General features: G+C 48.5%; 2 protein-coding genes across 6 annotated transcripts in view; one reads left to right on the top strand and one right to left on the bottom strand.

The window, feature by feature from the left end:
* The window catches only part of DISP2 (dispatched RND transporter family member 2), a 19,040-nt gene extending 4,286 nt beyond the window's left edge, over window positions 1-14,754 (bottom strand). Inside the window, exons 1-7 of the mRNA XM_057382625.1 lie at window positions 14,494-14,754; window positions 7,011-7,457; window positions 4,701-4,730; window positions 2,806-2,929; window positions 1,919-2,034; window positions 1,530-1,648; window positions 534-631 (exon numbers count right to left, since the gene is read on the bottom strand). Of these exons, the coding sequence (XP_057238608.1) occupies window positions 534-631; window positions 1,530-1,648; window positions 1,919-2,034; window positions 2,806-2,929; window positions 4,701-4,730; window positions 7,011-7,457; window positions 14,494-14,573 (1,014 nt within the window). The 5' untranslated portion in view covers window positions 14,574-14,754. The remainder of the gene's footprint in view (window positions 1-533; window positions 632-1,529; window positions 1,649-1,918; window positions 2,035-2,805; window positions 2,930-4,700; window positions 4,731-7,010; window positions 7,458-14,493) is intronic.
* Window positions 14,755-20,256: 5,502 nt separating this feature from the next.
* On the top strand, window positions 20,257-52,357 carry CCDC9B (coiled-coil domain containing 9B). Of its 5 annotated transcripts, XM_057382611.1 has the most exons (15): window positions 20,257-20,444; window positions 25,864-25,917; window positions 28,155-28,268; window positions 28,645-28,749; window positions 29,450-29,512; window positions 29,904-30,074; window positions 33,223-33,372; window positions 39,165-39,239; window positions 41,141-41,325; window positions 42,633-42,694; window positions 43,198-43,251; window positions 43,673-43,778; window positions 44,355-44,412; window positions 44,756-45,570; window positions 50,072-52,357. In XM_057382611.1, exons 1-14 carry the CDS (start codon window positions 20,370-20,372, stop codon window positions 45,560-45,562), a joined length of 2,079 nt encoding a protein of 692 aa, XP_057238594.1. In that variant the 5' UTR covers window positions 20,257-20,369; the 3' UTR covers window positions 45,563-45,570; window positions 50,072-52,357. The 5 variants fall into 5 exon arrangements, with proteins under 5 accessions (XP_057238594.1, XP_057238596.1, XP_057238593.1 ...); XM_057382613.1 differs by lacking the exon at window positions 25,864-25,917; XM_057382610.1 differs by lacking the exons at window positions 20,257-20,444; window positions 25,864-25,917 and adding an exon at window positions 21,044-21,366 and having other exon boundaries at window positions 43,676-43,778.
* The last annotated feature ends 5,456 nt before the right edge of the window (window positions 52,358-57,813 follow it).

The following is a 57,813-nucleotide window of genomic DNA, read 5'->3' as shown; positions in this document are numbered from 1 at the left end:
CTCTCCTTTTTCCCCTTTCCTCTTTACCCAAGGTGTATCACTCACCCCCTGCTATCCTCCCAGTGACAAATCCCAAACACCAAATCTATGGAAAGTTTGTAGCCTTTTGAAAAAATTAAAACCAATCCATTATTTATATTTTATAACTGCAGGTTTGAAAATTTGSCTCCTGTGGCAAATGCAGTTTATCCATACAAACTTCCCACGTATAGAACTTTTTGCCAGTCTGCAAGCTGGTAGCTCCRTTTCTGTAACTAGGTTCTGCTGCCCAAAATCCTCAGCAGCTTCTGATGGACACTTTTGGCTTCTGGACCACTCCTGTTCAGTGTCCATTTATTCTTGTTTAATTTGCAACGGTCAGGTGGGATCATCCCTGTATTGCCAAGTAGGTGAAATGCTCTGGAATCCTCCAGGGTGAAACCTGTTGCATATCTTACATTGTTTTTTGTCTGGCGTCCTTTCAGCAAGAGATCAAAGATTGCAACAGACAGAAAAGAGACAGCCTATACATGTGTTCTTCCTGCCATACTGACCTTGTCTTGTTCCATTTGACACATAGACTGAATAGCTTGCAAATTCCATAAGCTCCCAGCGGTTGTGGACATAAATACCAGCTGGGAATAGCTCTTTTCTGTAATAAAGAAGAAGAAAAAAATTATAAAAGGGTYAGGTAATGAAGATGAATCACCCAGGCTGTTTGGAGTAGACTCTCTGTTCATAGAAAAAAAGAAATATAAATCTCTGTCCAAAGGACTGTCCTGGAGGGCTCCCTGTAGGGAAGCAGGTCACAAGACAGTAGTGAGGGGTAGCATATGCCTTGTGTGACCTCAACCCTACTCCTTGAAATTGGCCAGCAGAATCAGGGCATTTTCAAAATCAAATGTCACCTTGCCTTTAGTGACCRATCACATATGGCTCTACACTCCTGGAACAGGGGAGGAACTCGAGCTCAGCCAAAAACCCCCATGGACCTGCCAATTTGGTGTGACTCGTTTCAGAGGTGGATAGAAGCTGGGAGGAGAATACAAATATCTGCATGCTGTTCCTCCTGTCTCTACTTACTAATGCCTGTTTTGGGACAAATTGGTGGGGGGGTGTTGGTTTTCTATTTTTCTCTCCATTTATATTTACATTTTTCAAGAAGAAAAGAATGAACAGAGAGGGGGTGGGAGCAGACAAGGGAGAGGGAGCAGACAACGAGTGGGGCTACGCTTTTTTTTCAGCGTATTCACTTTTGATAGGAGTAAATGGTGAAAACATTAGTCCTTTAATGTGTGCTTTTAAGGTATATTTTTAAAGGAAGAAGCAAGCTAAAAGGAGAAACAGCTCTTCAGAATTTCTGAACCAGCCTTTTCTGACCACTGAGTTATAAAGTGCTGTGARGGCACTATCAGAGCTCTAACAGGTGGAATTGTACACGCTGCTTGCTTAGAGCAAATTCAGAGTATTCCTGTGTCCTAAACTCTGACAACTCTGTCAGTTGAATTCTCAGTATGCAGTATTTACAGCCCTATTGAGATTTCACTCACCAGGGGGACCACAGAAGAATCCATCTGCTCCATAGGTGGTTTCCACCATTCTCCGTGTCCTTGCTGCTTGTTCTCCCTGAGCAGCCTTCTGTCCTCTGCCAATGCCAAGGTCATCATAGCTAGTGAGAGGGCACATTATAGTCAATAGCTATTATTGTTTACTAGGGAGTGTCTGGCGCGGAGTTACATTCACTGACAAGGCTCTGGTGCCACACACAGTGAAAAGGAGCCCAAATCCATTGCAGGCACACAGATTTCAAAGTCTCCAGTGTCTCAGTTGCTTTTAAGCATAGAAAGTATGTTCGAATTTGCATATATATTTTGGAATATTGAATCTGTAACTTTACAGCCAACTTGTTCCTCAAACCCTCTGAACCAAGCTCAAATACCTTTTCTTCTTGGCATAGGGAGAAAGGGAAAGGGTCTTCTTGTAGCCTGTATGGCTCTCGACATTCCTCCACACAATGAGCTTCCTGCCAATGTCAGTGTCCCGTGGCTCGAAACCCTGCACCAAGGAAAAGGGCTTTGTCACAGCTCCACTTCAGCTCAGCTGTCCTTAGGCCTCCTCTGATACATGGAAACTGTATGTATTACTGCATCTTGGAGATATACATGAATTGAACTTTGCCTGGAAAACATCCCAGAGATGAGAGAAAAAATGTGTCCCCATTCCCATTCCCTTCCCAGAAACAATAGCTACAATTATCTCTCACTGATCTCCTAAGAATTTATCCTCTTTTTCAAATGTAATAGTCCCGTACAGAAATGGGACTAATTCTCATTTTTGTGCACAAACTCTAGTGTATTCTTATTTTCTCCTGATTCCTCCATTAGCCAGAGACAGGGATGACTTTAGGGAATGTGGCATTCTGCATGGAAAAYATCCCATGTGCATAGTGCTCAGAACAGGGCATGTTCTCCATGTCAAGAGCCTCATGCACGGACTGTAGGAGCAAAGCCAGCTCTTCCATCCAGTCTCTGCCGAGCCTAGCTACTCCCTGTGGCAATCCCAGCCTGCCAGCCTTGGAAGAGGAGCAAAGGGATCAATCCCAGTTTGTGCTGGCAGTGTCTCCACACCAGAGTGAAGGCACTGGTGGCAGTCCACAGCATGGCTGAGGGATGGGCTGGTGGCTGCCACTGGCATGGGTTGTGCTCTCCCTGTGAGTCAGGAGCAGCTGTGCAGGACTGGCGCATTCTGCTCCTCTTGAAGAGATATCACTGACTGGGCATGGATTTTCCTTATGTTCCTATTGATACATCAGTTGAAGTGACTTACCATTAGGGGTTGTGAAAAGTCAGGCAAATCCCCAACCAGCAGCCCAGCCACGGTGCAGATCACTGCCACCATGCAGCACAGCAGCAGCATGGCCAGGGGCCACTCTGCGATCAGCTGAGAGTAACTGCATTCAACAGGAGAAGAAAAAATGCAGCTGGTAAGATGCTTCTGCTCTGAGCACAAAGCCTGCTGTTGAACCAATGAGGTGTTAGTAACAGGAAGGAAAAAATCAGGGTCTCTGGTTTGAGCAGTTATTTATTSCGAAGCTTGGAGGCTCTAGTGCAGCTATTAATGAACATGTTACACCTCTAACTGGATGTTTGCAGGCAACTCTAATTAACTCGGGTAATTACATTTTACCTCCCTGCATATTCCAGCTTTTTCAATCAAAGTAATAAAAACCAGACCCTTGTGTCCTGGGGCAAAATGAAGCTTTAAATATTTAAGTTCAAAGATTGCATTTATTAAGAGCCTCTTCATTTTCCCCGCATTGTGCAATGTCAGCTGGTGGCTGCAACAGTTTGGTCTGCAGATTTCCAAACTGGACCCTGAGAAATCTYTGGATTATTCTGAAGAGTCCCTGAAGGTAACTGACTTGAGCAAGCCSACTGTTGTTGGTCTAAATTAGTGGKTTTAGACACTGCTCTAAAATCATATGTATTCACTAGAATAGATATAATTTTAATGACATTTCACTCAATTTTCATGACATTTCTATACCATCCAGACCCTTCCAGGGAAGCAGATTACTCTGGCCAAAGTATTTTTTGCCAGTTACTTTTGTTCTTAAAGAGCTGATGCAAATTTTTCTGTCCAAGTTCTGYTTTTCCTTTGGGACAAACTGTCTCCCATATAGAATTCATTATGAAATTTACTCTCACAGATTTTTTAACAGTGCAGGTTTTACTGTATCAAAATTTTTGTCTTCCTCAGAAATATCAGTGAGATATAAGAGGGGAATGGGGTCCTGCTCTGGTTTGGCAGGTTTTAGGTAGCTCTTCTGTGTTCTGATGTATTTCTGAAATATAAGAAATTCTTCGTTCAAAAATAGTTGACAAGTATTTGTGAAGGGAAGTGAAATAKTTATGAACTTAATTTGCAATGGAATGTTTCTGCTTGCCTGCTCTTTTGCCCCTTTTGCCTGGGACTCCACTGCAGCTATTTCATMATTAGAAATTGTCACAAGCACCTCAAAAACTTTTTCACATGACTTTTGATTTTTTTTAAATGTTGGCATTTTTTCCAATTTACAAYTGCCTTATCCAGTTTGTTTTCATAGATGCAGTCTTTACTATGAAAATTAACAAAACTGCCCTTTACTCATTTGCGTACCTAAATTTTGGAGGCTGTTTTGTTTGTTTCCGTGTCCAATTACCAGAAAAAAAAGAACCAAAAAACCAAACAAACAGAAAAACCCCAAACAAATGAACAAAAAAAAAAAACCCAGAAAACTGCTGCAGCCTCTGACTACGGAAGGTGCTTACCCAAACCATCCAGAAACAATAGTTTACARAAGTCAGCTTTTAAACAGAAGTAGAAAACAAAATTATTTTAATTTTGATAAACGTATTTAAAATTTTCTGTCCTTTGAAAARATGAGTGTATTTCATGGATGGGCTCTTTTCCTTATTGCTCATCTGATAGTGCCTGGATTAATCTTACCAGGCACCTGCCCAAGAACAGCTACTGAGACAGTGTTGCTATTCATTAATGCAGGTTAAATTGATCTCACAAGCAAATGGAGATTTTTCCAAGGAGTGGGAAGGCTGACCTCGCCTCGGGAGCTGAGCCTGCTGGGATGTCACCAGCAGTAACACTCTGCTTCTCCTAATAGCAGAACAGGAGARCACTGATCACAGGGTGCAAGGGCAGGAAGCTTTTGCTGTTAAACATACCTTTTTGGCATCCTGAAAGCTTTGTCATGTCTGCAGATAGAAAGGAAAAAAGATGTGTTCATTTAGTATTTTCCTGGGATGCCCAGTGCTGGGCTGTTCCCTGAGCAGGTTAACCCTTGCAGAGCTCTAAGCACCAAGGTGAGCCAGTGCTGACACAGTTCTGGCACTGTTTGAATTAGTTTAATGAATAACAGAGCTTTTTCCTCTCCCATTTTAACCAAACAGGATGGGAAGCCATGTAGTCACTCCTCATTTTGCCCCTCTCAAAAAACCTCACAGAGAGTAGTGSACATTAACTCTGCAGTCCCATAGAAATCCCATTGCAGATCTTATCCATCAAAATCTATCTGGTTTAAATGCTTTTCCTGCCCTTCTTAAACTGTTTCTTGACAAAAGCAAACCTCTTTATTAAATCTCATGAGTTGGGCTAGCAACAACTATAGATAGTTTTTATTTCCTGTTTAGCTCAATGAGGATTTTCCCAAAAAAAGGTGGCGCTCATTTGTTTCCTGGGACCCTCCAAAAACTGTGTCTTTTCAGGCTATACRAGCARAATGYCAGCGGAGCAGCTAAAAATATTTTATCAGCATTTTCTTCACAGAGGAGCATGTRTCAYTYGAAGGGCTCTGAGGTGGGAAATAAMGAAGCCTTCCCTMGGRGATCCAAAGTTGTCAATGAATCCCTGAGGACAAGCTTTCTTGGTGGCTCAGGTATCTGCAGGACCTTTCGTTCTGCTCTTTCTCTGCACGGAGACAACCCCTTGAAATATGCTCCAGTCTGGCACGGCCTTGGCTTGGACACAACTTCCAGAGAACTGATCCCACTTCCTTCCTCAGCTGTGCCAAGCCCTGCTCAACCAGTGCTCCCTCCTCCTCTCCCTCTCCTACACTGCTGCTTGAACTGGGAGAAGGTCCTGCTGCACCCCAGTATCTGTGTTAGGCAGATGGCCTCGCCTCCATGCAGCAGCCAACTGGTTACCTAGAGGCAGCTCATCCTTCCTAACCCTGTTCTGTGTGCCAGAAATGGAAAAGCAGTGGAGGAGAGTTGCCCATGGCAGTCACTCATGGTGGCTCATGTAATAAATGATTCTGTGTTTTGCTTGTCACTACTAGCTAATGCTCTGTAAATTTGGGACAGACAGGAGCAGAGCAAAAGCCTCCCCAGATTATCAAAGCGAGGTCTCTCTCTGGCAGTGCGCTGCCCAGCCTGTGCTAATTCCCTCACAATAGCTCCTCAAGCAGATTTGCTTGGATTAAAAACCTCATTCTGGCATTATTATGTTATCACTTTTCTGACTGCTGGTGCTGCACACTCTGCCAGGGATTTGCAATCCAGCTGTGCTTCCTACTTAAATAACCTGTTACAGAGGACGTGGTTGGCAATTTTGTGACTAGCATATTCGTGAAAATGGATCCAGGAAAAGGATCCAGGAAAAGGATTCAGAAAAGGATCCAGGCTCCTTTGACTGCAGTTCCTCCATACTGCAAACAGAAGAAAATGAAATCCTCTGTAAATGGCTGGAAAAATGAGACTGTAAAGGGCTTTTGTGCCTAACACTGCAATGCTGTACACAGGCAAGGAAGGAATCCTGTGCCATCTTTTATCAGGATTCAGTGGCTATGGCTGGAGCAGTGAAGGGATCATGGTCTCTTKTGCCAAGAGTGGACTCTAAAAGGCACACACAGGAGGAAGGATGGTGCTGACTGGAAGGAGCAGAAGGTGTAGCACAGGCTGTTGTTACCCAGGCACCTTGCACACAAATGATTCTGTCATGGACAACAAAGAATTCATACCCTGGTCGCTGCCCAACCTGGAAAACCAAATAATGTCCCCTGCTTCTGTATCTCTCACTGCTCAGCTGTAACCAGCACTTACCCTCGCCTGCCACTGCCTTCCAGCACTGGCAGCAGCTTCTGTGGGGACAGGAAAAGAATGAACTCTGCTTSTATCACTGAGAAMTCTGCCAAGATAAAGGACTGGCAGCTGGGTGTCTTGGAGTGCAAAGGGAGAAAATACAAAGGTAAAGGAAGATGGGCATATTCACAGCTGTGACCTAGGAGTGACTGAGTGACCTTGGCTTTACCCCGTGAGTCCCTTGAGAAGGAAATCCCACCTCTCACTGACATGTATGCCCATACAGAGCTAGAGAGCAAACTGGATCCTTCTGTGCATTTTGGGGCAGCTGCTGCCCCRAGCTGAAGAGCAAACCCGTGTTTCATGCATCCCAGCTCAGACCCTGCTCATCCCTCCCACTCTCCCCCACCAAGTCTGGAAGATGCTCTTTTGAGCCGCCCTCTATGTGCCCCTTACCTGACTGTGACAACATGATGTTGCACTGGCTGCCGCTGCCCGGGGGACCACTGCTTCCAGGGCATTTCCGGGGCCTCGTGGTGGGAGGCTGGCACGAGATCACCGCTGGAAAGGTGGGAACACAGCACGGGCCTCTCGCCATGCCCAAGGACTGAGGGAAGGCTGTAGCTGTCTCGGGACTCCTCCTGGGTGCAGGGATGATACGGGTGATGCTGCTGCAAGTCCTGGGAGCTCGATGGCACCTGGCCGTTGGACTGGGTGGAAACCGGCCCAAGCGTGTGGCTGGAGGAGGGCAGGTTGTCTTCCCCCAGCCTGGGGGATGCAGGAATGGGGCAGTGRTGGACTGGGCAGATTTTTTCCCAGGAAGTGCCACTGTAGCTGAGCTCAGTGTTCCCGATCTCTGGCATGGCGAGGCAGGTCTGGCAAGGTCCTGCATTTTGTTTTTCTCTATGAGAGAAATGAAAAGTAAGGTAAAACAGCAGAGAGGTTGAAAGGCTGCACTGGGGAGTCACATCCTGAGAACAAGAGATGCTCACAGACCTCCCACAAWTTTCAAAACTCACCCATTGTATCCTGTACCAGGAGTCAGCCTTATGGCTGAACAGGATTGTGTTTTTTGTAAAGACATCCATGACTCACTCAAGAATCCCAAGTGATGGAGGATTCTTCAATCTATCCTTTGCGTGTGTTGCTCCAAAAGTTTTAAAAATTGGGTAATATCCCCCCAAAAATTCTCCAAACTATTTCACTGTGTAGGKGGGTCCTAACTCAGGACCCAGAGAAATTAAGGAGGCCTGGGMAAACAGAAACCAGAGGAATCTGCATGTGAAGAAGCCACTCAATTATCTGCACTCATTGGGAGGATTAATTAGTGTGATTGCTCTGCAGAAGGACTGGCACTGTTTCATGTTGGGTCAGCAGGGGAGTGAGTCATGCCTGGCACTGACACAGCTGAGCAGGGAACCTGAGGGCTGTGGTGTGTAACAGGGGCTTCAGCCTCCAGCCTGGCACATCCCCTAATRGCTCCCATGTCCTGCACTCTCCATTGGACTCTTCAGGAACTTTTTAGACACACATCTCCCAAGGATGACAGMAACAGATTTTATTGATCTTATCTTGTAGGAAGGGGGTGGACTGGGATCTCTATAGATCCTTTGAAACTTCACTGTCCTCTGGCTGCTGGATTTACTGATACAAATCATTTGCAGACTCCAGTTCCCAAGTAATGAGGTGTCTGCAGGATACACTTTCTTCTCTCCAATGAATTAAAAACATTATTTCATTCCTATAGTTCTTGATTTATGGAGCCTGAGAGGTTTTTTTCTAGCTTGGAGAAAGCTTGAATAATACTTTGAGGGACTGCTTAGTCTGTGTGACACCAAAAACCCTTTACACACAGCAGACTGAGATCCTTCTGACCCAAAAAAAGCTTTAGGAATTGCTGTCCCAAGAGATGCAAATACCAGCACTCTCTGGTCCTTGTKCAGAACACGTGCCACGGTCTCTTACAGCTGAATTATGTCTTGCTGCAGTGCCTGGCATCCAGGATTAGATAGGACAAATAGTTCAGGCCAACCAGAATCAGAGTGTTTCAGGTAATCAAAGAATTATGAGGGTTGGAGCAAGACTGCAGTGAGATGAACTTTAGACTGAGGCCCCTGGTGTGATGCAGGAATAAATAAGAGTAAGAAGTTGGGGAAGGGATGTTTTTGAGATTTTGTAGAGTCCCTCTCATTTATTTTTCTCACAGCCATGGAAAAAGGCAGAATTTTAGTGATTACATGTATCTGGAATTAGACCCAAAGTTAACTGGCATGAGAATATCTATGACAAAAGAATCTGAAGAATACTATTAGCTCGGTATTGCTTGGAAATTGCTATTTTTCCCAGGAAGGAGGACATGTTGGCCTTGGCAATCTGTGCTATGTACTTTTCAAAATCAATTAAGTTTATCAACACTGATGAACTATATATTTCATGATTGTGCAAAATGGGCTTATTTCRTTAAAATCATTATGGCAAAATAATGTTTGTGGTAGCAGCTACACCAGTGCTGATGTGGACACTCATGGCACAGGCATCACACTCAGCTTCACTTGTGCACTGTGCCAATCCAGGGACCAACAACAGAGAAATCTGGACTGATTAAGCACCATCCATTGCTAAGTTTAGTTTCTAAGCCTGATGAAAGCTGCAGCAGTTACAGACACGGATAGCACGTTCCCGTGTCCTCACTTCAGAAGCCATAGTTGATGTGCAAATGCAAAGTAGCTGGAAAAAAGTCAGTATTTGTGCTGAAGCAGGTGCCAGAAAACCAGCAGACAGGTGTGTGCATACCTCAGTGAGATAAGGTTGAGATAAGGTTGTCCCCTGCAGTTCCACTGTCATTTGCCTCAGAGCTGCAAGCCAAGGTACTGGGAAGACTTRAGCTGGTTCAGCCCAGCAGGAGGGAGAGCTGCTGGCAAAGCAGGAGCTCCTGAACTGTGACAATATCCCAGTCACMCCAGAACTTGTCAAATAACATCAACAATAGGCTTGAAGTCCTTGCTGTCCTGTCCCAGGTGGATTAGTGACAGGATTACCTGGCCTTTCAAGCATGTGATTTGTGTTAGAGCTCTGTGTAAAGGTGGTTCACAATAGGAGATGCCACACTTCTCATACATGAGATTACAAATGCAGKGCCAGCAAAGCTGCTCAGGAGATGCAATCTGAACCCGTGTCTGGGGTTCTTACAGCCTCATCAGAGTCATCCCTGCACAGGGAGGGATTCAGGTGCAGCACAGGGTAGGAGCACTTGAGACACACCAAGGAAAGATTAGGGTCTGTGGCAGTCAACAAATGGAATTACATCTTTAATTAGTCGTTGCTTTTCTCCAGTAATTATAGAAGCAACTTGATGGGAAGATGCTGAACCACCACATGCCTCCAGTGCTGCTGAGCTGCAGGGGCAGAGGTGTTTGGGAGAGCTGACCTGGAGCGTCCCTCAAGCCACGCTCTCAAGCTTGAAGTGTAAATCATGCTCTTCCCGTGTGTCCAGTGACTTGTTTGGGGTTTGTAGTTTTGTACTGCAGGGAATTTTCATCAGAGAGCTGAGGTCATGGTAGTGTTGTGCTTTCACAAAGCCTAGACATTTTCTCGCTCCCTTTTTGTTGCATCTAAGATACTCATTTTCCTTGACCTTCATTCTGTTGTTTTCCCTAATTTTTGCACACTTTAAATAGGTGATGCTCTCCTGCAGTGCATAATAATTCATAAAGACACTGTCACACTGACATCTTGTATTTTGCTGTTCCTATACCTGTACTACTCATCTTTTTCTTCAAAGGAAAAGCAAAATTCTTTTCCCTCTAAACTGCTGGATGTGCATAGTAACCTGGAACCAGAGGCTTTTCATTAAATTAGCCTGTCTGCCTCATTTGAGGGTGAATATGTGATGCTGGACAGAACAAAAAGGCTTTTACAAAATACACTTTGAACGTGGTCAGGGAGAGGTAGGAGAGCATACAATGAAAAATTCCTCCTCCAAAAACCCCTCAGCTAGAAAGCCTCCCGGTGGGGAAAGCAGATGCCAAACTCTTGGATATTGCAGATTGCCTCAGGGTTTTCTGCACATACRTTGGTAGCTTTGAGTCTAATATTTCACATGAAATCACACTCTCCTTGTTTACCATCTTTGCTGTGAAATGCTGTCAAGTTCTGCTCTTCCCCCGCGTGTCGTCTCCTAACCCAGTCCCTGGCCTGCTCAGTGACTTCAGATTCTGGGATAACTTTGGCGAGTTTGGATCATTCACTCACAACTTCTCTTCATTAACTCCTTTTCAGACTAAACAATTACAGCTCTGTCAATTACCCTCCGGATATGAKTTCCTTATGCTCATCCCTCTCCAACTCCATGTTGATGTGACCTTGGTTATCCACAATCTCCAGGGCAACCTGCAGCTTGCAAATAATGATTGGTTCGGATAATCACTGCTGGCAGCTCAGCAGAGTTCGAGTCTCCACTTGCTGCTCTCCCAATTAGCCATAATGCTGGTGAGCTTAACCTTTGTTCTGCTGAGGTCTGCACCAGACACATAGGCTGGTCCTTCTTTGCCTGAAACCATGTCACTATTACTTTTCTGGGCTCTCAGGACCCTGAACTGTGCTAGAAAAATGTTTCTGGGGATTTATGATATGTGTGTTGTCAGGCACGAGAAGAGGGCAAAGCACTACACTGGACTCTTCTTGTCACGCTGACACTGACAAAGACTTCTATTTTTAACATTCATTCCCACTCTGGGTGTGTCAGATATTTGATATCTTTGGAATTRTGTGGGCAGAAATGGTCTCTCAGCCACAGAAAATCCTACAGAGGCAGCTGACAGCCTCCATTTTCTCCTCCAGGCTCAGCTGGATGCAAYCAGAGAGATGCTGGGAAAGGAGAAAAGAAGGGGTTTAAGGGAGGAGATAGACTAGGGTTAACTGTTCCTGTTACCCACAGCAGTGAGCTGTGTTGCTCTCACAATTTGCTTCCCTGTCACTTCCCCTGAGATGTCTAGACAGAATAATAATCCAATTTATGAACCTGCCCGGGTCACTCTGAGTAGAGCAGTGCTTCTCTGAGATGCGTACCACGGCACAAATGGCCTACCTTGTGTGGAGGAACCAGCAAAAGGACTGGAGCATATCCCCAAGGGCTACATGCTGTGAGTCCACCCCTTGGAGCAGGGTATTTCCTTCTTCTCTGCCCCACAGAGGATGGMTGCAGACCTGGCTTTAGGCTTTCCCAGCTCACTCTGCCCTAGCAGGATGGTTTACTGGAAGCATGCCATGTTGGCTGCACGCTCCCAGCACGGTMCCCTCGGGATGGTTTCGTTCTGCAGCACACAGAGCTGAGCTGGGGTGGAGGAAGATTCGCGGGCAGGGAAATAGTAGCACACGATCACCTTCCTTTTTTTCCTAAGCCACTCCAGCCACTCTCTGGTCCTGCTGYATCCTTTCGTCCTCCCTCCCTCCCACCCCACTTCCCGAGCCACAAAGCAGGAGAGCACACGTGGTTCTGGAAATGGACCAAAACCATTCAGCCTTTTGGAGGAACGGCTCCTTGCTTGGTCTGCCTAATTCCACCCTCATCCCCGAGCCCATTTCTGTAAGCACTGCTTTTTTTTTCTTTTTTTTTTAATAGATCATCTCCCCCTTTGCATACTAAGGAGAGGATCAGGAAAGCAGCACTTTGCGTATGAAAGATGGGAAACACCTACCGACTGAATGGAGCTGTTTGATGCCTGACTCAAAATAMAACTTCTGTTGACAGAGGAATCTCAAGAGGGAATAAAAACAAGGAGAAAAAGGGCAGGAGTCTGTACCTTGACTACAACTGGAACTCTTTTTCATTAAAAATGTTTGCTCAATTAGACATTAGGTGCCACAAAATTTCATTAATTAAAAAAAAGGAACCTAGTTTTATTTTCTTTCCCTTTTTTTTTTCTTCCTCTAGCAAGGTTTTTTTTTGCATATCAGCTGTACACGTGTTCTCAAATGAAAAAGAAATATGAATTCTTTCTGGATTAAATCCATGTGCTATAGGTCAGCTTCCATCTAGACTAATAGCTTTTTCCTGGAGAGCTGTAAATGACTTTTTAAGAATATGCTTTTATAATGGAATTTAAATTTCTCTTTGAACATAACACCAGCAAAACTGCAGTGGAGCRCTTGAAAAAAAGAGCTTTTCCCCTTGTATTTTTTAAGGAGATAAGAGTGCCCTTTCCCTGGGATTAGGGAAYGGTTCATTGCATTTCACTGTCACCTCATTATCTAGCTCCCTGTCTCTCTGACAGGGAGAGACAGGCACTCCTGAGCAATCCATCTCCTCCTTTGGCTGCAGCAAATGCTTGTGCACTAAGCAATTCCTGTGGAGTTCTTTTGTTTTACTTTTTCAGTCTAGCAGCAGGATCGTGCATACCCTTGAGAAGACCTACAGTCTTTTTGTTAGTGAGACTCCTGAGTATGTTATATGATCATGAAAAATTAATGAGACTGCAAAACTCTGCTTCCCACGTAGTCTGCYAGGAAAAGTTTAGTTTTATAATCCTTTCCATTGACTCGTGTGAGCAGCCTTACCTTTACTCCAGGCAGCTGCTGCTGCTGCCATGGTACAGGTGTGTGTGCTGGGATAGAGCCAGACAYGGAGGGCTCAAGGTTCCCACTCAGCCTTCAGTGCCAGAACAGCCCTATCTGCGCTGGGAAAATCATGTTTGCTAAGCCTCATTTTGAAGAAAAGAGGAGTGAAATGAAAAGAGAAAGGAAAAGAAAATCCCCACCTTGGTGTCCAAGGCTAAAAGAGGCCAGGAGGATGGGGCTGTTTTCTGACATCTGTCTTTTCTGGTGATGAGGTGAGCATTGATGATGAAGAGCCTTGGCTAGGGCAGAGGGTGGGGACCATGGAGCTAAGCCAGAGAGCAGCATGGGTGAAGTTAAAAATCCACCTGTGTCAGATGAATTAACTCCATAATTTATCTCTTGCAGGCTACAGTAATAATTTCAAAACCCGTTTGAACGGTCAAGGATTACTCAGACAAGCAAAGAAAATGGCTCCAGTGACAGCTCAGACCTCCACTGAAGGCAGGAGATTTAAACCAGTGCTGGACTGTGTGAGAGTCACTGAACACTGAGACACACMGGTACAGCAGCCTCTGGCCGAGGACATCAGGGCTGTCTGACGAGCAGTGAGTGCCTTGCCCGTGCCCCTGGGTGGGTAGGGCTGTCCCGGAGTGAATATCCTGTACCAGACAGAAGTGAAACCCTTGGGCTATCAGAAGGAATTTGTATGCAGCTGACCTCAGAATGTGCTCTGGTCAAACAGAATCTGAAAATCTTGAGTCTGTTGCCCAGATCCAACAAATGCCAATGTGCTCATGAATATGGGATGGCTTCTCGCCCATGACTGTGGACTTGTTGATGTTTCCAGAAAACGTTGATGATTGTGGCTGCCAACCTSGCTTAAGACACCAGGTAAGGAAGCATATGGCACGGGGGGATATGATGAGGGATGCAGGGGTTTATGGAGCAGATCTTTGGAGTGAAAGCCATGTTTGCCCACAGCAAAATGGCTCTGTCTGAAACACACTGAGCTTCCCAACAATAGCTCTCCCTTTGCTGCAGAAGGGAGAGCACACCATATTAAAGGTTAGAAACCTGCCCAGGAGGCCCGATCGAGAAGACCCTCGGGATGATTGGCTCTGCATGGTATTCCTGGCCCCGGAGCAACCAGTGCGCCAGTTGGGCGGCGAGCATCGCCAGAGCCCGAATCGCARGTGGGCAGCTGGGCAGACAGCGAGGCTCTCTGTCTGCACGCCCGGTGGGAGGACAGGACACACCTCGGTGGGACTAGGAAAGCCTGGTGACACCGACTTCCACCCACATCGCCGGGGGTGACGGCAGGGCGGTACTTCCCACCCGCCGGGGCACCAGCTTCGCGCCCCTGTCCCGACCCCGCAGCTCCTACCTGGGCGAGGCGGGGTCTCGATCGCGGCGCGTCCCCTCGGGCAGCGGCTCCCGGGAGGGCGGGGAGGGCACGGCCTCCATGGCCGCCGGCGGCGGGCGCTGTCCGTGCCAGCGGTGCTGAACGCTCCGGAGCGGCGGCGGTAGCTCCCCGGTGCGTCCCAGCTGTGCCCGGCCCCGCTATGCCCGGCACGGCTCGGGGCGACGCGGAGCGCTCTACCCGGCTCGGCGTCGCTCTACCCGGCTTGGCTCGGCTCGGTGCGGCTCTGCCCGGCTGGGCTCTGCCCGGCTCGGCGCGGCGCTTGCGCGGCCGCGGAGGCGGAGGCGGGCCCGGCGCGGGGCGGGCACGGGGGCGCAGCCGCCGGCACCAGGAGCTCTGCGGGGGGAAGTGTGAGCCCCGGGGCCAGCTTGGCTGTCGGGGATGGGGCTGAGCGTGTGGATGCGGAACAGGAGCTCGGGGCACCGGGCATCCTTTGGGTGACAAGTCCTTCATCCCGCAGTTGTGTTCCTGCTTGTCCCGGGCTGGGAATGCTCCCAGAAGCGCTTCTCGCCCTGTGTGGCAGGTTCAGCACCGCGTTTTGAAGTGTTGGCTTTCAGCAACATGGAATAAGTAAATGATTCTTTGAAATAGATGGTAGGTTTGAAATAACTGAGTTGAAAGCATGGAGAGCACTGGGAGGTCAGGCATGCCCACCTCCTTGCAGGATCCTTCTGTCATTGTCTGTCCATATCATGACACTGTACTGAGCTGGGTGGTAGCCACATGTGTCCATTTATGCATGGGGATCGCTTCTCACAGACCTTGTGGAAGGTGGCTGCTCCTTCTGTAGCCGCTCCCATGCCAATGACCATGACATTGTGTAGGAAGGGCTTGGGGCTTTCTCAAGACTGTATATATGGCCATGGGAGTGGCAGTGACCTTCTTCTCTCCTTGGTCACCATCCTTTGTGTGTCTGTGGGGATGGCTGTGACCTTCTCCTTCCTCATGGCCATGTCTGTGGACCCCACAGTGGCAGTGACCTTCTTTCTCATGAGGGTGGCATCCTTTTTGCTTCACACATACAGAACAGCTGAAGCAAAAAGGGAGAGTATTAGAGCAGAGAGTATCCTATAACTCCCACTAATCTTCTAGCTGCTTAGAGTAAGCCCTTCCTGCCTTAATGACTTAAATGCCTGAGGCAGTTTAAAGAACAAAAAGCTTTTCCTAATGCCGGGATGGGTGACTCTCTCCCACCGAATGCTGACACCTCTTCCAACCCAGCAGGAGGGTGTTTCCAGGATCGGCTTCTGGCAGCTCCACTGGCCCAGCCCGGTGCTCCCTGCTGGGCTGGGCCGCAGGAGACCAGCCTGCTGTTTTGAGCCTTAACCACAGAAATGTCACTTGCCTGGTAGGATCAGATCCACTGCAAGGAACAGCTCCAGAGCAGCTTGTATTGTGTGGCCCAGCAGTAAAGACTGATCCCTGGTATATGCTGAAAAGATTGGCTGGCATTAATGTGGTAACAAGGACATGGGTGATATTTCCTTTTCATTCTTCTTGATGCTAAATAATAATTCTTGMAACAGGAATGATAATAATAGAGCCATGGGGGCTGCAAAGATGGTGGGAATCAGCTGGATTACAAACATCCCACCGCTTCTGACAGACAGGCACATCTTACAGCTTTAGTTTGGCTCAGCCCGAGGTGTGAACTCCTTGTCTGGGAAGTGGGGGTGATCACGCTTTCTCACTCCCACATCTTGGCAGATTTCCTCCGTGCTGCTGCAAGGTATTCAACACATGGATTAATTATTTTTAATTGCCCTTAGCCAGGGGCTACAGCAGAGCTTGTGCTCTCAGCTGGYTGGAAAGCACTGCCCAAGGCGGGCAGCAGGTCTGCCCTAGTCCTTCCTGGGGCTGCTGCATGGCCAGGGCTGGGAGGGACTGGCTGTGCCCAGGAGTCCCTTGCTTCAAAATCTGCTTGGCTCTTGCCCCTGCAGTGCAGCAGAGGGGGAACTGACTCTCCCATCAGCCAGAAGCTGATGCTCTCCTCAGTGCCTTGTGCCGCTTGGAATATTGCCACTCAGTGACTTCCCTATGCTTGGCTACTTTGAGACTAGTGGGGCAGATCTCAGTGTCATTTTAGGGGAGGCATGCACTGATCCCAAGACTTCCTCTCCTTACAGAAAAATCCCTAGGGTGAGCAGGATGAACAAGCAAATGGGGCTCCCAAACTCTTTCAGGAACATAAATGCTGCCCACAAGATGATTCCATCAAGATGAGGCCATCCTTCATCCAGAGGAACCCTTTCTTTCACAGTGCCTGGCAAACCACGATGGGTGAGTCAGCAGGATGGAAGCAGAGTGGTCCAGATCACTCTCTTTGGATTGGGATGCATCCCTGCTTCTCTTTCTGCAGGCTGTGCTCAGGGAAATGATGCTCCAAGCTGTCAGCTTGGAGGGGTGACACCGCCATGATGTTCTGGACAGCACAAAACCACTCATATCATGAGTTTTATGGACACCCAAGCCCTTGAAGTCATCATGGCCAAAGCAAGGCTGGGGATCACTGCGCAGCTGCCTCGGATTGCAGCAGACTGCTGGTTTCCAGGCAATGTGCAATGGCTCATGGATCTGCAGCCAGCTTATGAACCTTGGCCTGTCACTGCTCACTGAAGCAATGAAATAGCCAGGGTATTTTTGCTGCTCAAAGCCAGTGACAGTGTGCCAGACACCTCCCGTGCTGGAAGATTTCCATGRGTACAGCAGCAGTCCTGGCTGCTTCTGCTGCATAAGCCTCCCGTTGTCTCAGCCCCTGAAATTGCTCCGTAGCCAGAGAACAGTTCTCTGGTGGGGGCACCGCTGCGTTAGCCAGCTAAGCCCGAGGCACCTTCACTGCGTAGAGCTTATTTAACAAGTGAGTGTAGCTGCCCACCTTCTGCAGCTTTGGGAAGGATTAATTTAGAGACYTGAAATGCTTTAGTCATGGTTTGAGTGCCAGGACCTGAGTCAGAGCTCTTTGTCTGAACATTTACTGTAGGGTTACAGAATATTGGTAGTGGTAACAGCAGAASAACAGATCTTGAAAGTCAGGCCTATCTCCTGTCCTTGGTGCRGAAGAAGCCTTGGAATTAGTAAATAAAACTGATCATGAGTGAAGTAGGTAGGCCACAAGAAAAGTTTGTAACTACTAGTTCACACGAGACTAAAAGAACACTACTACTGTAAAAGGGATTGTTTACCTAGTACCATGAAAGGCAATATTCTGAGACAAGATAATTGATTGGAGTGTGTTGTAGTGTAGAATTACTTCCAGGTTAATTTATGATATATAAGGAGTTTACTACTGTGCAATAAATGTCTTCACATGCCAACGTGGAGTCTGTGCCTCAATCGTTGCACTTTACATTTTACACCAAAGCCATTGGTGCTGGGTGCCTGAAGAGAAAGGCCCAGATGGATATTGGGTCTCTCCCCTACACAGGCAGTTTGATTTGCTGCTGTCCCAGCAGCATGGCACAAGCAGTGTCATTGTGCACAGAAGGATGTGTGTCTGCAGATGTTTGTACTCCACACAACCGACCTTTTTCCTCCTTGCTTCTGGTCCATGATGACCTTTTYCTGGTTCATAGGTGCAACAAAGCTGCAAAGTCAAATTTTAGAAATATAACTACCTAAGAAAATACCATTTAGAGCCTATTTGTTCAGYGCTATTTGTGACCACTCTGTACTGGGATGGGCTTGGAGGAGCCACRACCTTCCAAAATTTGTGCAGTTGTCTGTGTCAATAGGAAACTTCCTCACCAGTATGCACCAGTTTAGGGCACGAGGTTGAAAGGGGCTCAGGAATCAGTCTCGCAGGGCACTTTTGATGGCCAGTTGTTATCCTGCTCAGGGTGTGTGCTGGAGCATGGCCCTCACACAGCACAGCATGGAGAGATCCATGCAGAGCCCTTGTCTCTTTGTCAGGGTTCTGCGAGGCTCCTCTACAGTGCTGGAAACCTGTGAGTGGCTGCTGACCCAAAATCAGGGCTGAGAAGGTTGCAGGCATATGGCAGTTATGTTTCTTACCAGTACATTGCAAACTGAAGCAAACAAGAGATGTGCTGAATTTGCAGCATGTTTGAAGGGGCARGAGGCCCATGGAGACCCAATTCAGCTTTGTCTTGGCAGGGAAAGTCTCACTGTAGCAATACTGTTCCATTTTCCATAGTGCTGTGTGCTGGGAGCGCAGCCACATTCGCTCTGAAGCTGCCCATATGTTCACACCATTTCCCAGCGTGACTGACAGCAAGCCAGATCCCTCCGAGCATCCTGAGATATCCCAGACTAATTCACCCTTTAAATATAAATATTCTTTTAATGCGGATTAGGGACATSAATTCTCAGCCTGGGGAAGGCCAGAGAAGGCACTGGGATATGTGCAACACCTTGACTAACTGTACCTGTTACAACACCTTCACAGCCTAAACAACGTCCCAGTGCAGCAAGTCAGTGTCACTCAGAGATGGCCCAGGTGATATTTTGGAGAGGAAATTGGCTGAAATGGCCCATTTCAGGAGGATCAGAGCCTTGAGGGGATGAAAACCAGTTCTTTTGGCTCAAGAGCAGATACATGAATGAAGCAGAAAGGTTGCACCTCCCACACTGGTGAAATGTTTCTGCTTTTTTTTGGTTAGTAACTGAGCTTCAGAAGAGCTCCAAYTATTTCAGCTGGTGCTTCCAGAAAAAGGTATCTTTAAGTGTTTATTCCAAACCTTTCTCAYTGAAAGGTTTCAATACCAACAAGGCAAAGGAAGAGTGTTTTTAATCAATTCCTTCTGAAGGTACTGAAGGGAAAAAAGTATTACAGAGAGAAAGGAAATGAAACTTTCCTTTTTTACAAACCCAGTTCTAAATCCTGTATTGTAGCTTACCTTAATCTTGTGCTTGGACTGCACAGTGTCCCCCACCCTGAGCAACWTCTCAGCCCTGCTGCAGAGATCAGTTCAGAAGGGCCAACAAGATATCCACATTTCCAAGGAGAATTACGTGGCTCAGGAGCTCACTCAGGGACCCAAAATGGATGCCCAGAGAAAGGTTTCACCTTCTTGAATTATGATTTCCATCCTGCTGGAGCCGGGATTGTTTGCACTTTCTGAAGTTTTCTGGCACTGGACTGAAGCACTTAGCAGCCAGGCACAGCCCAGCAAGCATCTGCAAGCACTTCATGTGATGTCTAAGATTTTTAGCTTTTTGTATTTTTCATATATTTGTAGCTTTGGAGATTGCTAAAGCATGGGTGTAGCTTCTAGTATTTTTCCTATTATTCTTCCCTACATTTAGGACCTTATAAACACATTCCTAAGCATCTGTTAGTCTTATTCCAAGAGGAGAATCAACTACAAGGATTTCTGTTTTCCAACCAGAATCTGGACCAGATGTAACAAAAGTGGGGCAAAAGAAAGCTCTGGACTGCTTCCAGTGGGGACCCCAGGAATTATTACCTARCCAACTAACCTTTTTATTGGACAGCATATGATAAGTATGCTAATTSACTCACCTTATAAAAATTATAGAATTCCTATACCTCGTGTGATTTTTGCCATACTGTGTACCTGAAAGCTTTCAAGTAAAAGTTTGCTTTTATATTCACTCTAACGTTGTTGAAAGTRTCTATTCTGTTTTCCAGGCATCACATGCACCTCCACCCCTTCCCTCCACCCAAGTACTAATTATTGTTGAACTGGTCCTTTAATATTTAATTGCCACCTTGACTCCCTTTTTCATCTCCTCCCTTCCCAGGCGCCTCTGAGCCTCATGCAGGCTGGTCCTTCCTGGGTTTGTCCTCCCAATCAGCTGCACACCTTGACTGTCTGCACAAGAAAAGCCAGTCTTCCTGCAGAGCCCAKTCTGAATCCATGCAGCATCCGTGTGAAATGGGACCGCCGGAGCCTGTGGAGAGTCTTTGGTCCAGTTCAGACCCTGGAGCCAAGGTTGGTCTCTGGACTTTGCTTTTGAGTTCTGCTGGCAAAGGGAAATGAGATGGTTTCTTAGGCTTTAATAGAGTTTGGCTGGGATGAGAGGCACCAAATCTGCCACTTCTTTGTTCTTGCCTCAGATTCAAAGTGGGTCACTACCACTCGTGTAGCCCCAAAGCAACCATATAATGGTAATCATTTGGAATAAGTGGAATAATTTTCACTTTTTGGAGTTCACAAAGGGCATGTGACTATGTCAAGAGCAAGCTGGCTCCCAGCTGCTCATTTTCAGCTTGTGAGTTCCAAGTTACATGCCACTGGGCTGTCCATGTCCTCCTAGATCTGGGCGGAAGCCATGGGCTGGAATGGGGAAACTCCCTAGGCCCCTGCTGATGACAAGATGAACAAGTTGCTGTCTGCAACATTCCATGCTTTCCCCAAGGACTACATTTCCATAAAAGATGAAAAAACCTGCCTGACTGGCTGTCCCGGCCACTTTCCACAGCCTCACACCCTTCCAAGGCTGGGCCCTGTGTCCTATATCTGAAGGCTGGGGAGTGAACAGGGTCAGCAAACCTGCATTTGGCCCTGCTGAGAATGTCTGCAMGTGGGAAAAACTAAATGGACAGATTAATTTTTCATTTGCTTGGCCTATGACCACTTCAGAAGCCTTACACTGGAATGGCAAGTTTTCAGGAGCAGAAAATATTGGGAGAGCTGATAAGACCATGGGTTCTTCAAGGTGGCATTAAACATGGATATGCACAGAACTCACCCACAGGGCTTGAGGCAGGATCCTGCAGGCTGGGATGAAACACAGGGAAGGGGAAAAGAGGGGGCAGACTTGTTCCTAATGAGAAGAGGGCTCTTTGCACATCCTGAGGTGTTTCTGTGCTCTGCCATGATGGGTATCTCCGTGGGAAGTACCAACAGGCAGGTRTGATCCATATTGCTTTTAAGCAGGACCAAACTGTCATTGTTATATYCTTTAACTGTCTTTGGTAGTTTTAATTTTAATTATTTATTGATCCATTTAAAAAAATGGATGTCTCAGCAGCCCTTTGATCCCCATAAATCTCTCTGGCTAAAGCCCACTTAAGGTTCCTCTMTGGTCCCTCCTCCCAGTCTAGGGAATATGCTGACTTTTCTGCGGGCCAGAAGAAACACCTCAACCCCTTTTTTATCCTACAGTGCTGCTTGTTGAAGGACTGGCGCTGGGGGAGGCAAGAGGAATTGGCTTATTGTGAGGAGTTTGCTCTGTGTTAGGTAGGAAGGATGCCTCCAGGCTTCCAGGAACTCTTTGATACCCCATATTCCCATGCAAGGCCTGGAGAGAGATTGCTAGTTCAGTTCAGGAGCCTCGGGCAGTGCATCGTTGCACACAGCCATGCCTCGAGACTCAGCTCTGTGCCTTATCTGCAGTCCTGAGACACGACATAAAAGCAGCCTCCCACAGCAGCCAGACTTCAGCTCCTTCAGTGGGCTTTTGGCAGCTGGCTCCCAGCTCCTCCCAGCAGTTCCCGAGTGCCATCTGTTGACTCGATAGAGGTCATGCAAAAACTGGAGAGGAGCCAGGATAAGGCTGGGTGAAGTGCACTTGGGAAAAGTGGCAGCATGGAACTGAGTGGCTCTGGAGGAGTTTCACGGAGTGCAAAAAGAAAAGGAGGGAGGGTTTAAAGCCAAAGCAGTTCCTCCTGGTGGAAGGGCTGATGAAGGGGTGCCAGGAATGCTTCTCAGGGCAGGCAGGTTTGTGTTTTTTGAAGAATCAGRTTCTTTCCTTCAGTCTTTGTGTAAAGCAAAAAGACAGAGTCTCACTGATAAAATATGGGGCAAAACTGCGTGCCAGCTGCTGAGTGCTCTCCCGGAGGAGGGAAATGGCAGACTCCTGTCAGGCATGGTTCTTTGTGCYGAAAATAAAAGGCCTTGCAGCACACAATTAGAGAAAGGGATTATTTCACYGTCACAAGCACAAAATGGAGAGGTCATTGCCCTGCTTTCCTTCCTTTGCCCCAGAAAAATCTCTGGCAAACTTTGCCCCGAGTGGAGAGCAAGGGTTCCAAGTAGGCAGCTGGAGGCTGAGCTTCAGGATAGTCAGCCAAGCTCCTGTGCAACAGAGCCACATCAGGGCAAYCCTCTTGATTCCTCCAGCTTCCAGGCTTTCCTGAAAGAAGCTCATATCCACCCCAGGGATTGCTCCTTCAGAGGCCGACACACCCCTGAAGCAGAAACCTCAGAGCCAGCCTGGGTATGCTCCAGGTACCCACTGTGCCAGGCGGCTTCAGATATGGCACCAGCCAGAGAATCAGCCCAGAATCAGGCCATCCTGCCTATGAAAGGTGTTCTGAGATGTTAAAGAATAAAGAGATTAACTCTAGGGGTRGTGTACACATTGCTTAGTGAGTAATGAGGCTGGTTTGTCCAGATGCTCTTCCTGTTGCACATGGATGCAGGRTACACTTGCTGTCTGAAGAGCTCTGTCAAGCTGCTTCATGCGGGAAATCATGACCATCAACAGCCAGWGAGAGCAGGATTGGTGTCCTGCAGCCACCCAGGTGGGGGTGTTTGTGTGAACAGGATTCAGTGTGTCCTGAAGTCCTGTGAGGCAAAATATGCATTCAGCACACCTTGCTCACTAGAGRACCTTCTCTGGCTCCTCTCCTTCCCAAATGCAGACCTCTGGGTACTGGGATTCCTGCAGCCAGGATGATGGTCCAGAAGGGTTGCCCACAGCCTGATGTAGGCACAGACCTTGTGGGAAGGCAGTGCCAGTCTTGGGATTGACACTGCACTTCAGAGAAAATCTGGGGGTTTGCTTTTTTCACTGGGGACAGCTGTGGTGTTACTGCAGCCCTTCCTGGCCACAGTGCTGAGAGTAATCAAATGCATGTGCATATTCATAACCCCATAAATCTCAGCACATTTTTAGGGTTTTGTGTTCTGTGACTGTCCCAAGAGTACAAGGAGGTCCCCAAATCAGCCTGTTTTGTCCCACTGCTGCAGCTGCAGCTGCTGCTCCCTTGGCTTTCACCCCTGGGTTTCTGTGTCTGCAGTGTTCACTGAGGGTTCCCGTCGATCTCAGATGAAGATGCAGAAGTAGGTGCTTGTCATTTGTGCCACTCAGACATGGTAAAGGACAGCTGAGACATGTCAGCTCTTTGTGTTGAGGTCAAGAGCAGCCGACACTGCCCTGGAGGGAAATGCAGCTCTCCAGGGAATCAGCAAAGGCAAAAGGATTTTAGGGATCTTCACTCCTGTTCATGGCACTGCTCATTGCTGGAAGAGCTTGTCCACACGGTCAGGAATAGGAGAGACATAGGATGCTATAACTGTGAGGTCTGGAGAAACTCCTTGTGAGCACTTGGCTTAATCTTTGATAATTTGAGTATGGCATGGGCAGCACAATGGACCCAGCTGCATGTGGTGTTCACCCTGCACTGCACAGAGAACCTGGCCTTGCAGTTTGGGATAATGGTCTGTTTTAACCTGAACTTTGGCTTTAGCAGAGTGTGCAGTCTCCTTGAGGCCAGGGGCATGGCCACCACACAAACAGGATAATGTTGGACTAGTGCTGGACCAAGTGTTTCCATGAACAGTGACTCCCTGAGTCCACCCAGTCCCGGGGCTGACCTTGTCCCTGTGGCCACCAGCCCAGCCAAAAATGGGATATCAATCCACCCTCACCAGACATGACACCAGCTTGGAAAACTAAGGCAGTGCCATCCCACAATTCCCCTGTATTCCCAGGGGAAGGTAAAGCTCCATATGACTCTACATCTCCTGCATAGCTGTGTCCACCACAAACCTCTTGAGCTTGGGCTCTAACAAAGCTCTTGTGTCTTTTTCCCAATTTTCTACCCCCAGCAGTAGTCTTCCTTGCCTTGGAAATGGTTTCAATTGCTTTCCATCATTGAGTAGCTGCTAATTGTTATGGGTCAGTCTGTCCCTCCTAGAGYTTTTACTAAGCTGTGCTTCCAGGTCCTTAATGGCTTAGCCCTGATGTSCMACAGCCCAAGTCATGCACAGARGAGTTCCAGATTCTGAGTTCTGCARAGKCTTWTYCCTTAAACCACTCCAGGTTTCAGGTCAGACTCTCACATTTTGTGAGGAGTTGACCTGCTCAAAGGCTTTAGAGGGGACAGTGGGCAGCAGTGGGCCAGCTTAGGTTTTTTGACGTATGAATATAGCAGGGCCCACATTAAAGTTGGTGCATCAGTCCATGGGCAACAAAACATTCTCTGGTGTGCTTCCATCTCCTGTTTGCCTTGCACTTGGTCTGGGTCCCTCAGGATAGAGGGAGAGAGCAGCCAGTCTGCATTTAGAGAGGATGTAGCACACRGCCAGGACACGTGGCTGTGTTTTGTTCAGCCTGGAGGAGACTGAGGGGAGACCCATTGGGGTCTGCAGCTTCCTCACAAGGGGCAGTGGAGGGGCAACTCTGATCTCTGCTCTCTGTGACCAGGGACAGGACCCAGGCAAAGGCTAGAGCTGTGTCAGGAAAGGTCCATGATGGATGTCAGGAAAAGGTTCTTTTCCCCAGATGCTGGCGGGACACTAGAACAGCTCCCCAGAGAATGATCAGTGGCTCCAAGGCTTGCCAGAGCTTAAGGAGGGTTTAAAAAATGCTCTCAGGCACAGGATGGGATTGTTGGGGTGTTTGATCAGGGCCAGGCTGGATGATTCTGTGGGTCCCTTCCAACTCAAGATATTCTGTGGTGAGGTAAGAGTTCATGTGGTGACSCAAGATGCAAATGCTTTGTTCTCTCAAAGCCCCCTTGCTATTTGTGACTCTTCTGCGGTTTGTTTTGGCAGCTTTCAGACAGGGACTTACAGGAGTCCCTCTGCTTTGACTGTATGCTTCCTGCTAGTCCTGCTGCTGGCTGGTGATGCCCACACCACAGCACTCTTCTGCTCCCTCCTGAGAGAAAGGCTCAATCTAACAGCAGCAAAATCATTTCCAGAGAATACTGAAATTACACAGAAAAGGCAAATCTGTCCATGTTTTCCCRTGCAGGCTCGTGCACACCCTCACTCTCACAAGACATCCAGGACCCCAGATATTTCCCGGCCCCGCCAGGCGTGGAGCCAGCCATGCATAACAAACAACACAACCCCATGAATGGCCACGCAGTGAAGCCAAGCTGTTTGCCTGATCCATTCGTCATTGTTCGCCCGGCTTTTCCCACTTTGAACGAGGGCTTGTGGCATCAGGAAGTTAAAAGGAGTCAGGAGGGGGAAAAGGGGGAGTGTTTCTTTTAAAAAGAGAGTGAGGTTGGAGAGGAGGACACAGGCACTCCAAACCCTGTCTGTGCTTGGTATATTAGGCAGCCAGTGCTCTTGGCTGGGAGCCCAGACGAGGCTTTTGTAATCAAAACATGATCTTGTATGCTGTGCAACCAGTGCTGAGAAAGGCCGTCTGATGGCTCTCCTGTTTTAGCTCTGCTCTGGAATCCGCCGGGCTCCGCTGCCGATGTCCAACATGCACCGAGCTGTGAGTGCTGCCTGCGCGGGGCCTGGGAGGGGCGTGGGCGCTGGGGTCCCTCACCCCAAAAGGCCACACAAGGACTCRCACTCGCTTCCTTCAGGGTAGCCTTTCGGTGGCTGTCGCTTTGTTGTTTTCTTGCCTCACCCGGCTGCCAGCAGGCGCGGGGAGCAAACAAGCCGTACCGCACCGCGGGGAGGGGTGCTGGGGGGGGGCGCATTTTGGGTGCCGGGGTTTTCATCCCTCGCCGGGGTAGGTTGTAGTGGCTGGCTCAGGACAGTGTGCCTAGCAGGAGGCAGATAACAAACAGAAACGCAGGCAGTGCTGGATGGTGCTTATGCTGGTGAGGGCTTCAGCCGCAGCTGTCAAGGAAGAGAATATTTCTTAAAAAGAGCGGATACATTTGCTTACGCAGAAGAGTGTTAGTGCCGGCCCGCTCCTGTCCCCTTACCCTCCCCCCACCTCCTGCCTTTCACACTTTCCCAACCCTGCTGCCCCCAAGACCTCGCTGTAGAARCAGATGATCATAGAAGTGTGTGGGAAAACACTGCACGCAGAAACAGTCAGCAGCAAGGCGTCCCTCCAGCCCYCCAGGAGCTGCGTAGCCAGTGTGTGTGCCACTTAGGAATAGGGCTGTGACACAACGGGATGTCGTCATTTAATTGAAGCCTGRAGCCGATAGCTTTCCATTTTCTCCTTTTGTGACATTTTTATTTACAGTAGAATGAGGCCTCTCGTTCCATGGCTCTGCCAGGCTGTTGGGGAGGCTTTGGGTTCAGCTGATTGCTGATTCAAAGCCATCACACGTTTGTTCTGCCAAARCCATTTATAACTCTCTGTCTCGGTGACATACGGGCACCTTGGCTCCCGGAAGAGCTTTACTCTGGGGAGGGCATGTGCAGCCACTTTCCATCCTGAGCATCAGCTTCAGCAGGGGCTGGGGCAGTGGRTTCGTTCCAGAAGCGGAGGAGAGGGCACAGCCCCCTGTTATCAGCTGGCTCGGGGCGGCAGCTGACGAGCAAACGCTGACTGGGCTGAAGTGTACAATGGGTGAGCCCCTGGGATCTGAGCGTGGGCTCCACACGCTGCTCAGCGCTTCAGCCGCAGGGCCCGAGTGTGCGGGCAAGCGACCACCTCTCGCCCACAGCACCCAGCATGTGCTGGAACAGGTTGTGCAGAGAGAAACACCTTCATGAATAAAGGGGAGAAGTGCTGAACACCAGCACACTTTCCTTCCAGTGACTTTGTTTCCAGCTGGAAATGGAAAGACCCCCGTCCCCCTGGCACCAGCATAGACAAAATGCTGACAAATGGGCCGATGGAGAACAGCCTGACAGAGCTTTTCCATTTTTTGCTTTGGAAAGAGAAGAGCACAAATACAGCCTCTGCAGGAATTTTTAAATTTTTCTTGAGCCGGCAGCTCTGCCAGACCTCCTTCAAAAGAATCTGAAGATGAAAGGGGTGTGTTTGAGGGCATGCACCACTTTGATCCCACCCTCAGCAGCCAACACCCCTGTGCTCAGTAAACAGCMAACCTGCCAATTTAGTGCTCCCAGAACAGCTCCTGTTCAGGTAAACACCGAATTTAGCTTTAATCAGCCTTGCAAAATGCCCATGGAAGTGTATCCACCCACAGAGGCAATCTGCTCACCTGTCATATGCCTGATGATGGATGGCAATGGAAAAGCCATTTGTTTTCCCACAGATCTTGACAAAATCCCACTGTCCAGAGGAGAATGTGTGGAGGCAGTTTAAATGTTCCTGTTGTTCCACCTGGGCACAGATGTGTGCCTGCATCTCTGTGTCTTGGCGGAGCACCCTTGGCAGGGGCTGTTAGATCAGATAGCCCTCGCTGGAGATGCCAGTGGAGATGGGCTGGTGCAGGAGCTGTGCTCTGTGCCATGAGCAGGTTTTGCTGCCTTTCCCTCACTGATGTCTGATGCCCAGCACACCTCCTCCATTCCTGAGAACACCCAAAGGTGAGGGTCATGTATGGCATGCACATAAGCAGGTGTTAACTCTGGAGCCCTCTGACAGCCATCAAAGTGGGGCACCAGCACGTTGCTCAAACTACCTCCTTGCTGAACAAAAAGTGTAAGAAAAGGAAAGATCARTTCTGTCAGGAAAAGGTCAGGGAGGAATGGTGGGGAAAGGCTCTTTCGCTTCCCACCTTGTCTAGACAGAAGGAGCAGGTTTCCTCCTGTTGGTATGATGACTGAGAAGAGGTTTGCTCTTTCTGTTTCCAGGATGCTGCTGTGGATGATGCTGTGTTAAGGAAGAAAGAGCAGAAAGATGTTGAACTTGATAAGAAGATCCTGGCTTTGCGGAAAAAGAATGAAGCACTGATACGAAGGTACCAGGTGAGTCCRCAGGTTCTTACCTTCTCCAGCTCTGATTTGGGATCCTCCACTCACTTACTCAGTGTAAAGAAGATTGTCAGCACTGTCAGAATGGCTGTGTTCTATAGATAAAATGTTTATATTGGAAACACATGTGAGCAGAGCTCTGCCTTTAGCTTAGCCTTTAACTACAGCACTTGAGTTGCTTTGGAGAACAGTGACACTTGCAGCATCTCCTTTCCCACTGCCACCTTCCTCTGTCTGCGTCCCACAACTGGGACACAAGTTGGCTCACTCCCTGTTAGAGGTGGGGTGGATCCATTTAGCAGAATTCCTAAACAGGAAAATGAACAGCATCCAGATATAGGCTTGTGATAAGGTGATATCTGTGTTTCAGGAAATAGAAGAGGACAAAAAGCGAGCGGAACAGGAGGGAATGGCTGTTACCTCCAGGAGGCCCAAGCAGGATGGACTCACTATTACCATCACCAAAGCTCACAATGTAAGTGGTGCCTCTCCTTCACCATGGGCCTGCTCTCACTCCAGTCCTGCTGCAGCAAAATGACATTTCTGAGAGAGAGTATCCACAGCAAAGTTCTTTGAGGCACAGGAAATGTCTCCTAAGCCCTGAAAAGGGTGGGTAAACTCTGCAGAGGTGTGTGATYAGAGTGATTTTAGGTGCTGTGCATACATTTCCAGCCATGCCCAGGCACCTGTACCCACGAACAAAGAGATGTGTGAACAGGCACACTCAGCCTTGGACAGGTCCCAGGTGTAAGCATCATTGCAAATATATAGGCAGAGGGTATCAGGTGTTGTGTGCGTGTCACTGGAGGCATCAGGAGTGCCTCTGRGAATGCCATAGGCTGTAAAAACTTWTRSTCTCCTCAGGCTTTGGGAGTGAGCAAAGCAAGTGGCCCTGGGCCAAAGGCTGCGAGTCCCAGGCTTCCTTCCTAACTGGATCAAATCTGATAAGCCCTGTCCACCCATCCTGGCAGTGTGTGGCTTGGGAAGCCAGTCCTTCCTTAACCCCTTGGTGAACTCCTCTGCTAGAGCTCATGCAGAGCCTGCTGAGGCAGCCCACTATCSTGTCAGCACTCCGGGTTGTTGGATCCAGGCCAGTGCATTGCTCCCTTCCCACCCTGGCCACGGCCCTCGCCTCTCTTGGGGTGCGCTGCTGCACACATTTTTCTCTCATGCAGGACCTGAAAGATGCAATTACCCAGACTGAACACTATGGACAAGATAGCCCAGCCCTCTCGTTGGTGAGCACCACTCTCAGCCATCCTACTTGGCTTGCAAGGCCACCTCCAGCAGGACTTAGGCTTTCCCAAGCTAACTCAGAGTGCTGCAGAAAGAGATGAGGATGACATTTCTTTCCCATAATTCTGGCATTTTAGTCTGAAATGCCAGTTTTGTAAGTGCAAAGGATTTTTCAGCCCTGCTGTCCTCGTGGGTTTTGCTACTGAGCAGACAAGGAGCCCCTTGTTCCCTAAGAATGTCACAGCAGTGTGCCAGRCACAGAGAATTTCCTGGGGGCAAGGTCTGTCTGTTCTGTAGCTGCCTCCCCGCTTGTGTGMAGGTGTGTTTGGGGAAGGGAATCGCATCCCTGAATCAAGGGCCTGCATTTGCTAATGGAAGTGGTTCATTTTCCAGGACAAAAGGGTGGTGAGTGAGAAATGGGGAAGCCCCTGTCCTACAAGCCCTGGGTTTGGCATCGGCAGTGAGGAAGAGGAGGAGGAGGAGGAGGAGGAAGCAGATCATATGTTCACATTCAGGATGGGGAAGAGGATGCAGCTGGCTGTTACCATGGACAACAAAGCAAAGGTGAGTAGGAAAGAAGATTCCTCTTACACTGTGGCCTCTTGACTTACAAARGGGCTTCTGTTCTGCCTCTCACTTGAGCTTTCTGCCCAGTATGTCACATCCAACAGATACAGTTCCCTTACTGTTTCTTTCCTCTCATTTTGCAGTTTTTCAGTACAATCTCCGAGCTGCCACATGCTTCCCTCYTCTGTATCTGATTCCCAGCAATCAGCCCTCAGGCCTTGCTGACCCCCTCAGCAGCACCCTCCACCCAGCCATGTGTAGTCAATTCCCTCTCTGAGGGTTCAGTCACCTCATTGCCCTCCAGGGCCACTCTGTGGTTAAACTGTGTTGCTGTGCCTGGAAAGAGGGACTTGCTCGGTGACAGTGGTGTGACTAAATGAGGCACCACCATCCTTCCTATGATCACTGTAAGGTCCCAGCATCAAAGCTGCTGGGCTGTGCAGAAAACCACTCACATGTAGTCCTCAACAACCCAAATCATCGTCAAGCAAGATGCCCCAAAAGAAAGCCAGATGCAAAGTGCACCAACTGGAGAGAAGTCCAGGGGTTTCCTTTTTTCCCATGTTCTTTTTCCTGGCACTCCTCAAATGAGTATTTTTAACACTGCCTGTGCAATCTGGGGCATGCCTCAGACATGAGATGGGCACTCTGTAAGGGGAGYGGCATAGTTCTGACTAAGCTAAAAAGCTGCTGCCAGAGCCCCAGATCTCTGTTAGGCAGGGAATGACATGGGACAAGCCCTGTGGAGGGGAGGAGGTGGCTCTGCCAGGCACTGTGGCTGTGACCCAGCTCTCTGTCCCTGCTGGCTCTACATGAGTGCTCTCCTTGTATGACATTTCTCGCTCTGGGAGCTGGGGCACCAAAGACCARGATTTCCCAATGTGGTACAAGCAGGCTAGGAGATCATCCAGACTGTTAAAATAGGAAACAAGGAAAGAAGACACATATTAGCATGGTGAGCAGAATGTGCCTTCAGGCGAGGCAGCTTAGCCAGAAGCGAAATGGGGAGGGAGGGAGGAAAGGAGGGAGGRAAGGAAGGAGGGAAGGAGGGGTAAAGAGAGGGAGAGCAAATGGTATTGCAGAAAATCTGGTGGTCTCCCAGCCTGGATGTGTCTAGCTATCACAGCTCTGTTAMATAGCTGTTTCCTGTATTTCTTCTGAGTCCTCCTTGCCATCTGCTCAATAAATGCAGGGTTTAAAGGCTTTGCCAGCAYACCAGCTTTGACACTGTGCATTTTAACATCCAGTGGCCCACGGAAGATGAGACCTCCCTGTGATCTAGTGATTCTCTTTGAGGCTTCTATTGTGCTTGAGGTGTTTGGGCACAAGGTTCTCTGTGTTGGGTCTCAAGAGGGATTTTTCAGACCGCAAGTGGTGAAGTCACCCTCAAACACCCTCTGAGTGCTAGACCTCCCTGGCAAGAGGTATCTATGACCCTGTCATGTGTCTAAAGGATGAGCCATCAGCACCTAAACACTGAAGAACTCTAGGGAACAGCTGTTGACTTAAGRTGAAAAATGTTTGATGTACAACTTGTGGATTAACAGCTTGCTGTTACCATCTCTGGGCTTACTTTCTTAATAAAAAGTTATATTAACCAGAATGCCGAACACCTCATACCGGTACTCTGGGTAGGGCAGAGCCAGGCCAGTCTCCAACCTCAGCAATACAGCCTGGGCTTACTGAGCCCAAAAGAAGAGCTGGACATCCACAAGAGAATGTGTAACAAGGTTCCCATCGTGTCTGTGCATCTGGGGCTCACAGGACACGCAGAGCAAGGACCATTCCTCCCCCCTGTGTCAGGCTGATTCAAGAACTATCTCTGCTGAAACAGCGAAATCACACAGATGTGAAAGATGAATAAACAAGAGACTAAAGTTCTGCTGCTGGAAATGCTCCAGTGTCTCCTAAAACATTTATCATGTGTTAGGAAGCTTGATGACTGAGAAGTCATAAAAAAGGTCATGCTGACGGAGGCTGTGCACAGCAATGCTCCCTCCACACTAACATCTGCACTCCTGGCACAGCCCAGGGAAGATGAGGTTCTTGGTATCACATGTCATGGCAAAGGCCCTGATGGCAAATCTTCCCTACAAATCAGAGGTCTGGGCGTGCTCTTTGTTTTTGAAAACAATTTCGYAGCAACAAAGAGATCCCAAGTTTCACTGAAGATTCCTTGGAGATTTTGAGTGCATTTTAAATCAAGACTCCAGTATGTGGAAGCCCAAGGAAGAAAACAGAGTAAAATGCACCATCCTTTGGAGAGGGAAGCTGCTGAGGTTTCCTCATCCCTGGTGAAGTTGAGCAGACTTCATGTGGATGAAAAGAAAAATATCAGAGATAACGATGGAGATGACTTATTAAGTCTATCATTTCCTTGTAAGGCAAAAATAAAAAGGCACATGATTGACCTGAAAGATGATACTTTTAAATGAGAACAAGTATGTCTTTTTGTACAAAAGATGTGCTCATTTTGTGGAATTGATGGCTGAGGGCACTGGCAGAACATCAGCCAGCAACAACGATCATTAACAAAACAAGAACAAGATGTAAATCCATGTAGTGAAGTCATGACACTGATACAAACAGCTGGAAATAATATCTGAGAGGGGCAAACTGCCCTTGCTCAAGGAGTTTATATATCAGTTTTCTAAAGTATTCCACTGCTGAATAAATAATTCCAGAAACATGACTATGAAATGATGAATTATCAAGTGCTAACATATTTCATTTTCAACTGCTATGTGGGCAAGGCTGGAGAGAAAGAACCCCACTGTTCCCCTTCTATTCCACCTTCTAGGTTATGCTCTGAGGAGGCCTCACATTTTATTGGGACTTATTTTCTGTGGAGGGGACAACCTCACATTTGTTTCAAAAACACAAACACAAGCTCAAAATAAAACCATCTCTCAGTGTTCATGCTGCAGATCATCTGAGCAGGGTGAATCCCACCATGGCCACGTTGTGCTCAGGTAAACACACCTCTGTAAWATCACAGATCCCATAGAGTGGGGTGGCAGCTTTAGAAGCCAAGACTGTTTGGCTCATTTTCTGTTCTGCCAGCCCAAAATCCTTTGCAGTTTGGGATGGCCACTCTCCTAGCAGTGCTAATGGAGGTGTCYTTAACTCAATCTGTCCCTTCCAGGGCAAGAGGATTGTCAGCGAGAAACGCGCCGAGAGCTTCCCTGGCCCGGGCCGAGCGCCGGAGCTGAGCGAGGAGGAGACGGACCATTTGGTGGCTTTCCGACGGGGCAGGAGGATGCAGATTGCCATCACCATGGACAACAAGGAAAAGGTARGTGCAGTGCTAGTGACTGGCCCGGAACCTATCCACGGCATGCACTTCTACTGCTGGCATGAGGAGGGCCCAGCCACAGGATGCTGGGACACACTCTGTGTGTGCAGCTCATCATCTTCRTATCTCTGCTTTCCATCCCTGTGAAAGAAGAAAGCTATGATCTTTTCCCTCCCCTCTGACCCTAGCTAAAGCTAGAAGGCCCCGAAGAATACTGGTTCATAAGCAGATGCTGCTTTGGGAGAATGATGAAAACACTGCCAGATACAGGGCATGAACCTCACCTCCTCTCTTACCAGCTTCTTTTTGGAGGCTCACAGCAGAGTGGGACCTGAGCAGTGTCCTCCTGACTCACTGCACAACTTAAACGTTAACTGGGCAATATCTGCTTCTGAGCCACGTCCTGCTGTGCCTGGCCATCACCTGCTGAGTGAGCTGTGCTTTGGTAATCTTTGAAACATATTTCAAATACTTCTGTGCAAATACCTTCCTCTTTACACACACAGAGGCATGTGCTATTTTCTTCTTTGGGAGTTTTCACAGATAAGGAAGAATGCCTGCAGTGAAGAGGGTCAGCAAAGACTGTGTAGGAGAACAACACTTGGAGTGGCTACCAAACACACCCAGGAATGCTGGGAGATGTCTGCAGCCCCTCTCTGGGACACTGCCGACCATTTGCTGCTACTACCCACGCTCATCTTCAGCTTCTCCTCCTCCTCCCCAGRGCTTACCTAGGCTCCAAGAGCCCAAGTACTCCTTTCTCGTGGCTGCCAAGCAGTGTTTTGAATGCCCTAAACCTCAAATGAGCTGTGTGATTGAGCCACTGCTAACCCCAGTAGTCCACATGACAGACATTGCTGTTTCAGTCTAGGCACCATCACCAACACTCCTGGATGTAATGGGAATGTCCTGACTGTGCCTGTGCTGTTCCTACCCTCGAGGCTGTCAGATGTACTTCTGTAATGTACAGGGGAAGTGTCTTCCTTCTAATCTCTGCTGGGCTTGTTTAAACACTTGTCTCTTGAGGTCATCAAGGTTGGAGCTGTGCTAGGAGAGAGCAGCAGGGGGAGTGCCTGGATGTTGGCTTTAGATCCTGTGTCGTCCTTAAAGTGTATAGACTGTCCTGGAAAAGGTCAKCTTTCATCTGGTTTCATAATGGGATATGATATTTGAGGCTGAGAATCCATATGTGTAGTTTTGGCAATGCCTTGCTCACACTGGAGCATCTGGACTCAGTGTGTATGAGGGCAGGCCTAAGGCTGCACTGGCTAAAGCCACAGAATCATGGAAGCTTAGAATCCCACTCCGGTTCAGCCTTGTTCCCTGACAGCTCCATTTGCTGTTCCTGTGTCGGGGAGCAGTGAATAGGTCATTCCCTGGTCTGTTGCCAAAGCACAAAAAATTTTATTGACCTGTTTCACATCTCCCTTCAGCCATCTCACATAACTTAAGAGATTGCTCCTATTTAGATATATCTGCTGAGGACAGTTTTTTATTTCTGATCATTCTCATTGTCCCCATTTGTGTTTTTGTTATTTTTACCATATTCTTTCAGTACAAGCAGACCAGAACTGCACATGGTATCCCAGCTGCAGGCTCTCCTGGATATAGTCAGTGATGTAACAATGTTCTGGCTTATTCTCTATTCTTCTCCCAACAAGTTTGCATTTTCTTTGCCTTTTTTTTTTTCCTAAATAATTGAGGGAACATTTTCAGAGACCTAGGCACAGTAACACCAAAATTTCATTCCTGACTGTTAATCATAGCTCAGGACTCATTACTCTGTGTGTATGTATACAAGAAAGGGTATTTTCCTGTGAGTTATTCTGTAATACTGATATTGAATTTCAGCTGTAATTTTATGATGCAGACATTCAATGTCAAGAGATCTTTCGCAGCTCTTTCCGGGCAAATTACATTCTTTGCCCTGGATGATTTAGTATCATCAGCAAACTGTCATCCCTCTCTTCAGCTCCTTTTCCAGACCATTTATGAGCATGTTGAGCAGCACACTTGCAGTGGCACACTCCTGCTAATCTCCTGCCATGGAAACCGCCATTTTCTTGCCACTTTTTCTTTTCTATCCTTTAATCAGTTGTTAATCCAAAAAAGAAACTTCATTTTCCTCCCCAAATCGATCAGCTGCTGGAGAGCCTGGTGGGGTGTCAGTGTTGTCAGCTGGGTAGCTGTGTGTTAGGACCAGAGCTGTGACCTCCGATTCAAGGATTAACTTTCAGTCTCTCATTAACCCCACATGGTTCATCCTTTGGGCATTTTTACCTCATGCCCCAACTGGTTCCCTGCTCTTCTGGGGGTCCCACAAAGGCCTGGGAGAAAAGATCACATCCATCACTCCCCCCACCATTCCCCCCTCCGTAGCCTGGCCATTGTCAAATTTGCTTCCTCCTCTGTGCACTTGTCAAATTTTTCCTATTAAAGTATTTGATGGGTGTCCTTGTTACCACACATTTTCTCTATTTTTATTCACGATGAAATTCAATAAAAGAAAAAAAAAAAAAAAANAAAAAAACCTGACAAGGAAAAAGACTCCCATTCTTGCTGCCTGTGATGCTCCTGGCTAACTCACACTGGCAGTCCTAGACGGCAGCACAGCTGGGGCAGAAGCTGCCAAAGAGGAAAAGCAAAGGAAAAAAAGCTGCTCTCATGATCTCCTTTTCCAAGACAGCCCSGGTGCCATAAGTAGAAAGACTCTTTCACTCTCTATTAACCCAGAGGGCTGAAGGGACCAAATTATCCTGTCTCCGTGCAGCGCCCATTGCTCTACTGGTGCAACTTCACAACCTCCAGTGCTGCTGTTGGCTTGGAGGTGCCACATCTTGGACCCATCTCTGCCTGGCTGCCCCTAAACCTGCCTCAGGGCTCTCCTGCACACAGAGCTGGAGACAATCCTTCATTTTTAGCCCTAAAAAGCCACTCCATGCTCTGGCAGTGTTTCAGGCTCATTAGTACATTAGAGCTGGGAGCCAGCAGCCCAGGACCAGTGGAGCACAATGGTTAATTAACAGGTTACAAATCATCTTTTAAATGGGCAGTTGATAGAGCTTCAGGGCTTTTAAATTGTCCTTTTATTAACAGAGTTTCCCAGGATGGTGTATCAGAAATGACTGTAATCAAGAGATACAAAAGCTGCTTTCAGGGACTAACACAGAGTGGTATTGGTGCTTGCAGAGGATATGAACCAAACCCGTGGCAGGAAAAACACTTGCTTTTACATTGCAGATGGGAGGGGAAAATACGCAGAAAGGGTGGCTGAAAAGACCTTAGCTCCCTTCAGGCAGCACAATTAAGGAGGCAGATTTTTCAAAAGATTTATAAAAAAAAATCCTCTCATGTACTAGTTTCAAAAATCCTGCCCAGTGGGGAATCTGAGCACTGGAAAAACAGCTTTAAGCTCCTATAAAAATCTCCTCCTGCAGAAGAAATAAATGCCAGTTGTGGTGCTGACACGTGCCTGGAGAAGTGGGTACCAAAAGATAGCCCTTATTTTTTAAAAAAGAAGGCATTGGAGTAACTCGGAGATGTGGAAGCCTGTCAAAGCTTCTGGAAAGCTGCTAGTACGAACCAATGCTTGGCTGGATAGTGGCATCAGTRCTGTCACCACTGCACAGTGACATTGGCTGGGGATATGTGTCAGGAGGTCAGAAAGACCCTGTGGCAGAAGGCATTTGGGATCCCAGGGCTGGTTTGGAGCAGGATCTGCCCCACCCTGGGCCCCACCCTGGGCCAGTCTGGACGGAGAAACTGAGAAATCCTGGCAGAAACCTCAGGATAAACAACCTTAATCTTCCTTGACTGCTTCAGGCTTTTGTGTCCTCCTCCTGCTCTGCAGGAAGAGTTACACTAGGCATAATAATGTCCATGTCATTTTTCATAATTTTGAGGCAGAGGGGAAGAAGGAAAAGAAAAACATGTTTTGCTTCCTCTTGGCCTGGGKGTGTGGGTAACGGGAACAGTGGCTCTGGGGCAGCAGGACAATGGGAATTCTGCTCCTGCACCAGTGCAAGAGCTAAGCTGACTGTTCTCCGTGCAGCTCAGACCTGCAGTCCTGGTACAAAAGAACTACATTTTTGTGGTCTTCTCCATTTTCCACGGTGCCCTCTGAGAAGCAAAAATAGAAGCAGACTAAAGCAAAAGGCAGCTGGCTTGGAGTGAGAGTGTGAAAGGACAAAGGGTTGTGTAGTGTCCCTGTGACCAGGTTTGGCAGGGGCACTGGTGAGCAAGCATTCCAAAAGGGACAGCCAGTGGGATGCAAGGCTCTAGGAGAGCAAGGTTTCTGGGTTTCTGCTATCGAATCTCTCTGTAAATGCTCAGTTTGTGATTGCAGAGGCTCATTCAATCTTTCACTACAGGGTTCTTCAAACATGGCTGCTGGAGCAGGTGACTTTGAGTTCAGAGGGAGCATTTTTGGTTACATAARTTTTCACAGCAATGTTTTGAAATAAATCCCCATTGTTGTCTTTTACTATATCTCCTTTGGCAACAGGCAGGATATGGTGAGGAGCGGCTTCTCTGAGCACAGACCCCTCTGCATTTTTCCCAAATCTGGGCCAAAATCCCAGGACAATATAGCTAATATTTCCCTCATATTTTCCATGGATCTGTTTGAACAAACCTCCATCTGTACTGGAGTCAGTACCAGTCAGACCAGTGAAGCTGTCATGCACCAAGTGCAATGTCCATGAGCTGTATGGCCACAGTTCCCATCTGCCTCAGATTTAACATGTATGGGCAATCTCAAAAAAAAAATCTGTCTCCAGCTTGCTGTCTGCATGAACCCRTGGGGTACATGGGAACAAGCTGAAATGGGATGTGTTGCCTTGGGAGACTGGGCAGAGCTGCAGGTGTTGAGACTGATAYCCTGAATTTCCCTGTAAAACTAAAGCTGGGTCTGGTGAATGCATGGAATAAAAGTCCTGTTTCCAGCCTAGGCTGGACCTCACTGCGCTGCTGCTTTCTGGAAGGGCTGAGCTGGCAGTTTGTGCTGCCACATTCCTCTTTGTGTTTCAGTTCTGCTTGGCACTGCAAAAATGGCAGCAGGACAAGCTCAGCCCCACACATCTCCGGCCCTGCAGCCATCCAACCAGGCAGGAACCCTTTCCTAAAGGATCTTTATGCTCTGCAGACTGTTTTGTTAGGACCYACTGTTTTGTTAGTGATCCCACCCTGGCCTCTGACATGGCTCTGTCTCTATTATTAGTCCCGTGTGAGGACAGAAACCCCAGGCTTGGTCCTTGTTTGGTGTCTGTGGCTCACTAAGACAGGTGCTAATTGTCACCTCCTGCCAGGCAGAGGAATATCAACACTAGAGCAGAGCTTGTCAGTCTGGTGGCAGCATGTGTAAACCCTGTGGGAGCAGGGATGGACTCTGGTAGATGCATGCCATGTTTGCCAGGGACTAAAATCACTTCTAGTTTGACCATGCTGGGTTGTAGCTGCACCTCAGATAGGCTCCYACAGTACAGTGGAATCCCAAACTGGCTCAAATCTGGAAAGGTACCTGAAACTTGGTCTGCCTTGGAAAGAAACAGGACCATGCAGGACATCACTCTGCTTCCAGCCTGAGGGAATGCTTTTCTCATACACCTCTTTCTTTCTGACTTTTTCTTTCTACATCAGTTTGATTTGGGGCCCCAGTAACAATCCTTCCTCTTTTGCTGATCTTTTATGGGCAGTTCTTATATGCCCTGGTGGGGATAGGGTCAGGCACAGATTCCCCTGCCAGGAATCCTTGCTTAATCCGTGAAGTAATTCCTGTGTCCGTTCTCTTGCAGAGAGAAGAGCGAAGAACAGCAGAGAAGAGGAGATCAGACAGTGACAGAGGCCCAGAAAGTGAGCACAGCAGGAAGGTGAGTGGGGCCCAGGTCACTTTGTGCGGACCCTTGTCTTGGAAGAGGAAACTAGTAGAATGTGCATCCCCACCATAGTCCAAAAGGAAAATGATCTCTGAGGTCTCTTCAGACCCAAACCATCCTGTAATTTTGTGAAGCAGCAATGAGCTCTGATGTGCTCCCGTATTCATCCCTCTTACCATCCCAAGCTTTACAGCTGATGCACCTGGAGCAAAGCAGCACTGGAAAGGTGTCAGGGACCTGCCTCCACACCTTGTCATGGCTGCTCAAGCCCTTCACACAGCTGCAGGCATGTTAGGAAGGGACACGCTCAGGAACCCCTGTGGCAGCACAGCCTTGGCTGGGTCCTGTCCCAAAACCATTTCCTTGTGGATTGAAAAACTCAGGCCGTATTAGCTACAGCTCCTCACTTCAGTCAGAGCTGAGTAGGATGGAGGTAAATTAAAGCACAGGCCTTCCCACTGACTGTTTAATGCAAAGCCTGGAGACATGCTGGCTCCCCTGAGCCTGCAGATGCTTTAATTAATGGAGCACAAATAGAATAACCCACCTCAGTGTGATTCATTAGGAGGACACAGATGGGCTCTTAGATGTCRATTCCAGCTGAGGCCCCCGGAGCAGGAAGGGGAATCATGATAGCCTGTGGTCCCAGCTAACCACAGCTACGCTGTAATTGAGGTGAGGGACCGGCTCCTCCTGCTCCTTGGGCCCCCAGCCACTTCTGCCCCTCCCCACAAGAGAGCAGGGGCATCAGCCTCAGTCCTTCCCTGCCTTTTGGTTTTATGGATGCATCGGGATCCATGCTGGCAGGACCCACTGTGCCTTAGCATGGGGTGGCAAGAGTTGGGGAGCACCCCCAGGCTGTGCCCCAGCTGAGGGACAGTGCTTGCCCTGGCTTTGCCCTGCTGTGCCTTGCCTTTCTCTGGACCTCATCTCTCCCTCCCTGGGGACACGGTGTGAAGTCTCCAGTTGCTGCCAGCTAAGGAATGGAGGAGCAATTGGTGCCACCCCAGCTCTTGCCCACGCARGTGGGTCACCTTGGTAACAGGGCTTTCAATCCCTCCTTCCTGCTGTGTCTGTTATTGGCAATGCAAGGCTGAGGAGTTAATTCCTCTTTGGGGAAGGTGTGAGGGTGGCTGGTGTGGAAGGACACGTGTGTGAGGTGATGAATTACCCACTGGTAATTAGCACCCTAGGACTCGGCTCTGCACTAAGCTATTCCCTACACACTGTTGCTTGACAACACACCACAGCCTGTCGGCTCCTGCTTCCACCTCATCCATTAACCTGACAGCTGGGCTCCTTCCCCCCACATGCTCCATCAGCTCTGAACTGTCCTTCCATTAAGCTTTAAATTTTTGAGCAATGTCAGCCCTTAACCAGCCTGCCATGAGGAGTGATAAACCGAGAGCCTGACAGCAGTGAAGGTAAAGAGCCCCTTTGCTCTGGGAATGCTGCCCTCGGGCACAGGGTTGGCCTCAGACTGTGGGCTCTCTTAGATACCTGGTGGTCACAGAAGGCTGACTTCCTTCCCTGACTTCTCTTTGTGAAGGATTTCATAGGCATAACTTTGATTTAAGTATCCTAAAGTCTTCAGGTTGAGGGACTCTCATGTTGAGAGATGTTGCAATCTCTCCAGGAACTGGCTTTACGCTGTAAGTAGACCCTAGCAAAGGTTTCTGCCTCAGTTTTCACCTCCATGGAGCCAAAGAGCCCTGGGACTGCTCTAGGTAAAGCAGAGCCTTGGTGTGTGCACATCACTTCAGAGAAAGGAGCTGACCTTGTCCCAAGTTCTTTTCAAATACTGCTGAGCATTTGTGTTGGTGACAGTACSAAGTACCCTGAATGCAGCTGTTTCAGACAGTTTCATTAACCAGAAGCTCTTATCCCTCCACCAGGATGGTGGGAAGCCAGTCCAGAAGAGCCTYGGAGACCTGAGTTTCCCCATGACTGGCCGGGAACGCTCGGAGTACATCCGCTGGAAGAGGGAGCGAGAGCAGATCGACCTGGAGCGCCTGGCACGTCACAAGAACGCCAAGGGCGAGTGGCGACGGGCTTGGGATGTGGAGAAGTCAGAGCACATGTAGGTCCCTCCCTGCGCCGGGATGCTTTGCCTGCAGCAGGCCTAAAGCCACGGGTAGGATCTTGTGTGGATATTTATCAATCCCATGTTGCCATGTGCCTGACCACATCCACACTTGGCGCCTCTTCCTCCCCAGCCATGCCYGAAAGTGGGATCAGGTATCAGAGTGATTCTCATGTTTTCTTCYTGCCATGAGCTCTCCTACACTGAGAGGGGCTGCCATGTGCTGACAAAGACTGCCTGCCTTTGGTCCAACCAGGATATGGACTGTGGRAGGGAGGGGAGCATGAACCAAGGTTCAGTCTGCATCTGGAGGATCCTATCCATTTCCACATGAAAAAATGCAATGGCAAGAGGGTTCAGGCGCTTTTCCAGAAACAGGCATGGACAAACTTGCATTCTCACTGCCYCTGCTTGTTTTCAAGCACAGGAGAGCCCAGCATGCCTATATTCTCCCCACCCCATAAACTGAGCCTGTTTTGCCACTGCAGGGCAAGGGTGTCACTTCAAAGGGCCAGCCGTGTGATACAGGACAGTTCTGGGAACAGCAGTGTGGGACAGCTGGGAATGGGGCTGGACACATCCCTGCCTTAATCACTGTCCCTCTGATTGTGATGGTTCAGCTGGGTCACACCAGCTAGAGAGCTTTGGAGAATTACTTGGCACCTGCAGCAGGATAAGCTTCTGGTAGGGTGTGGAGTTAGGGAATCTTACAAAGGTTTGGTAACAGAACAGTTTGAACTGGACTGGGAGGTGGGAAAATCCTTTGGCTGAGGAATGGGACCAAACAGACCAATTTTCAGTCACTGAGACCCCAATAACTAGGGGTGAGTTGAYTTAGCAGGTGCTGAGTGTTGATGGCAAGACAGCCCTGAGCCCTACTATTTTTCCAAAAATCCATTTTTAAGAGAAAACCCACAACAYAAAACAAGCAGGACTAGAAACCAACGACTCTGATTTGAGTTGACAAGTCCTGAAGCTACTTCAGATTGCGTTTGGAAGCTTGGGAAACTGCATTTGAGTGTAGTACAGCAACACTACATCTATGGGATGTTCACAGAATTTAATATATACACATGGGTACTGACATAAAGGTTTTAGAAGTTCTCCTTTGTGGCAGAACTGCATCACAACCTCAGCTAGCACCCACAGCTTCAGCTGCTGCTGAGAAACCTGCACAGGTTTGCCCTTGGGCAGGTGCWGAAGGGCCAAAGGCCGGAGTCTGCGTCATGCCGAGGGCTCCTGCCCATGCTTTGCACACTGAAGGAGAATGGTCAGGTCTGACAATGCCTGTTTTTAACCTGCAGGTTTGAAGAGGACTTTGTTAAGGATGGGGAGCCAGCCTTGGATAATCCCAGCAATAAGAAAGGTTGGCAAGGGACACCTAGACTCTGTCCTGACGCTAGTGAACACTGATCGTGCGCATCCCAGTGCTGCAGCAGCTGCTGTGGCTGTTGGCTGTGAAGCTCTGCTTTCCTGGGCAAACACCTCTGAGCTGGGGGGCTCAGCCCTCCCTGCTGGGCAGAGGGCTCAGGGGATGGGTTTGAGCAGCTGGGTGCTAGACCTTTGGACCTTCCCAAGGAGAGCAGTGGCTTTTGTACCCTGGTACGATACAGTGTGGAGGYTCAGCCCTGCCTCCTTATCCCACACACTGGTTTAAGARGCAATCCTATTCCAGAGCACATCATCTCTGATCCYTATGGCACATGCTGGCTTCTTTACTGGCATAAGTCCATCCTGAGTCCTGTTGCTCAGGAGATGATTTTGCAAAACAAAACTTTCCCTTGTGACACCCTATTTGAACATCAGGATTTCTGCTGCCTGTCCATTATAGACCCTCACTCACTTTGGTGCATCCTTGTGTCCTTGCAGGGGGAAGGAATGCAAGGAAATTCCAGCACAAGTCCTTTCCTCCCGACGGGAGAGGTGAGTAAAGGGTTCTGTTGTGTCACCCCACTAAATGCCAGCACCTCTGATATCCCTCAGGGAGAGGGTTCTCTCCAGGCACTTGCTGATTTGAAGAGCCTTTTGGAACATACCACGTGGCTGCTCTCATAGTGCAGGGGAGAAGTCTTCCAAGAACAGACATGTGAGACTGTATCCAAGAAATAAGATTTAAAGTTATAATTGGAATTTGGAATAAAAAAACCCACACAAGAAGCACCCTGAAAACTTGATTTATATTCATTGGTTTAGAAAATAYATGTGCWGTATGCACACAGGTTCAAAGGCTTYCCACTCCAGAGTTCCTTTCCAAGGATACAAGGGTGTTGATCTTGAAGCTGTTCAGCAGCTTCTTCAGCTGCTTTTGCTTGCTTTTGCATGGCATTTCCAACCTGTTTTCCAGGAGGAGGACATCATGGAGTGAATGTGAGTGACCCTGGTCCGAAAGCAGTGCCTGCTGTGAGCAGCCGTGCCAAGGGGAAGGACAGACTGACAGGCAGAGCCAGAAGGTGAGGAGCTGGCAGCACTGCCGTGGTGTGCACGTCCAAGTGTCACTCCCAGCCTAAGTGTGAAGAGGCAGCCTGTGCCAGGGCCTCACCACCCTCAMAGGGAAGCATTTCTTCCCGATATCCCACCTAACACTGCCCTCTGTCAGTGGGAAAGCCATCCCCTTGTCCTGTCACTCCAGCCCCTTTTAAATAGTCTGTCTTCCAAGCTACTTCAAAGCAATTTTAGCCTTCAGTATCTCCCTCTGTGGCTGCTGTCATGGAGACGTGGGACACTTGGGCACTGTCAGGCAAGCAGRACCAGATTGTGGCAGGCATCAGCACGAGCAAACTGTATCTGCTTCATCTGATTCAGTGGTGTTCTGGCAACTGGAGTTTATATTTTCATTGCAATTAGAATTACAGCAGCCAGTTCTTTCAGATTTAGTGGTCTCAAATGAGTGTCTCTGGATGGGCCTGGACAAGGGGCTTAGACAAGGAATGCATGGCCATGATAAGAATCCCTATCTGGGTRTCAGGCAGGGACACTGGCTTTGTAAGAACTTCAAGCCCTAAATTCTGATTACTTTTTCTTGACAGGTGGGATGCAAAAGAAGGCGAGGACATGTCTTTTCTGAAGGATGAGCTTGATGGCCAGGTGAGGTCCTGAGTTTCAGGCTGGCTCCTGAGTTTTCTCAGCACATGCACCATCAGGAAAATTGGAATCTCTAATCCATTCCAGASCTGGGAGACCTCTGTTTTTGGGTAACTGTTCTGGTCTCTAACCATCCTCACATGGCATGATGTGACAGCAGCTTCACTGCTCACACTGACCCTCAGTCAGCACAACCACCCCACTTATTCTGGTCCCTGGACACTTCTCCACCTACATGCTTTTATATCCTTTGCAAATTTTTCAAGTTTTGAGAACTGTCATAGACAAGAAATACAATATACTGGTATTTTAATAGGCTGAATTTAACATGTCTTTCATTTCTCAGAGGAACCTTGGTGCAGACAAGCGGAAGAGCAGAAGTGACGAGGGGGTGGAAGAGGACTGCACAGCTGAGCTGGAGGAAAAGGGGAAACAGCCAAGCCTCCAGGATCACGGGGCCTCCTCCTCACAGTGGCTGCGAAACGGGAAGGTCCAGCCTGCCCACAATGGCCAGAAGGAGGAGCAGAGGGGAGTGAGGAGCTGCAGCACTGAGGTGTCTGTGGTCAGTGCTGGGGACTCGGAGCCGGGGCCCAAGCCAGGCAAGGAAAGCGTTGGCGAAGATGCCAGTAGGAAGTCTGGCACTGCTGGCATCCTCCAGGAGAAGGAGAGCACTGAGGGCACAGCTTCACAGGGCAGCCTTCCAAGCACTGTGCAAGCCACCAGGCCTGGCAGTCAGGAGGCCTTGTCACTGCCTGTGGGAGCAAATGGGGATGGAGCTGGACTGGGGAARCACCCGGCTTCAGAGCAGGAGTCCTCTGAGAACTCTTCCAACAGGCACGGAGGAGACCTGGACGCAGCAGTAGGAGACAGACTGGATGCAGATCAAGGACAGCTGGTGAGCAAAGGAGGGAAAGAAGTGACCCAAACCACTGTTCTTGAGGGACAGACACTTTTACTGAAAGGAAGTGAAGATGCTGAGGGCACTGAACACCACGAGCCTTCTGCCCTGGGGAAAACCAACTCTGACAAGACTGTTGTGCCTGAGCAGGACATGGCAAAATCCCAGTCCGGGGAAGGGGACCAGCCTGAGGATTGCAAGGATAAGGACAGCGGGGACACTCACAACTTGCAGAGATTGCACCAGCTTGCCTGAAACATAAGGTGAGTTATCCCATTAATGCTCTCAGCCATAGTACAGGGCTACAACTCCATTTTCTGTGGTACAGTGGCATCATACCAGATGTCAGATGTTCAGAAATGTTCATTAGCAGTGCTATCTATCCCTCAGGTAATTAAATCTGTGCATCCCAAAGGCCTGTCCTGGAATGGGTGGGGAARGAATGGAAAGTCAGACCAGAAAATCTGGACTGAAAACTGGGCTGCTGAGGCTTGTTGATGACACATGTTAATTAGGGCTTATATTAAACTATTCCTGGGAAATTATGATCTTAGAAAAGACGGGAGGGATAACATCAGTGGGACGAGTTTAGTTCTGTCTCTGGGGTAATCACAGCTTGAGGTCAGTGTGGTCCTTCCCTAAAACACTTGCAAAGCCATGGGGGACCGCCTCGTGGGCAGAGTTGGGAGAAGGTTGATTGTATGTGGGATTCTCTTCCCAGTGTAAGGTCTGTGAGTGCTACASTTTGAATGATGGATGGTAACAACAATGTGAAGTGCAGTGTATAAACACACAGGGTGAGATGGTTCCTGGGGCAAAGGCACACAAACCAAACAGAAGGGAGGGAGAACAGAGCTGGTTATGGAGCAATGCTCCAGGTTTTACACCAACAATTTTCTCCCATAAAGGCAAATGCAAAGCCAGAAGAAACAAAGGATGACAAGCACAAAGGTAAGGTAGAAATTAGGAGGAAAACAGAAAGGAGAGAGGGTAGGGGGTCTTTGCAAGGTGTGTTTTCCCAGGCCATGTCCCACGGAGCAGGACATCACACTAAAGAGATGAGAGTTTCCAGAACATAATCCAGCCTGCCTAACACCAGAGTGGTTCTCAGGATACTCCCTCCCCTCTCCTTCACAGAGGCAGCAGCTCTGTTCCATAGGGAGGCAATGAGCTTCTCAGAGCCARGCAGGCAAATCCCTGCACCAAGTGCCTTTGCCGGATTCCAGAAGCTTTTCTGCAGACCCTACACAGTAATGTGTCCCCTGGTGTTGCTCAGTATTCCTCCCAGAGKTACAAATGAGCTTAGGCATGAAGAGGCTAAGCTGCTAACAAAGACTTTTCCTATAATCCAATCCATACAAAAGGCAGGGAGAAGTGCAAGCGTCATAGTGATTTCAAAAAGACAAAACATCAAGAACCAGCAGGAGCTGGTTCTATGCTTGAACRAAAATTCCTTTAAGTGAGAGAAATTAATTCCAACAGCATTAAGGAGAATGTTATGAAACACCTGGATGGAYATAGTGGAAGATTATGGTCCAGCCACGCCTCTCCAATCTACCAAAATTCCCACCAAATTAGAGGATGAAGGAATTAATGACTACTTTGCTCACTCAGGATAACTTTAATTAGACACCAGGTAAGAGGAAACAATAAATTAGAGTAGTCCATTTTYATCTCAGTGATGGAGATTCCTATGGTTTGGCAGTAGGTCCCGAGTCAACTTAAGAGCCCAGCAGGTATCTGTAACATCAACAATAACAATATGCTGTCCCCCTGCCCTGCTTAGGGGCTCCACAGGGCCAGTGTTCCACTCATGTTAAATGCAGATTTCACATCTCTTCCTGCACAACCACAGCTCCGTGCAGCAACCATATGGGTTTCACAGCTCCCCCTCCCAATGTCTATTTATGGCAGTAAAAATCTCCAGCACCTTCAAACCAGTGGGAGATGCTGTGCAGAGAAGAGTGGTGGGGCTTTCATCCTTCGCTTCAAATAACACGAAATAAATATTTACTTGAAGTGCAGGACTGGAATCCCTGGAGAATGTCCAACAAGTCCCAGAGAAGTAAACGATACACAAAAACCACAGAAGCTCTTCCCTGAAWTCTCTTGAGAAAATTAATCTTAACATCTTTAGAGAAAATGCAGCTGGGGGGAGATTTCCAGAGCAGCTCCAGGGATCTGACCTTGCAGCACTGGCTGACGTAAAGAGGAGTGGGGCARGCAGGGCCTGAGTGCTGCAGGATGAAGGAGGTCGGCAGAGGTCRGCTCTGATGCAAACCAGCACCCAAGGTTGGTGCAGGAAGTGGCACAAGCAGAAACCTGCACTTCCCAAAACAGTTACGGAGCTGCGGAAGAACAGCCAGCTTCCTCGAGGCTCAGGAGACAGGAAGATACCATCTGCTGGTATATTTGGGGAGTTGGCCTAGGACCAGCAGGGTCAAGGGCTTGCCTTGAATAGCATTGGCTTCCCTGGTCCTTCCTGCAGCCCACACCACCCTCTGGAGCTCACCGTCATGCCACGGGCACTTCAAATTCCCAGAACACCCCTGAGTACCGCCTAAGAGAGCTCAGTCTGGAGCTCAGTCTGGAGACTCAGGGACTGGAACTTGATACAGTTGTCTCCATAYCTCTGGAGTGATGGCATGACATGGGAGGACAGTATTAACATTGGAAAACACAGGGATTCTGTGAGAATGGTGCAAGAGACTAATGCACACWGGGAAGGACTCCAGGGCTTTTGAGGGGAATGTTGTTTAGTCTGGGAAAATGAAGGCAGAAGGCAGTGAAGTTGTGATCTCTGCAGATATGGAGGTAGCAAAGGGGCACCCCTTTGCGAAGGGGCAGAAACATCCGAGCCAGAAAACAATGCTGGGGCAGGGACCAACATATTGGAGAAGCCCAGGAAAAAATACRGGAAAATTAGGAAAAGGTGCTACCTGTCAGAGCACTTGGAAGCTCACCACAGCTGAATCCTGAGGGCCACTTACTGGAGCTTAGCATGTCTAAACATAACTCAGGGCTTTGATGGGCGAGCTGCTGCCATTCCAAACACAGGGAACGGAGCCGCTCTCATATCCCACAGTTGTTCCTGCTATCCCAGACCTTCATCAGCTACGTTCAGCTGCAGCTTCAGGGAGTTCTGCATATCCCCCCCATGATGTGGAGCCTAACCAGCAGATCCCACAAGGGCCTGGTGTTGACTGTGAAGGCCATCCCAGTGACATCCCTCAKCCAGCCAGGCTGGGAGGTGTGAGAGCGGCACCGGCAATCTGTGTCAGTCCTCTCCTGTGACACTGACACTCAGAGGGAATTCTGCCACCACAGAATTCCCACTCTGCTGGCAGAGCCCAGGCAGCACCCMGGGGCATTGCTGTCCTGAGCCCCAGTTCACAGCCAGCTCAGAGCTGCTCAATATCCCACCAGCCCTGGAGTTACACACAGGAAAGAGAATACAGTGGGAAATGTGAGAAAGGCTAATCACTCTGGCTAATTACCAAGAGAAGCAATGACTTTAAAGCCCACCAGTGTCTTGGCTGTAAAGGCTCAGTCATGCATGGGAAGAAGGTATCTGTATTGAAAGGATAATACTGCAAAGCAGGGAAGGGAATTGTCTCCCAGCACTGAAACACAGCAGAGCTTTCTGCAAGCATCAGTGATCAAATAGATTCACAATAGGGAGAGCTCGTGCTGGAGTCAGCTCGGACTCATAAACCAGATTATTTTACAATATTTGGACCACCAAGTGTGACTGACAGTCTGCTTCTGGACCTTCCCAGTCCCATTCAATCCAAGTGTGCTGCCACAGCACTGAACACCCTTCAGCAGCAAGATACAGCCAGTCCTCACTGCTGCACACAGGCAGGAGAAGGAATTAAGTCTCCAGCAACAATCTCATCTCAGCTCTACACAGCATCAATTGTGTCAGCACCTTGGGTCTTATTTCAGTACAGCTCCTTATTAAATATCTGTGGCTGTGTCTTTAGATGATTCCTTGAGAGGTTTCTTTTCTATGYAAGCCACGCTTCCTATGGCCTCTCCTGCCTTTGCACCTTTGCAGAATTTCATCTGTTTTTCTTTATATCCCCTCCCTGGCCTTTCTTGGGAGCTTCGGGTGCTGAAATCTGCATCAGCAAAAGGCAGATCTGTGGATTTAAACAGAGATGCAGGAAAATGCCAGCTGAGCAATTCTGAGCAGCACCCAAGCATCTGGCAACTAGAAAAGAATAAAAAGTCTGCATTTCCCAATTAAAATCAGCATGTCTGGGTCTGGAGGCAGCTCTAGGAGAGCAGGCTCCATTCACAGGATAGTTTGTCCTTAGGGAAAGCCAATTCACCCTCAGCTCTTGGAGGACACAAGTGCTGCACCCCCAGGCCAGTTTCACCAGGAAGCATCACAAATCCCTACCTGAAATCAGCCCCTTCTCTTGGTGCTCCAGGTGCTGAGCCAGCACTCACACAAACACATCAGAATTGTTGTTCCTGAGATATAAGAAAAAAGTAAAGTTGATGTATCCATCCCAGAGGAGGACTGAGAGTGTTTAATCCAGACSGGTAGAGTTGGCTCATCCCCTGGGCTGCAGAGCCCCCACTGCTCCTGTCAGATTTGGCAGCAGGTATCTGGGTTATGTCCCAGTGGTGCCTCCCAAGCAGCCCCAGCTGTGCAGGAAGGGCAGGGTGGAACTCAGCCGACATTTTAATTTACAGCTCAGCAGTTCCCTGGAGACTGATAATCCCGCGGCTGTCTCTGCTCTCGTTTCACAGGATAACGTGCTGGAGGCGGTGGAGGAGAAGAGGAGCGCAAGCTTGTCCTCACTCTTTTACTTTCTATGAAATCAGCGTTCAGCACCTGCCCAGTGCCCTTCAGCACCTGCAACACATGGGGTCCCCATCGCCACCCCTACTCATAGTTCTGGCATCCCCCTATCTGTGTGCCAAAGGACAGGGAAGGGTGCACACACTCCCACCCTAGAGACAAAAYACCATCATTTATCTATTTGTTTGGCATATATTGCAGCTGCGTGGCAAGCCAAGGAAATGTCTACTGGATGCACTTTATTTTATTTAATGACTAATTCTGTTTAAATTCTGTTTATGGTTTGGGTTTCTGGGCACACCCCCATTTTCTCCCCAAWGGCTGGAGAGGCCTGCACGTGCCAGGGGCTGTACCAGCAACTGGAACAGCAGGAACAGGCAACTGGMAAAGCAGAGGGGTGAGATGTTAGGRTGTAGTTCAGTAGGKGGGTGAAGAAGTAGTGTTCAGAGCTCTTGTACTAGAGGTTTGCACGTGGTTGAAGTGTTGGCAGAGGTGTGTAGTAGTGGCAGGGGCTGCGGGGCATGAGCGGGATGGATAGCAGGATGGATGGATGGATGTATGGATGGGTGGATGGATGGAGAGCTTCTGACAAGCACAGATCAACCCCAGCATATCCTCCTTGAAAAGCCACCAGCTCCCCTCCCCTTAGAAGCTGAGAAGCACATCAGGACGGTGCTTTGTGCCAAGGAAGGTGGCTGCTTGGGTGACCAGGAGTGTGCACTGGTCAGCAAACTCTGTGCCTCCTTCCCAAGGGTACCTGGGCATCCCTGCAGCAAGGCAAGGAGGGGGACAGCAAAATAATCTTCCTCCTCCACCACACCTCCCAAAGCAGTTGGCAGCAGGACCCAGGCCAAACTTCGTATCAAACATTTTCACCTTCCTGGTTGTGCCTTCCGTACCCTTGTGCTTGAATAAGAGGGCAGAAGTCCTCTCTAAGCTGCCCCGCACACCTTCTGACCTGGCCTTAAAGACACCTTTCAAATGGAGGATCTGGAGGAGCATTTACAAGCACAAACATGCAGGAATTTCAGCCGCTTGGCTTTCCAGTTACAGCAAGCTARGACCTAGGCAGAACACAGCTACCAGTTAAGGAGAAAGCACAAGCAGTAACATAATAATTTCTGACTTCTGAAATGGCAGAGCAGAGTGGGCATCACCCTCATTTGGAGGTGCTGCTCTGAAACTTGATGCCAGAGCAATTGTCCCTGGGACAGGTGTGTGTGGAGACTACCTGAAATGTCCTGCAGGACATTGGCTGACCAGGCTAGCAGACTGCCCTGGAGATCAGGTTGGCATAYGTGGACTGAAATATCTATGCTGCTTTAATAAACTAATATTTGCACAGACAAACATTTGGTTTTCCACGTGACTTAGACCCGYGACACCTATCATGAAGCACAAGCCTGGGAATTTCCTTCCTGTGCCAATTTCAGGAGACTTTACTGGCATCACACCAGGTATTATCAAGAAATAGAGCGTGCAGTTTTTGTATTTTATCAGTAGAAACATCAGCAGAAGCCCCACCGAAGCCCAGACTGGGTTTATTTGSACTTGCCCAACAGATAAAAGAACAGATAAATAGAAGATTGTAAAACTGCTCCAGGTTCTGGAGCTTCTTCATCACTGTTAAAGGCTGATTTTCCTTATCTGACTGGCTCAAGAACCTGCGTCCAACTGTTTATTTTTTAATTTATTATTATTTTGTACATCAGGTCTCTGACCTCACTCTTGGTCCAGTCAGACTGAGTCATTACCAGCATTTCCCAGGAGCCAGCTTGCCTCATGGTCCATGGAACACACAGTCTCAGCTCAAGAGCTGTTGCACCCCAGGAGCAGTTGGWCACGTGGCCAGGCAGGAATTTTACATTGTCCTGGTTCAGCACTGTGTTGAAGAGATAAAAACCTTATTTCAGACTCCATTCTGAAAGGAAAACTATCACTTGTCCTCCATTCCCTCCTTTTTTTCCTTTCTTCCAAGTGACTTAGCAGGTAATGATGCCCAGGAAGGACTGAGTCTGATCCAGGCTTCAGGGATGGGACTGGACAGGTTGTGCCTGTTCTAAGTGTATTTTTTCCTGCTCATTAACACTTTGCTCGATGCACTTTGTTTGGTGCCTGGGTTGTGATTTTTCAGACAACTGTGGCTTAGCTGTTTCTTCTTTATGGTGAGAGAAAAAACTGAAAAGTTGACAAATCTGATGTAGAGGAGTTATTTATATGAAATAAAAGTTGGAATGAGGAAAAACCTCCTGTTTCTTACTGTTTCTGAGTTCCATATGTAAGGTTTTCCAAACTGAATCAGTAATCCCCATTTTTTAGAGACACAGCTCCAGTTCAGAGCGCTGATCCCTTTGGGAAAAACTGAATTGCTGGGCTAGCTCAGCTCCCTCACCCCAAGAGCTCCCTGTGGCGATGCCTGGAAGATGAGGATCACTATTTCATTGAGGCATCAAAGCCACCACCTCATCACATAATGGCAGCTCGAAGAGTTCAGAGACACCTGCCTGCATGGATACCTGTTCCCTCCCTGCAGTGGCTGGTAGCTCAGGGATTTGGTGGAAGTTATTCCAGCTTTTCCAGACACCAGAGGAACAGCAGCATTCCCAGGCAGAATGCTTTTTCCTTCAAACCAAGGGATCAGCTTGCCACCAGATGCTGTTGTTCTTTTCATTATAAATTCAAAATCAATTTCAACACAGCAACTCTGTAGCTAAAACTATCAGAATTGATCCCAGACTAGTGAGTCAGCTCTTGCATAAAGAATTTAATTTAAAAATCCTTCAAGCCAAGGACAAAAATACATCTGGATAAAGTTGGAGATACTAGTTTCCAAACCAATTACTGAAGGAGGCAGTAACAGAAAATCCTAACAGCAGTTCAGCTTTCCATTCCTAACCTCAACAAGTTCCATACCTGCACAGGAGCATGCACATAGGCCACTAACCAGTAAAGCCCTATAYAGAGTCTCTAAAGTCACTGATTTCCCACAATAATCTCCCCCCAGATAAACTGGTTGCAAATGGCAGAGGGGACTGGCACTTAGCCATCAATTTGGTATTTTAAGTGCATAATATAGCAGCTAGTGCTTTTCAAGTCAAGGAGAGGCCCAGTGAGCAGCAGGAGACAGCACTGCTGGGAAGTTCAGGACATTGCCTGCTGCTTTCYCTGGACAGGTTGTACAGCAGCAGCTCAACCAGCTCCCAGGCTCTGCAGGTGCTGGCAGGCAACACCGGGAAGTGTGCGGCAGATTCCTGCTCACACCATGTCAGTGCAGTGACACAGCACCTGGCCAGCTTTCCAAAACTGCCTATGGTGGAACARCCACAAGACAAGCTTCATCTCCTTAGCTTCCTGCTCCAGCTCGGTGACTGTTTCTTACCCCATTCTCCTCTCCATGTGCTCCAGCAGCTCCAGGACTCAGGGCAGCCATTGGTAACACCCCACACAGCAACCCACTAAGATCAGCTTCAACTTCTCTGMGGGAAAACCCTGATGCCCAGAAGCAGCCACTGATTTTGTTATCAKCACTACACCACACAACTGCTTTTCAGCTATGCTCAGGGATTAAGTCAAAATTCCCTGTCAGAAATACTGCGCAGGAATCTGGGATTAAGATGACATGCACTGCATCAGATGAGCCCACAAGAGAACATGCTTGGGGAAAAGAGAGCTTTTAGAGATGAAAACGTGAGCAAGCTGCTGGAGCAGATTACACGCTCCAGTAACTCTTCTTCCAGCTCTTTCCCTTCCTTATAGTCCCTCTGCACGTGAGTTACACCAAATGCTCTCATTGGACAAACTGGGCTCATTGGGACAAGACCAGTGTGCACAGCAGAGGGCAGGTATTAGATGGTGATAAATAGGTGTGAGCCAAAGGCATCTGCGTGCAAGGRGAGAGAGCCAAGGAGATTTGGACAAACATCCTCTGTTCCCTGTGCCACCATTTTGTGGAGGCTCTTAGAGGACAAAGATCTGGGATGTGGGCCTTAAATGATACAGAGACTCAAAACTTGGAGGAAAAGTTGGCATTACAAAATTATTACCCTGTTTAATCAATAAAAAATGAAGTACAAAAATAGAAGCACAGATGCCAGAATTCCAGCCATGTGCTTACAGCCATCATRTCTATACAGGAACATCCCAGAGTCAGAAGTTCTGAGCTCCTGTCAACTTCTTTCTATCACTAAAGCAAATGGCTTTAAGGTATTTCACTGACATTTGAGTTTTTCCTTCATCCAACTGKCTTCCAGACATCTCCCTGTCTCCCTTCCTCACTGAGGTGCAAACACTGCGAATAGGGCACAGCCYTGCTGGCAGGTGACATGCAGGACAGCAGCTGTGTGAAGGGAATAACCCTCCCCAGCAATTCCAAGGAATCAACATCTTGAATCACAAGGTCACAGTCATTTCCATCTAGGAAGCAATACACAACCTGTGCCTTGTCTCGCCTGATACAAKCACACTATGTGAACCTGAATTTTATTATTTTTTTGAAGAGCAATGAAGGGAGAAGGGTGAACTGGAGCTGAAGTAACACAACAGACGACACAACCATCTGCCTTTTAAACCTCAGCTTTACCCCAGACTGGTGAYTGAACCATTTTAGGGCACTAAAGCAATTCTGTTGAGATGCAGATGACTGTCTTAGTACCACGATGGCAAAAATTCCCAGTCCAAGTATCTGTTGCAGCCAATCTACTTCCSAAGAAATCCCTAGTGACCTGAATTTTAAGTTAGCTTACACCTAAAAACCAGTCCAGATAAGCTGCTTTTGTTACTAGAGTATTTGMAAAGTGCACTTAGTCACCGATTTCTTTGACAGCCTGTCATGATGAGAGTAAGAAGCACAGCAACGGGCTCATCACAGGCTGGCAACAGCATCCCAACGGGAACACATCTGCCTCCGGAGGGCTACGATTCCTGACTAGGAACAGGATGGGGAAGAGATTGTAGCTGAAGAATATGGGTCCAGAAGATCTGGAAAACCAGGCTGCTGAAATCACCAAAGCTCCCTGGCCATTAGGCCTGCAGCCCACAATCCTTCTGCATTTTCCCCACACAGCTTCCCCTCCCTGACATGATCAATACAACCAGTGAAGCCCCAGGATGCTCCAAAGCCCGTTGTAAATAGGTACAGAAATAGCAGCATTTCACTGAAATCTGTTTGTCAGCAGAGGAGAAGATRCAAAAACAGTCTGGGAACTCACCAAGCCTGCACTTTCCTACAGGAATGCAGACAGCCACAACCATCCTCGTACTGGCTCATCAACTATTTTTAGCACCAGAAGGGGAGGCAGCCATCAGTGAAGGGCCTGTTCCCTTTGATCCAGCGGATCTGAGCACTGTCTCTGTCCCAGAGATCCTTTGCTACCAAAACCACAAACCAGGTAAAGAGCTTTAGGTTGTTCCTGCCCCCGAGTACAAGGCGTTTCTCAGCAGTTACACGACAGGTTGGAAGAGGGCCACACAGCCCATTTAATTCCATTCACTTCCTCTCCCATCTGCGCCAGGCAGCCGAGCTCTATTAGTCTTCTGAGAGCAATTGTAGTTAAAGTGAAGGATGCCAGGAGGCCCTGGACACCCAGCACACATTGGATGCACCGTTCAGTCACCAGCTCCGAGCTGCAGGCTAGCTGCAGAGAAATCCCAGCAGCTGTGTCACTGCATGCAGCTTTATTTATCTCTAAAGGTTTTACAAATTAAACTCAAGCTTCTTCTCAGAGACACTTCCCAACTGGTTCTGCATCTAGCGGCCGAGCCAAGGAGCAGACTAAACTCAACTGGCACCACAACGAGCTTGCTTTCTCTGTCACTGATTCCTCCCTCGGGGAGCTGCAGGAACTTTCCCCCACAACCAGAGGTGTATCCCAAAGCCAGCAAATGGCACTGCTGTCACCACGACCCGGAACTACCATGGGCATGCGCAGCCCCACAGAGAGGGATCAACACACTGCAGGCAGAACCACCAWGGGAACAAAATCACCCACTCACAGAACAGGCACCCGTGGGGCCAGGAGCCGGCACTGCTCCGGGACACTTCCTCCYGCAGATGAACAGGGAGAGCAGAGAAGCAGCTCAGGAGGTGACAGCTGTAGGACAGCCGTCTAYTGGTGCAGTGCTTCCAGCTCCTCCACCTGCCCTGCAGGAGAGGGGCAGTGATCCCATGATTTTGGCTTAAGTGACTAAACGGGATCGTTTTGTCCTTCCCACCAGCTTTCTGTTCTAACCACACACACAGCATTCCCTGCACGCTCCCCAGAAAACTGGACAGGAGGGTGAAAAGAAGATCCACAAACCACTCTTTTTTTGCCTAATTTCTCCCKCAAGCTCTCTGCTCCTGTTTGTACCTTTCACAGATGCTGTAAAGGAGATGCTCAGCTGATGCGGCAGCCTTAACACACCACAGTCCCAAACTCCAATTTTGATATGAAACAGCTCTTTTCAGCAGCCAAAAGCCATATTTTACTTTTGTGATCTGCACAACTAAAATACGTACGCCACATTACAGCACATTTGTATCGCTCAGCAGAAAGAATGTGAACTGCTATGTGTCTTTCAGAGGGATGCAGCACAGCCTGACAGGCTCATAGATTCAGCCGAATCCATCCATCTGGAAAGCAGCAGCTTGGAACAACACGGCTCTTACAGTTTCCTAGTTGATATCCCACATCCCAGAGTCATCAAAGGCCATTTTTTCACCCTGCTTATCAAAGAACAGATGATTTCTGAGGACCACAGGGCAGCAAAATATGGAGCTGGGAGAAGAGCCTTCCCAGGGCACACCAGGACCTGCCTGGCCCAGACCTACCCTGGTTCCGCATGCCCCCGAGGTGCGGGGACAATCCACAATGCAGGCAGCAGCATGAGGGTACAACCACGCTGCTGCTCAGAGCCCACCAGCACCCATGGCCACAGCTCCACCTGCTCTGCCAGCAGAGATCAMACCTTTCCAGCACCACTGCTTCGTTTCCACAATTAGCAGGATTTAGGCACGTGCAGAGGTTTCTCCAGCCTCACCTATGGAGACTAATGACAAATTAAATCAACATCATACACCATGGCTGCCTATTGCAGTCGCCAAAATTTTGCTACTCAGAGCCCTTCCAGTTCAGCATTCCTCCTCCCACCACCGAAGAGAACATACTGTGTTACAGAGACTTTCATATTGGGAAAATATTTTAATATAGTAAACGAGTCAATTTACCTTCCACATATTTTAAATAAGTTTATGCTCATCGTTAAACAAAACTGTTTTTTTACTTCAACAATGGATTACAGCCTCTAAATTCGTATTGTTCCCAGCTGATCCTGTAAATAGCGAGGAATTTTGGACACCGATATCCTTGTATAGGTAACAGACTGGCATGAACAGCGCAGGAATTCAATGCGGGTTCAAAGGGAGAAGCTAGCCCTGGTGAGGAAGAAAACGAAGCCACAAAATTCCCTTTTGAGGAAAAACYGGGGGGAAAAGAAGATACCGCAGTTCCACCGAGTCCAAACGGGGCCGAGTCAGTGTCCAGGTCAGTCTCCGGTCAGCCTCCACGGGCGCTGCACGGTGCCGCGGGAACGGGCGAGCCATCGGTCTCCATCGTCGGCCAAGCCCCGCGGCCGCATCCCCGGCGGAGCGCGGCCTCCCGCGGCCCGCCCGCCTCAGGGGCTGCTGGCGCCCGGCCCGCTCCCGGCCGCGGGC

This window comes from Malurus melanocephalus, unplaced genomic scaffold (assembly GCF_030028575.1).
Source record: "Malurus melanocephalus ecotype Western Australia unplaced genomic scaffold, MMel_1.1 scaffold_577, whole genome shotgun sequence".
Lineage (NCBI taxonomy): Eukaryota > Metazoa > Chordata > Aves > Passeriformes > Maluridae > Malurus > Malurus melanocephalus.
This window is presented reverse-complemented; position numbering and strand designations above follow the sequence as displayed.